The sequence below is a fragment of the Peromyscus leucopus genome, chromosome 8b (assembly GCF_004664715.2).
Source record: "Peromyscus leucopus breed LL Stock chromosome 8b, UCI_PerLeu_2.1, whole genome shotgun sequence".
Lineage (NCBI taxonomy): Eukaryota > Metazoa > Chordata > Mammalia > Rodentia > Cricetidae > Peromyscus > Peromyscus leucopus.
In genome coordinates, this window is record NC_051086.1 from 80,636,942 (window position 1) to 80,709,030 (window position 72,089).

The window sequence follows — 72,089 nt, forward strand, 5'->3', positions numbered from 1 at the left end:
AAAGCCAGAAAAGAAAACATCACAAAACAAAATGCTTGGCTCTTTGAGTGTTAAAGAAAAGTTGCATTTTGACTAAATCAGAAAAAACATAATTTCAAACAAGGTGAGACTATAAATAACAGCTAAGCAAAGCTGAGCAAGGGAAAATGTGATTTACTTTGAATAGGAGATAGAATATTTTGGAAAAAATATAAAGACAAATGTAGTCAGGTAGAGAGAGAAAATGTGATTTACTTTGAATAGGAGATAGAATATCTCAATTTTACCTGCAAGTATTTGTAAATAAATTTGACTTCATATTATAACCCCACCCCTTACCTTCATTCTTCTTTCTCATTGCTATTTTTTTTATAATTTATTTATTTTTATTTTATGTGCATTGGTATTCTGCCTGTATGTGAGAGTGTCAGATCTTGGAGTTACAGACAGTTGTTAGCCACCCTGTGGGTACTGGGAATTGAACCCAGGTCCTCTGGAACAGCAGTCAGTGCTCTTAATTGCTGAGCCATCTCTCCATCTATTTGCTATTTTTGGTAAGCCAAAATGAATGTTAAAACTATGCTCTGATTGTAGGTGACAGGGTTCATAACTGGATGATACCGATGATTGGTACTTTTCTCCTCCAGGAGTGTTCATAGTACCTTCCAGAACTATGGATGCCTGTCACTAGGTGTGAAGTTTCCAGTTGGACACCAGTTTGATATCCCTATTCTTGACGACATAAGTAAGTGGTATATATGGCAATAAGGCCTTAGTGTCAGATTGTAGAGGGAAACTAATATTATTGGCCTGTTATGTTTGGGGGGTGTTGATAGGACTACTTTGGACAATGAGTCATCAAGGGGTTACTCACCCCTGGTACTGTGAACTTTACTTGTTAACATTGATTTCTACTTGAGGCATTGTATCCCTCACTATTTGGAAACTCCATTTAATTTCCTTTTATGTATGCATAAATTTTAGGAATTTCTACAGTAGTAGGTTTCCATTTGTGGAAAGTGTTAATTATCCCTCTCCATTTTCCATCCTTTTCCCTGCCATCTCATCCCCCTCCACATTTAATTCTATTATTCTAGATTGCATTTTGTCTTTATAGCATTATATTCTATTTCCCCTTAATAACAACCTGCCTGCAAGATGTAACAGTGCAACAGTGGTGTAAATGTTATGGATTTATGGCCCACACCGTGAGATGGAACCCATACCTGATAACGCCAAGGTGACCAAGAAACTGAGACTACTTAGATCCTGGGCATTACGGGAAAACCTACTACTATGTTAAAGGAAAATAGCAGCTAAATGACTCCTAATGACATAATGCTATATATAGATCAGCACATAGCTCAACCTATATCAGAGAAGCTTCTTTTTGCAGTAAACATTATTAACAGAGACTCACGAGAAGACAAGGTACAGAAAGTAGGAGCATTTGGACTTCATCTAATTTCTCCTCCTCAAGGCTCAGAGATCTATGATAAAGAGGAGACAGACTGTAAAAGCCAGAGGAGGTAGATGATTCCAAAGAAAGAGCTCCTTTCAGACACAGCAGTGCTGATGAAATCATGAACTCACAACACCTACACAAGTCCAAGCCAGAAAAAAAAATACAGGACAGGGAAGGGGAAGTGGCCACAATGTGAAACCTAAACCATAAAGCTATTTCTAAGTGATACTAGCTCAAAGAGGGAAAAATTATTTTTTTTCTAATAGAGTTACCCTGAGAATAACAACCATAAGGTAGATCAGGTTCCATGCTCAGGGTTACTTAGCCAACACAAAACTGACTTCATTTTGTTGTGTTGTTTTTGTTGTTTTAATTAATTAATATATTCTTTTCTCATATATTGCATTATGACCGAATTTTCCATTCACTCCACTCCTTCCAGTACCTTCTCTCCCACCTCCCCTCTCCCCTAGATCTATGCTTCTCTACTTCCTTTCAGAAAAGAGCAGACCTCCCAGGGATATCAACTAAACAGGTCGTAACAAGTTACAACAACACTAGGCATATCCCTTCATGTCAAGGCTGGGTGAGGCATCCCATTAGGAGGAAAAGGGTCCCCAAAACAGGCAAAAGAGTCAGGGACAGCCCCACTCTAGGTTTTAGGAGTCCCACAGGAACACCAAACTATACAACCAGAGTATATATATATATATATTTAGAGGCCCTAATTCAGACCCATACAGGCTCCCTGATGTCACTTCAGTCTCTGCAAGCCACTATGAGCCCTGCTTAGTTGATTCTGCGGGCTGTATTCTTGTGGTATCCTCAAGCCCTTTGGCTCCTACAATCTTGCCTCCCCACTTTCAGCAGGGTTCCTCAAGCTCTGCCTAATGTTTGGCTCTGGATCTCTGCATTTGCTCTCATCAGTTGCTGGATGAAGATTTTCTGATGACAATGATGGGCTAGATTTTGGTCTTATGAGTATAGCAGAATATCATTAAGAATTCTTTCATTGCCTTTTTCCCCCAGTCTTGTTTGGTTCTATCCTCGGTCTCTGGGATATCCAGTCTCTGGTTTCTGGCCCTCTGTAGAGTGTCGGGCATGGGCTCCCTCCCAAGGCATGGGCCTCAAGTTGGGACAGTTGCTGGTTGGCCACTCCCGCAAGTTCTGTTTCACTATTACCCCAGAACATCTTGCAGGCAAGACAAATTGTAGGTCAAAGGTTTTATGGCTTGGTTGATGTCCCAGGCCCACCACTGGAAGCCTTGCTTGGTTACAGAAGTGGTGGGTTCAGGCTCGGTATCCCCTATTACTAGTAGTCTTTGTTAGCAGAGAATTGCCATTGTGTTAGGTTTACTCATCTAACTTAAGTAGTTTTCTTTTGTATATAGTTGGGGGGGTTGTCTTTGTTTTTTTGGTTTGGTTTGGTATTTATTTTATTTTTTTTTACTAATTAATCAATTAATTAAAAATTCTCAGCCCACATTTTTCCCCTCTCTCCTTCCTCTCCTCCAAGTCCCTCCCCAAGCCCCTCCCTCACCAATTAATGAATTAATTCCTTCAGAGAAGTGCGGGCCTTCTATGAATATCAGCCATGTGTCTCAGCATGTTTTGGTATTTTTTGACTTTTGGTTTTTGTTTGTTTTGTTTTGATTTGATTTTTTTCTGAGAGAAATAACTTGAAGTTGGGTGAGTAGGAAAGGTCAGGGTGGAGTTGGTGGAGGGGAAAGAAAATGATCAAAATAGATTGTGTGAGTTTTTTGTTGTTGTTGTTTTTAAGAACAGTAAGCACACACAAGGAAGCTGTAGCTCTAATAATATGAGCAAAAATCAAGAGAGCCTCAGAAAACTTACAAGAATGAGTACTAGAGGTGTAAAGCACTAACTCAGTAAGAAAGAGGATCTGGGTTCAAAAATCAGTGCTGCAATTTAAGAGGGGGGAGCAGAAATTCAGTTAAATAAATAATGCAGTGTCATAGTTAGTTTTTATGGTCAACTTGACAAATCTGGAGTTACCAAAGACTAGAGGACCTTTACCCCAAAAGATTTCCTTGATCATATTGGCCTGTGGCCATGTCCGTGAAAAGCTATTTTGATGGAAGTTGGAGGAATGACTCCTCACTGTGGGTGACACCACACCAGCAGCAAGGCAGGTGAGCCTGAACTGTGTAAGAAGTGCTAACTGAGCAAGTGGTGGACAGCAGGTGCCATTCCTCTCTGATTTCTGCTTCAGTGTCTTCCAGGGTTCGTGCCCCGACTTCCTCAGTGACGGATTGTGACCTGGAAGTGTAAGCTGAAACAAACCTTTTCCTTACTAGGCTGTTGCTGACAGGATGTTTTATCATAGTAACAGAAAGGAAGCTCTAACACTTAATATCAATTTATTGGGGAAAAAAACAACCAAAAGTATGTGATATTGTCCTATGAAGCAGATGATGAGGACATACATAATTGTCTGTATGCCAAGATAGCTAAATTCAATTAACCTAGAAGCATCGACCATGGGAGACATACAATTCCTTTTGAAGGAAATAATTTCACATGTTAAAGAATATATATGTCCATGGAACAGAAACAACGTTCACTAACTTTTAGCTTGTTAGAGATCAATATGTTTCCTTATAGTATGCATCATTTATTATCTATGACATCATTTTATTTTTTAATCTATTTTGTACTTTAAAAATATTTTATTCAGTAATCAAATATGTGAATATTGAAACAAATTTTAAAATATCAAAAGAAAAAAGTCTACTATTTGATTCCCCACCCCCTAGGTTTCGTCTAGCAGCCTGCAGTACACCCTGTGGCTGTTCCCACAATAAAACTCTGGTTTGCCTTCTGCACAGAATCCTCTCTCGTGGCCCCCATCATGAGACAGGAGATACAACAGTTGGTCTCTCTCCTTCCGGGACACATCCTCACACAGTTGTTGTTTGTGTGGACACCTAGAACTTCACTGACACTGTCCTATATACCTGTAACTGATGAAAACATTATTAGTGACTACAAAACTATACTTCTGCCCATTTCCCTGTTGTTTCTCTTTATATTTTAGGACTGACTCACCCATCTCTATTGTGGACTTTGACTATTCATTGGCAAATCCTATAAACACTTCTAATTTGTACATAAATTTCTGTTACTTTCTGTATTTGCTTCCTATTGCACATTTTCATACTGTCTTACTCTGGTAGATGTCTGTGTTTCTTTCTATTGCTGCTTAACAAAATATCCTAAGTCATCAGTTCTCAACTTGTGGGTTGTGATCCCTTGGGGGTCAAATGACCCTTTCACAGGGGTTACCTAAAACCATTGCAAAACATGGGTATTTACATTATGATTCCTAACAGCAGCAAAATTACAGTTATGAAGTAGTAAAGATAATTCTATGGTAGGGGGTCATCACAACATAAGGAACTGTATTAAAGGATAGCAGTGTTAGGAAGATTGAGAGCCATGAGTGTATTTGATTGAATTAACAGCTCTTAGTTAGCTCTCACCACTCCTGCTGCTTCGACATCAGGGACTCTGAGATTAGTGCCAAGCTTTCACTTTCAGGTTGGACTGTCCTTATCTAAGAGTTCAGCAAACAATGAATGGGCTCAAAACCCATCCACACGGTTGGTTGTAGGCTCATGTCTCATTGCATACTTGTAGGGAGATTAGGTTTCTATCTATGGGGGCTTCTCCAGAGAAGTGCTTATAATATAGAACTTTGCTTTTCCCTTCAATGAGAAATGAAGGAAGAAAACAGGGGAGGGGAGAGAATACACATTTTTTTCAGGTTCTATTATCAAACATAATAAATCATTGCTTGTGCCATACAATATTGATCAAATGGATCTTCAGTAACTATAACCAGGGGCAATATTGGCAAAACTATATGGGCTGAATATATCAAAAGGGAAAGAAAGAACGTGGGAAACCACTGTAGCTTGTGTCTTCTGCTTTTACCTATAGGATTCTGGGAGGGAGAAAATACAAAACTGGCTTGTTTCACTCTGAATAACCAGAAATCCACGGTAGGTTTCTAAAGCAAGATCCACTGAAGGAGGTAGAGGAGTAGCTCACAAGTTGGGGGGGGGGTGTTCCACTACTCAATAATTTTAAGATTCGAGTCCATCTCCACAATGGCAAAACTATAAAACCTTGAAATACCAAGCAGTTAAAAACATAACCAGATTTATTCCATGTCAATTGAATTACTCACAGAAAAATTGTCAGCTAAAGTCACATACTACCTGCTATTCTAAAACCCTGACTAATACAGATGAAATTCTACCTGCCGTTTCTATTAAAGGAATGCTGGGCATTTAAACTGAATTTTCTGGGACTAGATGTTTTCTGCATTAAAAAAAAAAAAAAACTTTTTAGGTTGTTAAGAAGAAAGCATTGACCAGAGGCAATGTTCTGGAATGAGAATATGATATACAGTGGTAGGAAGAGAGTATGTTCTTAATCATGCAGAAATTGTATATTGATTGGTTAACTCAGCCTTTTAAAGGTTGGGACTGAGTCTAGCAGGAGGTATAATGTATGATTAATTCCATTTGTAACCATTTCATTTTTTTTTTGCAAATAGATGGGTGACTAACATGATAAGTGCAAGAAATACATTAGAATTTTGTACAATCTTACCTCTGCAACAAATGTTCCTGTATTCTGCTTTCAACTATTATACCATTGGTTTCTCTGCCATCAGTTTATTGGAAAGCAAATCCAACCTACAACCCTAGCTGAAAAAGTATGTAAAACTGTGTTTTGCAATGAATAATCCTATCTTGCTCTCTTACTGCAGAAAGAAAGATTATGGAAAGACTAAAAAAAATCCACATTGTTTTAGAGAAACTAAATAATAGGCTATCATTTGAAAAGCATATAATTTATAATAGTTTTTGGAAAGTAAAAACTGAGATGTAATTATATTTGCTACATATTTACCAGACATTTAATAGACTAATCATCATACTGCTGTTTCTAATACAGAAAACCATTTGGTAACAGCTTATAATAAATATTGTATGGATTATGCATGTATTAGTCTTACAACAAAATTATAGCAAATACATATGAAGTAGTAAATGGAGCCATGCTCACAGAGCAGGTCTAGCAAGGGCATCTTAAAGGAAGAATGACGGTTACTAAACTGCTCACAAATTCACCAATATGATGGTTATAATAAATTTGGGGAAAAACAATTATGTCTGGTTTGAGGAAACACTTGCTGAGCTTTAGTTCTCAAATAATCCATTTTTAGCATCATTGGAGAACAATTATATACCATCAATTATTTGGGGTGTTGATGTTGACAGAAAAAAACCCATGGTATTCTGTAAGTATTCGGGTGGCAGTTAGTGTTATCCCTCAAAGAAAGACATGTAACAATATGCCCTCCAAAAGGAGAGAGATGATTTGACAGAATATGTTTGATTTTCCAGACAAGAGCTCTCTCAAAATTGTTTTACACTCCTCAACTTCTTTTGGATGAAGCTCAGACTGAATCCCGTTGTTCAGAAATGTGACATTACATCCTGATATTTTTCTGAAGTCCTCCTATCATGAAGGGAAGTGTCTGGATTAGTATAGACATCTTGGTCAGCATCGTTTAGAGAGGGCTGATGGCTGACACATTCTCAGAGCTAAGATTGCTAAGTTTCAGGTCATTGTGGGCATATCTGCACATGCTCACGGACATGAACTGGTCTGACGGGGAGCTGCAGCATGGAGACTGTTAATCTAGAGATTACAGCAAAACAAGAATCATGGTAACAACTGTCATACAGTGATGAAAGAACCATCTGCCACCAGATCTATGAGGTATTGGTTGTGAATGGCATGAAGCAGGGGTCAGATGATTCACATTTTATTTTCCCATTGATTGTTTCATCAATGGGCTACACTAATGACTTTTAAAACCTCTCAGTGTTCAATTGATTTATATTAAACCAAGATGCCAAAATCTCCATGGCACGCTTGAAAATATATTGAATAAATGGGAATTCCATTATCTATCATATACTCTCTTCTACAAAGAAAACAAACAAAAAAACACCCAAAAATGTTACTATCAAATTCCAGTAAACAATGTGCACCAACCCTATTGCTTATTTTCGCATTTTGTATTTAATTAAAATAAATAGAGAGTAAAGCAAAATTAGTTTATAGATACACAAATATTTATAATAATGAATATGAGGGTATGAAAATTCTTTTAGGTAGATTTCTATGTGTGACAAGAAATACATTCAAAATGGCTTAGTGAAAAAAGATTTAACAAGCATAAAGATTTGTTCTCTGAAAAATTCAGCTGTTGTAATCCCAGCCCTTGGTGTGGTAGTATTAGAAGAAGGTCTGTGGGAAGATAAGCCATACAGTTGGAGCCACTATAAGAGCAACCCTTTCACAAGGGACTGCTGAGAACTATCTTTTTCCATTTCTTCCATGTAAGGACATGTAGAGAGGTCTCCAAAACAGAAGAGGGACAGCTCATTTGAATCTACCTTTACTGATATCCTTATAGCCTGATAGCTTTAAGAAATGAATATTACTTTAATCCTACCAGTCTATGGAACATTGACATTAAGGTTAGAACTAAGAAAAAAACATGTACATTTTCTAGAACTGTCAATCAACTGAGAAGAACCTTACAAGGAAAGTAGTATGCCTATGGATGGACACTAGATGGCATTACCCGATCCCTAAGGCTGGAAGGGTGAAGTAAGAGCATGCCATGCATCTTATGAAAGTGGTAGCCACAGCAAAGAGGCTTAACATTAAGAGCTGTGGCCACTGTCAAGAAATGGATATACAACAGTATTGAAGCCCAATGGTGAGAGCCTGGGGAACTAGGCCCTCTGTGTATGGTTCTGCCCTCTCAGGCTTGATTTTGATTGAATCTATCTAAAAGTTGAAAACCATGGAGCAAAAAGCAATACTTCCAGACAAGAATGCAGGTACATGCAGAGAAGACAGAGAATGGAGCCTAGTTACTGATGGAAGGTCCAGCACGGTACAATCATATTGGTCCTACTGTTTCCTGTCTGAGGAGGAAAATCAACTGAGACACAGACTAGCTCATTCACAGCACCAGAAATAGAAGATCTCTTTCATAATTTCAAGGCTATGTCTGCATCTGTGCTGACTGGGTGTGCCACTAGGCAATTTATACTCAGTGGCCTTTTAATAGATGGGTGTATCTTAACGATCTGTATGAATGCTTTGATCTGGGTAGTCAATGAAACATCCAACCAAAGAGTTGCAGAAGTGATCATATTTGCTTCTATGGGAACAGATGGATTTGAAAATTTTGCTCAGCAAAATCAGGATTCTAAACTTTTGGCTTTGTGTGCAAGTGTTTCTTCAACATCACAAGTATGGAATCACTTTCACACCAGATTTCTTATTTTTTTTCTACTTAATAGTAATTGGAATTATTACATGTTATCATAAAATTATTGTATTATACATCTTTAGTTATTCATCATTACACTTACCTTACAAGTGGTAATTTTAGTAACAACAGGAAAAATATTTAAGAATCAATTTCATGTAAGTACAAATTAGATGCTAAGAATATGTACTAGCTTTCCTCTAACAGCTTACAATCATGTGTCTTAACTGATACCTGGGCTCTTTTATTGCCCAAATATGTGATAGATGAAACAAGCAATTCCTGAAGACTCTCTAATACCAAATTCATTTATTTTGCTATTAATGCCCTAAAGTGATGTAATGGTCCCCTTGGCTTTCAGTACAGTTCCGAGGTTAAATAAACTAATCTTGAAGAATACTCTGATTAAGAGTTAGTGATTATAGAGTGAAAGACAATATTAGCATATTAGCAGGGTATAGTAACACTTGATGTCACAGATATGACATGGATTGTGTAAACTTCTATCAAACATGGGTCTGGTAACTTTATTTTTTCTCCAGGAATTCATACCAACTCAAATGCTGGCAGTTTGGGGAATGTGATTATGAGCCATACAAAGTCAGAACTTATATGTTCAAAAATTGGCTACAAATGCATATGTCACAATAATTTTATTCCCTAAAACTTTTCTCAGTGGTTTAGTAGCTGAAGTCTGAGGACACTGTCTGGGAGCCTTGAGTAGTCTGCTCCCCAGAATTCCAGATCATTCTTTTCATTTCAACTTCAGAGCTTCTTATCTTTACTCTTAGATGTTAGAATGCTAGGCTGAACCCACAGCTAGGGAGAACGCTCTTTGAGGCCTCATAATCTTGAATCTTTTATTACCAAATCTAAATGGGGTAAAATGATGTTTACATGGACCACTAATATAGCTAGACTGGTGACTTTCCTTTCATGATTCTGATCAGTTTAACAGAGTCTTGTGAATCAGCTAACTCAATAGCGATTCCAGTCGAAAATATACTATTGATGACAGTCTAGAAAAACAAATATTTAAACCTGAGAATTGTTTCAAGTCCTACAAAAATAATTGCTTCGTATTAGAGGCAAGGAAGATATTTGGGAAACTAAATTTGGGACTTGAGTGAGGGTCTAATAAAATGTTATCTCATACTAATGGGCTCTGGCGGCTTTTCTTTTCTCTCTGTGGATTCTGTCTGTGGCATTCCAGCCATTAAGCCAACTAGATGTCCCTTGCAATAATGGCACTGAAGATGCAATGACAGATGGCAAGCCGCTGGGACGCAGCACACTGTCTGGAAAGAGGTATGAAATCTTAACCCTGTCTGCCTTTGTCTGCTAAGGATTCCGTAGGCTTTCATTTCTTTCTCTGTATTTTAAAAAACAATCTGCTGTAATTGTCTAGGTCAGGAGTTGGCAAACCTTCTTTGGTGAACCAGACAGTAAATATTTTGGTCTTTTCAGGCCAGTCACTGCTGTATCTATATAGCTAGAGTATTTTATATGTCAGAGTAGCATGGCTCCTGTAATCAATAAAGAGATAGATAAACCAGGTTTTCCCCAACAAAACTTTCCTGTTGAAAGCAGAGTGCCAATTTCATTTTTGCTCTATAATTTGCTAATCTCTGGTCAATGTGACCTTTATTTAAAGTGCTATGAATGTAGATAAATAGCTTATCCATGTGGCTATAGCCTCATTTTCAAAAGTTTAAAAAGTTCTTTTTCTCTTTTTCCTTGTTTAGTTCTTCTCTCATACAATAAATACCAACTGCAACCTCCCATTCCTCTCCTCCTCCCCTCCTCCCCTCCTCCCAATCCCCCAACTCCTCTCTCCCCCAGATCTACTGCCCCTCTGCTTCCCTTCAGAAAAGAGCAGGCCTCCCAGTGCTATCAATCAAACACAGCACAACAAAGCTGCATAAGAGGAGGCACAAATGCTCATATCAAGGCTTGATGAGGAAACCAGTAGGAGGGAAAGGTTCCAGGAGCAGCCTTTAAAGACATCTTTCAGACAGGTGGTGGTGGCACACACCTTTAATCCTAGCACTTGAGAGGCAGAGGCACGCAGCTCTCCGTGAGTTCGAGGCCAGCCTGGTTTACAGAGTGAGATCCAGGGAAGGCACCAAAACCACACAGAGAAACCCTGTCTCAGAAGGAGGAGGAGGAGGGAGAGGAGGAGGAGGAGGAGAAAGATATTTTTCAAAAGTAGAAGTAGATCGAGTCTCCTCTATGCATAGACTCTCCTAATAAGCCAGAGATACAATTCTCCATCTAGCATCAACCTGATATTATTTTTTTCTGGAAATAATCATTAATGCTTTAAATGTCATCTCTGTCTCACACATTTTAAATAGTTTATTCTTTCTAAATGTCTTTATCTTAATTCTTCCTCTGACAATTCCAAATACCAGATTTTTTTCTTTTTATTTAAAATGTTTTCATACAATATATTTTGATCATATTCTTTTCCCACCTTAGGTCCTCCCAGATGCTCCCCACCTTCATTCCAACCCTACTTCATGCTCTCTTAATAATAATAATAATAATAATAATAATAATAATATCCAATAAGAAAAAAATATCAATTTAGTACTAAACTCAGTTATTTTTGTTCTTACCAAATTCTGAGTTTCTTCTTATTTGGTGTATATTTAAGGTTTTATATTCAGCCTCCATAAAGGTGAATATATGTTAGTTTAAGATGTGTGAGTGAATTTTACATGTAAAATACTTTGACTAATTCTTTGCATATTGCATTTTAAATATGTACTTGCTGATGTATTTAATTAACTAAAGGAATGCTGATGAATTATTAGATTAGATCATGATATGACATAGTACTATTTTATATTTAGAAAAATTAATGTATTTCTACTCTGGATAATCTAAATGATAATTCCTATTGGTATCAATCACAATCAAAATTTTAGAGATAAGTTAACCTCTGATTTCTTGGAGGTTTATGACAGTTATTTTATTCATAATGATGAAAATGCTGAACTGGTTCTATAGAAAATTAAGAGAAATTCTATAAGACTTTCTTTGAATAACACATCCTTGAGCCCACAGAACACCTGCAGGCAATGTTTCACATACTATACACAGAACCCTTGTTGTCAGCAGTAACACCTACTTACAATTACATTGTCATCAGTTCAGTTGTGGGATTTCCTTCCCAGACAGAGAAGTGAACAGAGTCAGGTAAAAGGTGTTTTTTCACTGTCACATGGGAATCACTAAGTATTCTCTCCACTGGGGTAGATGAGGCTGCCCAGCCTTTGGATGAAAGGCTTCCCAAGGGCTGTCTGTACTGTAATGCATCCTATTTGCAGTTTTGACAAAGAATTTCCTTAAGGGTTACTGGTTGTTTTATCTTAATGCATTGCAGTTCTATTTCTTGTTCTTCTTCTTTCTTCTTCTTCTTCTTCTTCTTCTTCTTCTTCTTCTTCTTCTTCTTCTTCTTCTTCTTCTTCTTCTCCTCCTCCTCCTCCTCCTCCTCCTCCTCCTCCTCCTCCTGCTCCTCCTGCTCCTCCTTCTCCTTTTCTCCTTCTCCTTCTCCTTCTCCTTCTCCTTCTCCTTCTCCTTCTCCTCCTCCTCCTCCTCCTCCTCCTCCTCCTCCTCCTCCTCCTCCTCCTCCTCCTCCTTCTCCTTCTCCTTCTTCTTCTTCTTCTTGGCATTTATGTTATGTAGGTAATTTGGGTCTGGAGAGTCTTGAAACCATTTGACTTGTGGAAGAAATTGCTTGGAGCACTATGAAAATATCTTGAGACCATGTGGTTTTTAAACTCTGTTGCACTGTACTCTCTTTCCCAATTATTTCCAGCTGTGTCCAGCCACTAAGTGTACCTTCACAGCCTGATATTCTCTCTCTCTCTCTCTCTCTCTCTCTCTCTCTCTCTCTCTCTCTCTCTCTCCCTGTTAAGGTGTGTGTGTGTGTGTGTGTGTGTGTGTGTGTGTGTGTGTGTGTGTGTGTAGTTGTCAAGTACCATTTTTTGTTTATTTGTTCAAATCCACACCATTGTCAGGTAGGGTGGAAGAGTCTGCCTGCTTTAAGGTCTCCTGGAATTTCAAGTTTTTCCTGCAGTTTATATATTTGACAAAAATAGAAAGTTAAAAAAGTAGAATAAAATTCTTCTTATTTTATACACCATTCAGTTATGTTTGCCTGTGTAGAAGGTCTGGCAGTCTGCTGACATCATCAGAGAATAAAGGAGCAAAAATGAAATTCATAGTTAAAGAAGCAGAGACATCATAGGCTCCTCATCCTCTAAGCAATACTGTTAATACCACTTAATAAAGAACTGCAATGAAGCCGGGCGGTGGTGGCACACGCCTTTAATCCCAGCACTTGGGAGGCAGAGCCAGGCGGATCTCTGTGAGTTCGAGGCCAGCCTGGACTACCAAGTGAGTTCCAGGAAAAGGCGCAAAGCTACACAGAGAAACCCTGTCTCGAAAAACCAAAAAAAAAAAAAAAAAAAAAAAAAAGAACTGCAATGAATGAACGAGGAAAGGGTTCTTTCATGTGGCATATTGTTCTGAAACACTCATGTTTTCCTAGGCTCCTTTCTTTAAAACCATTCTAAAACCACGGAAGTGAAAAAAGAAATACTGGGGAGTGGAAAGGTATAGGCTGAGACATGGAATGGCAGGGAGCTGGGGGAAAGGAGAAGATGAGTGAGAAAGAATAGCAAACCAATGTATGTATGTATGTATGTATGTATGTATGTATGTATGTATGTATGTATGAAAATATTAAGGAAATCTGTTAAGATGTATAACAATTGAAAAACTAAATTATGGAGGGCTATAATCTCACAATGTCAGTTTTAGAAAAAATGAGGGGGAAGATAGCAAAACGTGTGTGAAATGAAAGAAGAGAAATACCAAAGTTTAAAATACTAAGCAGAGATGGGATTTGTGTGGAGAGGAGAGTGCAATGAGTAGGTTTACCAAAACTAAGAATCTATGGAAAAGCCTTATGGAAACCTTCTAATTAATTAGTAAGCTTATGTCTAAATAAAATGTAAAAATAATAAGAGTTTAAAGGAATTTCCCTGTACACATGCACAATATCCCTTCCAGAAAATACAACTTATTAAATGAAAATCTCACAGGCTCTGTCCCTTTGAGTTATTGGTCAAGGAGGCCACTGAGGACTCCAACACAGGCTATCACAACTACTTTGGTTACTTATCATATGTATATGGTGAGACCCTACTGCTGAAGATACTGCATGCTTTTGCTGGAGGACATACAGAAATCAGTCTCAAAGAGACCAGGAAACGTCCTCCATGCTGGCTAGCTTTCAGAATGTCAGAAGGTGATATGCAGACTGCTGGGGAGAAAAGAAATGCAATGGTTTTACCCAACACTGGACTCTGATCAGTAAAATTTACCTATTGGTACAACAGCAGTACAGCCTTGAAGGGTAGCTAACCACTTTCTGATTGTATTTGAGACCACCTCCACCCAAGGGCATTTCATGCACAGAGATGTAGTCCTAGTCAAAATTCTATGGCTTTTAAGGGCATGGGCCTTAGGGTACAACCCACTGTTACTATTTTGCTAAGTGGTCACACTGTCAAGTGCCTTCAAATGTTCATGTTTAAACTGGTAGATCAGAGATGTTTGGTTTCCAATCTTTGCCAGAGAAGCTTCTTTTCACACTGGGCTATAGTCAATGAAGAAATGTATAATTGTTCAAAGTGTGGAGAGTGAGACACAGGGTTCTCCAGCCTAAATGGTGTATCTATATCAATCAAAATTCCTATCACCAAGGCTCAGGGAACACCACAGAAGGGGAAGTGGAACTAATATGAGGGCCAGAGAATGGGGAGGAGTGCTGTGAGATACTGTGTTCTGAACATTGTATGATTATCATACTCATGATCCAACAGTTGTTATGGATACTTGCACAAGAGCAATGCAAGAACAAGTCAGCCCAAATGCGAGCACAGATGGGTAGATGATCACCAGGCCCACATTTTACTAGGGAAATACTGGAGTTAGATGGTTTCTGGGGAAAGAATCATTCTGTTCTGAGGATGTGGCCACTGGTAGATTTCCCATGCTCCTGTGTTTGGCCCCACACCCATGTGCATATAGGCAATACTAACTGGATTTAGAAACTATAAAAAAGACCGACAGATGAGAATGAGGTCATGTTTGGAAGAATATGCTCAGTTTGAAGGAAGAACTAGGGTACATATGATCATATATTATTGCATACATCTGTGAAAATCTCAAAAGTTATGAAAAAGTTTGAGAAGAAAACATCTAGAAAAAATGACATGTTAATATTCAATCTAGCTATTATCTAAGGCTTGTGTTTTTTTGTTTTTTTTTTTTGGTTTTTCGAGACAGGGTTTCTCTGAGTAGCTTTGCGCCTTTCCTGGGACTCACTTGGTAGTCCAGGCTGGCCTCGAACTCATAGAGATCCGCCTGCCTCTGCCTCCCGAGTGCTGGGATTAAAGGCGTGTGCCACCACTGCCCGGCTAAGGCTTGTGTTCTAGAAAAGTTCATGACCATGTATGTGAATATATCTGTCTTACTGTGTAGGGTAGATCATTTCAGTACAGTGGTAACAATGTAAGTTAAAGTTTCAGTAAAAAAAATAAATAAGTAAAACCAGAAACAAAACAAAATGAAAACCAAAAACAAAACCCCTAAGTTCAAATATAAAGGTAAGGAGTGTAGAGATGGCTGAGTATTTGTGAGTATATACTGCTCTTGCAGAGAACTAAAGTTTGGCTCACAGCACTCAAGTCAAGTGACTGACAACCACCTTTAACTCCAGTTCTGGCTTCTGTGGGAATCTGCAGTCATCTACTCCTATCCACATATAGATACTCTCTCTCACACACACATAAATAAAAACAATTAAAATAAACCCTAGAAAAGGTACATGGAGGCACAAAATAATGAAAATAAAACATGGGTGTCTAGCCTATTGAAAAGTGCCCCATTCAACATTTCTCTCTCTGAGTCAAAGTCTGATGGAAGTAGCTTTCTTTATGACATGAAGGATATAGAATGGGTGCCTATTCTCAGAGGCAGTATTGAGAATATCTAATGATTGGCAGGGCATGAACAACCACCAATCAGAAACAGATGTCCTGTCCAATCAAAGTGGACAACAACCATGCTCACCAGCACAGCTCAGCAGGTGTTTTCCAGCTGCCAGTCAACCTTGCATGCTCCCAAGGAGGTCTGCAGCTGTGTGGAGACCAAGCAGACTGAACAGGGATAGAAAATATGTAACCCTGTGTATGCTCTGTCATGATTTTTGTCTGCATCTCTGATCCCCATCCTTAATTCTAGTTTAAAGAAAGATGTATGGGAACTGCTGTAACACCAAGATTCTTAATTAACTCCTAACTATAAGAACTGGAGCCATGAATTAATGTTGTATAATATTCTGGGTGAAAAGAGGCTCCCCACTTCCAACATTGCACACTTTCTTAACATTTAGAGGCAAAGTGATGAGAAATGCTATTATTAATATCTCCAGGTCAAATAATATTTCCCATGTGCATCATTTAAAATTAAAATTGTTTTCAAAATAAGCACAAACATTAAATTGAAACCTTAAAAACACATTCCATGTTCTATTTGGTTTTTAATTCTTCAAATTAAGTACGTGAGTATGGACACATGCAGGATTTATTTTTATACACATATGAATGAAACCTACATATAATCATGTATGTTATTTCTCTAAATTTAGATTAAATCCTAACAAAAAATTCTATATGGTGCAGAAAATAACATTTACCCCAATGACGAATTTAGAAACCAGAAGTTGGCATAATATTAATAGATGTTAGAGGTCCTTTCTCTCTTACAACCACTAAAAACATGTTCTCTGTTATAAACATTTGAACAAGGTTTAAATTTGGCAAATTATTTATAAAATGAAAGCCATCCAGACATTCCTCTCCAGCATCCTGGGATAACGACCATCTGTTCCATCCTTGGGTTCGTAGAGACATATAATGTGCTATAAGCATACCTCTTAAATACCACATGTGCTCAAAAAGCACACGCCATGCTCCCTTGTACTCAGGCATCCCACAAGACCTTGAATTCCAGAAACTGTGGTAACATGGACCATTCATTCATCCCTTTACTTATTAATTCCTCAAGATTTTACCGAGTCCACACTGTGTAAAGAGCAGAGGCTGCTTTAGTTCCCATACCCTTCAGAAGGATGTGCTGTAAATGCAGCGGCAAGGAAAGCATGAATGGAAATCGATACCAGAGGGTAGATAGAGTGTGACTGTAATAAAGGAGGATGCTATTCCAGGGTGGGGGAAGGACAGTTGTCCACAGATAGTTCCCAAGGAGATCTTTCAGATGCAGAAAAAAATGAACATTTCATTTTTTATGAGATATCTTCATTGTATTATATGTTCATTAATGTTCAGTTTTTATAATGAGACCCTGTCATGAGACTCAGGTTGATATACTATAATATAATATTTCTTATGCCTTTAAATGTAAATAAAGCTTCTTAAGAGGATCACTATGCACAAATGATAACAAGAATTAATTTGAAAAAAAACATTAATTTTGAATCCAGCGGTGTATTACCTTTTTAAATCAGGAACAATTGTTTAAGGATTAATATAGAGCCTTCAAGGTGATACCAGAGTCAGGCAGAGCCAGAACAAAGTTCAAAGCTGGGAAGGACAGAGGATATGTGATTGGCTTCTGTGTTGCCCAAAATTCTTGTTTCCTTGCTTTATCCTCAAGGCTTCCTCTTTATGATACCTTCCATCTTGATCTTTGATTAATAAAAATGCAAACTGACTAGACTGGTTTTCCTTTGTATTTGAGTCACATAAAAATATGTGTGCTCCAGCACAAGCTTTGTGTGTGCAAGTTCAGTATCGTCATAGGAATCTGAAGACACACATTGGAGTATTCTGCTATGCTGGAATTCCAGCTACAGGTAGAAAGAGAGGAACAAAGTAGTAGTTTGTAAGTGATGAGTACATCTGCGGTGATATTTTATTTGTGACCTTTTAAGATTCATCTTACATATGCCTTCAAGTGTCTACACATAGCCGTCTTTGCTCTCCACATTAATGTCTACACATTAGTCAACTGCTTACCAAAAAAATCTGAAAAGCAGCAATAGCAAGTTATAAACAAAATAACTTTCAAATTTCATATTTTAAAATATGTGAACATATCTGGAAAATGCATTTATACAGAATATACACATACTTTCTCCCCGTTGCTGTTAACTAAAGAATATAAACTAATAACCATTTACACAGCATTCCCATCCTATTAAGTTCTATTAGTAATGTTAAGAGTATTTGAAGTATAGGGGGACATGTAAATGGGCCATATGAAAATAGGAAGCCATTTTATCTGATGGATTCAAATATCCTTGCATTTGGTACCCTTGGCAGTCTTGAATGCTCTGTGGATACCAATGCCCATGCATGCATGTGTACATACATACACATACACACAGAGAAGGGAAATTACATACTAAGACATACTATCTATGTGCACAAATAAAGGATATAACAAATGTAAAAGAAAGGTCATTAAGCAAGGTTGCTGTTTTATTATTAATATCTATAAACATACATCATATCAAATATTTGAAAGCATTTGTCTCTCACAAAGAACATGCCACTTTATGCCATTTTTGTCAGAGGTTCCCCTATTTAAAAGAAAACTAAACATGGCCAAAAAATGCTGTCAAACAGAGGCTGCTGTTTCCTTCCCCCCCCCTTTCTTTCAGTTCTGCTGCATAATTTCAATAAGCACTTTTTAGAAAATGGGTGGAGCAGAAACTGAACTCAGAAGAAGACGAACACAAAATGTCTCAGGTACTCTGTTTTTCTGAGAAATTTTGTAATTATGGAGAAGTGCTGTTTGTTTTAATGGTTTCATATCACTGCATACAGTTCGGTTAATGACTACATTTTCTCATGGGGCCTCCATGACATCATGGACTGTCCCCAGTGCTTCCTGATGCTTTAAAATTCTGTCACAAGTTGATTTTCAGTATTGTACAAGACTGTGGGATTCCTAAGACTTTCCCACAGTGAACCCTGCATCTACACATATGCATTTACACACATGCTATATGAGATACTAAACAATACTATGTGAAATAAAAATGTTGAGTCAGGTGGTGGTGGTGCATGCCTTTAATCCCAGCATTCAGGAGGCAGAAGCAGGCGGATCTCTGTGAGTTAAAGGCCAGCCTGGGCTACAGAGAGAGTTCCAGGAAAGGCTCCAAAGCTACACAGAGAAACCCTGTCTCAAAAAAACACCAAAAAACAAAAAAAATATTATATATAATATCTAAATTAGATAGGTAGATGATATGCAGGTAAATATCAGTAAGTAGATATTAATACATAAATGATAGATAATAAATAGTAATAGTAATAGGTGACAGATATATAATGGACCAATAGAGATTGATCAATAGATTGATAAATAGATATTGATAGATAGATAGAAACACACATACCTGTATCTATGTATGTATATAAAATAGAGATAGAGAGAGGTTTCAGTTGGATATGGTAAAGGCTGAGAGTCATCTATTTAAACTGCAGCAGTTTCTAAACAGCCCAAGTGTTTGTTTCTGCAGGACAGATGACTAAATGAGGGACGTTCCTAGAAAAATGACATGGCTGTAGCATGCTTGTCCTGTCCAGAAGACACATCTTCCTGTAGTTGTCCTTGTTCTCTTTCCATCTGCCTCTTCTGAGATGCACCTTAAACCTTAAGTGTAGGGATTGTGTTACAGATATCCCATTTAAGGCTGAGCCCTCCATGGACACTTACTTAGTCTCTGCATTGACCAGTTGTGGGTATTTGTAGCTAGAGTTTTCCTGCCTTGCCCACAGTCAGGACAAATCTCTGTCACCCGCCAGTCCCACAGCCACTCAAACCCAACCAAGTAAACACAGAGACTTATATTGCTTACAAACTGTATGGCCATGGCATGCTTCTTGCTAACTGTTCTTATAGATTAAATTAACCCATTTCCATAAATCTATACCTTGCCACATGACTCGTGGCTTACTGGTATTTTTACATGTTGCTTGTCCTGGCGGTGGCTGGCAGTGTCTCCTTCCGCCTTCCTGTTCTTTCTTTTCTCCTCTCTGTTAGTCCTGCCTATACTTCCTGCCTAGCCACTGGCCAATCAGTGTTTTATTTATTGACCAATCAGAGTAATTTGACATACAGACCATCCCACAGCACTGGTATTTTTCATAAGGGCCATGTTAAGTGGTCCAGTGGGTTGTGTTTGTGTATGTGAGCGTGTGTATATGTATGTACATTAGTTATTGAAGAACTGAGGCATTAGAGGAGGGGTGGTGGTAGGGATATGGGAGGATTGGAGAAAGGGAGGAGTAAAAATCATGCCAATGTATCTCAACTTCTCAAATAATTTCTAATGACATCAGCACATACCACATCCTGTGCCTAGTAATGTTTCAGTCTTAAGCAAGATTATCTACTGAGTGCATGCATGTGGCCGAGCAATAGAAAAGCAATGGATGGTGAGATGTGAGTAGACAGTATTTATGTATTAAGACTACAGGGAGCAGAGAAGTTCACGAAACAGAATGAGAGACTTGGGAACTGCTTGAGAACCTGTAGAAGAAGAGGTGGAAAGAGTGTGAGAGCCGCAGGGAATGGAGAACTCCAAGAAAACTCTGAATCAACTGAGCAAAGATCCTATGAGCTGCCAGACTTAAGCACCATGCACATGGCCTGCATAGGTCTTCACTAGGTCCTCTGCCTATATACCATAGCTTCAAGTTTAGTGCTTTGGTGGGATTCCTGAGTGTGCACATGAGTGGATCTCTAATTTTTGTGTCTTCTCTTGGGCTCTTTTCCTTCTGTTGGTTTGTCTTGTCCAACTTCAATGTGATTGTTTTTGTTTAATCTTATTATATTTTATTTTATTATTATTTTATAGAAGGCTGTTCTTTTCTAATGAGAGACAGGAAAGGAGTGGATCTATAAGGGAACAGAAGTGGGGAAGGAGCTGGGAGGAGTAGAGGGAAGGGAAACCTGTTAGAATTCCTAGCCACTCCCCCATGACCGACCGAGAGAATGTGCTGGCACAATGCTTAGTCATCCCAGGGCCTTAAATCCTACTTAATCCATGTGCTGTGTGATCACATAACTTGCTTGCACCGTGATGACATAATCTAGGCGCATGCGTTGAATAGCTATGTAAACCCAATATGTGCATGTTGGGGGGGTATATAAAAGCAGGTTCCATATATTCCTCCTCCTCTTCCTTCATCATCTTTCCATAGGCCTAAGCACCCCTTTCTATTTCCTCCCCTTAATAAACTCTTATAGTGGGCTTTGTTGTACCTCATGGCTTTTCTCACACAATAAACAGCACCGCTTAATAAATAACAAAACCATAATCAGAATATATGTGAGAAAAGAATTCATTTTTAATAAAAGGAAGAAAAAAGACCAAAAAAGAGAATATAATGTATTCTAGAAACTAATTTATATTATATCAAATATAAATGAATATAAATGATAGATCGTTTATATTTCTCTTTAGGTAGCCCCATCCTTACCATTTGTTTCAGATGTTCAGAGCTTTATCCCAGTGGGAAAATATCCCCAACAGTGGAACTTTTTAGCGCAGAGCCTTGGGTGTGCAGGAGGTAGAAGATTTTGGTGCATTTAAGTCATATTTTGATATACTTGGCCACTTATCCTACAGCCTAAAAAGAATGAAGCCAAATTATCTTTAAGGAGATGAAAATTACCCTGTGAAAGACAGAATTCAGTTCCATTTACATCTGAAAGATAAAGTTCCTGAGGCACTTCCCCTGGTTTTCACCTTTGCACACACCTGCCACCTTGTACTTTTCATAGAAAGGAGAGAAAAAGACGGGACTGGTGGTCCAGGTTGGGGATCCCAGCTGCTTAGGAGGCTGAGACAGGAAGGCTATGACATCAAGTTGTCCCTGGATACAGAGTGAGTAGTAGGGTAGCCTCAAAAAAAAAACCTATGAGGTTGTCTCAAAATGAAAAGAAAACAAGTTGGCTGGGGATCCAATTCAGTAGTAGAAACCTGGCCTACTATGTGTGAGACCCTAGATTCTATTCTCTGTCCTGCAAAATAAACAGATGACTGACTGGCTCACTGACTGATGCCTGTCTTTCTGTCTGTCTGGCTGGCTGGCTAACTGGCTGGCTGACTGGCTGATGCCTGTCTGGCTGGCTATTTGTCTGGCTGTCTGTCTGACTGATGTCTGTCTGTCTGTCTGTCTGTCTGTCTAACAGGCTGTCTGGCTGACTTATGTCTGTCTGTCTGTCTGTCTGTCTGTCTAACAGGCTGGCTGGCTGAATGGATAGATAAGGGACCCATCCAATAGCTGGAGAAAAAATTGGTTAGGGTCTGAAAGTTCATTTTAGGTTGTGGCTTAGGAACTCTGACCCCAGTCACAATACACAGCCCAGTACCAAGGATTGTTTCATTTTTACCAAAAGCCCTGGTCTGCTAGCGACGGGAATATCAAGTGTTGCCATGGGTTGCTGCAGCTGCGAGCCATTATGTCCAGTGGCAGTGGAAATCCATTGCGAGCTCTCCTGGGAGACGGTGCAAAATGCTGTGGTGGGTTTCATATTAACCCTTGCCACCGCTGTAGCTAAGACTTCCGGCAAAGACCGAACTTCACCAGTTAGCTGTTGCCAAGTTTTAGAAAAAACAGACTTCATCACAGGCAAGCTCCATTCTGAGACGGAAAACAAGCGCCTTCTAAGGCAGGGCTAGGCCCCTTGGAAGCCTTTTGTCTGCATTTGACAGTTTCACACCCCACAATGTCTGTTTCATAGAGGTCCCAAAAGCTTTCCAGGAGAGGAAAGCCCCTAATGAGGAACGCAGTGCAGCTTTGACAAACCAAACGCCTTTTTCTTGCATTGTTCAATACATGCCCTTAAAGGGTGGGAGGTGGGGGTGGGAAGGTGGGGAGGTAGAAAGCATATTGCATTACCAGACACATGAATATTTTATTTCCACAACTACTTTTCTTCATTTCTTAATTTGAAATGTCTATTATTTTCTCTCTTGACTTGTTTAAATTTTGAATTTAAGTCCTTTGTTTACATTTTGTCCTTAAGACAAACATTTAAGGGAGACATGGATATCACTCCCTCCAAGGCCCAGGGGACCTCATAGAAGAGGGAGAAGAAAGATTGTAAGAAACCGCGTACAAGGAGACATGGAATAAAATGCTGCCTTTTGGGAAAGACATAGCTGTTGCATTCATGAAATCACAACACTTGTGGATACCTCCACAACACACACACACACACACACACACACACACACAGAGCCATCCAAGTAGGAGGGTGACTACTTGAGAGGGGCTTAGCAGAAGTGGGAGGGGATTAAAATAATAATAATAATAATAATAATAATAATAATAATAATAATAATACAGGATATGAATATGGTCACAAGACATTGTCAACATGTATGTAACTGCCAGGAATAAATTTTTTAGAGATATCTTCCCTTAAAAATAACGAGGAAAGTACTTAGCTAAATTGGGGTTAGTGTGCCAGAGTGCATGTTTGTGCACCATGTGCATGCAGAGGTCAGAGAGACATTGCATCCCCTGGAACTGGATTAGGTGGGGAACTACCCATGTGAGTGCCAGGAATTAAACTACCCAAGTCCTCTGCAAAAGCAACAAGCACTCCTAATCTCTGAGCCATTACTCCAGTCTGATAATAAGCTATTTACAATAATATTTTAATGATAATTACTTATGTACACTAAAGTGCTTCATTGTTTATGGATATGTTGTAGATGGGTTGTGATATGTCATTTAAATATTTGTTCTGTTTAATTTGATACTTGATTTCAGTGGCTATATTTGAGACACACATTTTCAAAATGATAGCATCCTGAAAATCTCAGAGAAAAGGCAAACAGTGGAAACATAATATGAAGTTTGTGATATTTTTATTGTAATTCTAGAAGCTCTATGCCCAGCTAGCTTGTTCTTTGAAGGCCACACATTCCTCTTTAACACAAACTTGTGGTTACCCAATAGCTCTTCCACGGTAGACACCGTCCCATGACCCCCACCCTGACACTGTAACATCTGAGGCTGTAAATGCCAGGACAAAAAGCAAAGGGTTTATTTCACTTGTACTTCCATTATCACAGTTCACAATTGAAGGAAGTTGGGGAAGGAAGTCAAAGAGAGCAGCAACTAGAGGCAGGAGCTGATGCTGAGGCCATAGAGGGGTGCTGCATACTGGCTTCTACTTGGCGCTTGCTCAGCCTGCTTTCTTATAGCACTCAGGATCAGCCAGCTCAGAAGTGGCACCACTCACAATGATCTAAGACCTCAGATGACGCTCCTAAAAAAAATAAAATCTCTAAATAGCATTTTTATGGCATCCAATATTTTACACGTAGAGGATAAGTATAGGTCTCAAATCCCTCACTGATCCAATTCTCCCATAGGTTTTTGTGTTTTGTCCTTTGCTTAGAGGTCGTCAAGGAGGATGATCTCCCAGAGCCTCTTTTTGTACTGAATTGCTGACATTCTCAGGTGGCCCCTCCATCCAGCTTTGTATTTTCACTTAGAATGAAAACCTTCAGAAACACTGTAGCTCAGGACCCAGTGCTCCTTCATTCTGATATCTGTATAGGAGAGACTGTACACTTGTACTCCTTCCGAGGAAGCCCCATGTAGGTAAACAGCTACATCTAGGTAAGGCCTCCTTGCTCAGCAGAATCAAAATACAGTATCAGAGGCCTCATCACATGGTGCCATCATCAGCCAGCAGAGCCCACCATGCAGCTCCTGTTGAAAGCCACAGTCCCAGGCATGCATGAAATGGTCCATCAAAGGTTCCTCTTTGTGTTTCTGCAAGTAGCTCATGCTTCAAGCCAGTGCTTCTTTGCTGAGTCTACCTGCTGCAAATCCAATTTGGATTTAGATTCCTTTGGAAGAGAGGTTGTTCCTGAAAGTGACATCCTAAAAAGGTCCTTTAGTTCCACAAATGCATGACGTAGATTTGAGCAGCAATTTCAGTGCAAAGTTAACACAGTTTAATGTGGAAAGGGAAACATAAAAACAAACAAACAAAAAACAATGAAGCCTGACTCCAAAGTATGAAATGAGAAGCCTATGAAATTCACATGTGTTAGCATGTTTTTATTAATTCCTCTACAAGAAAGGAGACACCAAATGTTTTTGCTTCCCAAAAAAAAGAAAGAAAAAGAAAAAAATCAAAAGCCAGAGTGTAAAAATATATAGGATTCTTCAAATATTCACTTAAAATTGTGTATATGAATGTGCTTTGTGTGACTATTTATATATGTACTGCTATATGTTAGCATATTAATTACAGAATTTGTCATTATCTGGAGATGCACAGAAGCTGAAAGAACATACTAAACTGTGATGGGATGGACACTAACATGTGTACTGAGGAACTAGGTTTGATTCTCATCATGTTACCCCCTGGTGGCTGAATTTCAGCAATTTCTTATCAGTATTTCAGCCAATCCTGTTTCCTCCTGTATGTTCATAGGATACTATTTTTCTGAATTTCCTTTCCTGTTCCAGACAATTTAAAAGGCCTTTAAAATCTATCAGGTCTCCGAAAGTTATGAATTTATATTACCCAAGTAAAGGGGGTAGTCTAAATATATGCATAAGAGCAACTGGTATTTTCAATTGATCTTATGTTCATTTTTTTGTGTGTTATCAAATGCACAGTTGCTTTGGCAAGGTCTGTAAAGCACGTTTTCTGAGTGTTATATGAAGAATCACCACAGAGATGGTTAAAAACCAATTTCAAGGGGATAAGATGGGAAAAAGATCCCTTTCCATCTGAGGGTTTTTCTTTAATATTAGTACTCACCAACTTCGTCAAGTTTTTCAATATTTCGTAGCTGAAATTTAAGTTTAGTTATTGGGTACATGATTGTGGTATATATAATGACAGAATTAATTTAACTTATATCTTTTACAGATGAGCAAAAGGCAGAACTTGAAGACAGTTCTGGGCATGTGACCATGGAGGAAAATACGCCATCCTTCTGGCCCCTTTCTCACTCTCAAGGGCAAAGCTTGGTCCTATGCAAAGCATCACGAGCAATAGGGACTTACAGAATAAGGAGTCCCAAACTCTACCTTGTTCCTGTTCCTGAAATCAATGAAATGTGTGTCACATCCTTCAAATAAATATTTGCCTTCTTATTGAATGCTTCTGTTTTGTAGTCAATAGCTTATTTTGTAGGCTGGTCATAAACTTGATTTAAGAAGAGAGGGTATGTGAGTCAAATGCTGCTGAAGTGCTCTCAAGGAACACTGTCAACTTCAGGCTGATTTTCAATCGCTAGCCTACACCAGTTTCAGTTATATCATTCATTTACAGGGATAAAATGAAATGAATGATGCCTAGTGCATCCTGGAATGATGGGCAGCCACTTAAAATTACACCTTAAAGGGCTGAGGAAGTCTACAATATAAATTACTAAGTAAGCTTTAAGGTTCTATGTTTTGTGTGTGTGTGTGTGTGTGTGTGTGTGTGTGTGTGTGTGTGTGTACACATATATCACAAATATATATTGGTTATTTTGAAAATACACACACACATACACGCACGTGCACACACACTCACACCAACATATGAGTAGACATCTATTTTATGTGCATGTGTTTGAAAATGGAGGAAAATGTATAGAGAAGGTGCTAATATATCTTAGGGAAGGGAAGTCTGACTTATAAAAATATATTCCATAGTGGTATCTAGGTTTCCTAAATGCATGAAACTGATGACTCTTGTTTTATAATTACAAAATAAATGCATAGTTTAAATAAAATGCTTTAGCAATAACCTTTAAAAGCATAGAAGCAGTAACTTAATGTAAATATAAGAAAAAGCCAAATATCGAAATACTAATTCTAGAAGAGAGTCAAATGTGATGATGTGCATATATTTCCACAACTTAGTGTGTTTTCAAGTTTGTAGAGAAAAACACAGAGAACAAATGAAAAAAATTAAATATATATAAAAAGGCATGAATAAGGGCTCTGGCAAATGAAGGGAGTAAGTAAGAAAAAGTACTTAAATATTTCTTAACCTGACTTTTAACCAGATTTTCCTTCAAATTAAGTTAGGCTGTTTTGTTTTGATTTGTTTTTTTTTGTTTTTTTTTTGTTTTTTTTTTGTTTTTAAACAAGCTGCATTTGTCTCGGTGACACTTTCACTTTCAAATGTAGTGAATGTGTTTATTCAAAACTCAAGGACTTTTATAAAAAACAGACAACTGGGCACTCGATATTTTACCTATTTCTATCCATGTGATATATCAAATTCAAATAAATCATATCTTAACATCACTAGAAAAAATAAAATAGCTAGAGTTCTATCTTTTTAAAATATATATTTAAAATTCACATAATTAAAAAATGCTTTCACTAGGGGAATGAGTTTTTTTCTTTTTTCTTTTTCTTTTTCCTTCATTCTTCTTTTTTTTATAAAGCATTCCAGCAATATTTATTTTTGTTACGAAGATAATGAATATAAACGTGGCCACTTGAGAAGTCTCCTCCTTGCTCACTAGATTTTTATTTAAGGGTAATTTTTGTAGGATTAATGTGAGAGAGAGATAAGTCATTGACCCTTATGAGATTGCCTTGACTGGTCCCCAATATTTTTTTTTATCAGTAATGAATACAAAAAGTGGAGGTGGGGTTACATATGGTGTCAATACACTTTAATTAAGCGCCATAATTCTCCTTTTCCTTAGGTAGCTGCGTTAAGACAAGTTTCCCTTCAGAGAGATTTTCTTTCTGGAAATTTTTTTTCTCTCCCCAGCAGCACCATGGAACACATCTGTGGGCTTCCACTGCCCCCTCTTGGAATCCAGTGGAAGTTCTGGTGTTTACCCATCTTCGAGGACCATAGATGGGGCATTCCTTTTCTTAGTTTTAGTGTTTTCTGATTTTAATATAAATCTTAAGAAAACGATAACCTGAAAAACTTCAAAGTTAAGAAAGAGTTTCTGGTTTTCCAGATGCACAATATTCATTTAAAAACATCTTATGTGTAAAAAAAAATAAGTCTTGATGTTAAAAACAGGTCATTACAGGTCAACATTATTATTTTTAAAATCCACTGAAACAGAAAAAGAAGACTTTAAAAAGCATCTTTGTAGGATGACAATGTAGCTTCTTATCTTTGTTAGAAAACAAATATGAAATATAACAGCCCAGGGAAACTATTTATAATATCATGGTGCTGCATATTCAAATATTAGGGAGACTAAATTATTTTAAAACTTGAAATGTATTAAAACCAGTAGTTCATTTTTTTTTGTGGCTTTTGTAGAACTAAATCCAAAATTGACCCTGTTTTCAGTGAGCAACTTTGGCGGTGGATGCCTTTGATCTAGGAACAGGTGTTCATCTGCCTATTCGGAAGACAAAATCCTCCACAAATACACAATAAGAAGTGACCCAGAAAAGTCACCTCAGAGGGTTGTAAATAAGTGACAGAGGTGGATTCAGAAGAGCTCAGAGCTATCTGGCTGAAGGCTTTGTCACTGATTGGATGTCACTTTTTAATTCGTCGGATAGTGCTTTTTAGCTAAAATCTAAAAATCCTCCCTCCCTTTTCAACATCTGGTTTAGCAATTCCTTGAGAGACAAAACAGTCCTTTCTCTCTCATCCCATCTATTAAAATGTACCTAAGTCCTGAGACAGAAATGAATGACTGTGTCAGAATAGAATATGTCTACTCTAAAATTCTGCTAGAAATAAGCCCAAATGCCCTCAATCAAAACATTACAAAATATTACAGTAGGACAATCTTCAACAGTGCAACTGATGGAAAATTAGCGTGGTTTCCTGTTATATCCCATGAAGTCATTTGTTACATCAAAATGCATGAAATATTATAATAAATTCAATTTGTTTACTTGGAGAGAAAAAATCATTTAAGATCCTGTACCTGACCCTTCTGTGACTGTTAAATATTTTATTTGTAATAAACTACTTTAGACATGAGTCCTGTAAAGTATGTCCAAACAATACCTACCAAACTGAGTTGTAAGGGACTTTGAACCTGGATTTATTTATAGCTGTTAAAGTTGCCACACAAGAGGCAGCATCTTTGATACGTTTGATGATATTGGCATATTTAACTTTAGAGAACTCATTAATAACTTAGTACTCTTGTGACTTCTTTATTATTGCCAAATAGACTAAAAATTCAAAGTCTTCTTTTGAAGAATAAGTAAGGCTTTTATATATATTTATTATACACACATGTGTATATACGTGCAGATATATATGTCAGATTCTAATATTTTGCAGATTAAATAAATACACCTCTTTCTATGTGTGTCTGTATCTATTTCTCTCTATCGCCTTCTCTCTCTCTTCTCTCTTTCTTCTGTCTCTGTCTCTCCGTCCTCTCCCAGCCCCCATATATATCAGTGTCTCCCTCTATGGTCTAGTCTGGCCTTGAATTAGTCTCACAAATGTTGAGAATACAAACATGTGCCATCATGCCTATCGCATTGGGCTCTTGATAGGCACCATTTCCAATTATTAAAAAAAAAACATTTTATTAGTTCTCTGAGGTTTTCCTATATTGTACTTTGATCATATTAACCCTCTTCTTCTAAATCTTCCCTTCCATACCTTCCAATCTTTCTTCCTTCATGCCATTTTTTAAGTCCACTGAGTCCAGTTTGTGCTGATATGGGCAATTACTGCAGAGCTGCTCACCTACCGGGGGTCACACCCTTAAAGAAAACCAACTCCCTCTCTTTTAGCTGCTATCAGTTACCAATAGCTCCTTGACTAGGCATGGGACTTCAGGCAAACCTCCCCTCAGTAGTGATATTTGCTCCACTCATGACTTTGGGCTATAAGGTTCAAAGGAGGCGGTGCTTCCTGCTGTCTCAAGTGGCCTCTTATAAGAAGGAGTTGGAGAAGGGTCACATGCCCCTTCTCCCTGCTTCTGCCTCCGAGGAGGATTCACTCCAGGTCAGATCAGAGGACGTCTTCAACTGTCTACTCTGTTCTGTACTTGTGAATGTATTTCCTCAATTTATATCTTAGTAAATTCTGTTACCCATTTAATAGGTTCACGTGGATTGATCATAATAACCCTCTCCATGTTGGGATTTGGCGATTAACCATTCTCATGCCCACGTCATATTTCCTCTTGTACAGGAGCAAACAAAAATTCTCAAAGAGGAAATGGCCTCCCTAATACAGGACGTCTACTTAAAGCAGATGCACTGTTCAGACTAACTTTGTTATGCTACATTTTCCCTGCTCATTGACTTTGCTGTTTCTAGTCTTTTCATTCCAAAATTTCGTATTCCCTTCTTATCAAGAGAACCAAAAGGAGTATTTTTATTAAGTTTTATTAAATTCAATAGCTTCAGGAAGGCCAATAGATCACTGAGATGTCTTCTAGATAAGATCCAGTGTAAAACATCAGAGAATGAGTTAGATGTAGCCAGGTAAAACTTAATACTTTCCAGCTTTGTGTCTTCAGTGTTCTCTATTTACTTTGACTATGCTGGTATGATGGTGTCATTGTGGGTCTCACCGTATTTCCTACCCTGGGAAAATCTACTCATCTACTTTAAAGCATTGATTTTTGAGGAGGAGGGGGGAGAAGTAATTCATTTTAATTTTATGACTATGAGTACTCGCTTGCATGGATGCAGGTGTACTGTAATCAAGTGGAAGCCAGAAGAGAAAATCAGAACTCCTGGAACTAGAGTTACAAGCAGTGGTGAACCACAGTGTGGGTGTTGGGAACCAAACTCCAGTCCTCCACAAGAACAGCAAGTCCTCTTAACTGCCAGACTGTATCACTAACCCCTCCACAGACTCTTTACGCCATTACAGAAATCTTAGTATCATGCTGACATGTGGAGCATGCCTTGCATCCTAGCACTTGGTGGGGCAGATGCAGGAAGACTTTTGTGATTTTTGAGGCCAGCCTTGTCTACATAGTGAACTCCAGGACAGCCAGAGCTACACAGTGAAACACTGTTTCAAAAACAAAACAAAACAAAGCACCAAAGAAACCCTAAAATCATTCCAAATCACATCTAGCCACTGTGGGTGTATGCTTCATACTTACAAAGTCTTTGTCAGCAGGATTTGAAAGTTACCTGACCCTGTGCCAGCCTCCACTGGATTTTTGAGTAGGGTTTGGGATCTGGGATCCTCAAGTTTTAGGGAAGGAGCCTTCTTGGACCCATTGATTCAGCAACAATTCTTTTTTATTTCCTGTTTCTAAGACATAGTTTTGTGTTTCTCAAAAGCTTGTTTTATCTATTTGGAGAATATAATAAATTTTCAATTCAACTGAACAATAAAAATGTTTTGGATTTACTGAATTACTGAGTTGGAACCAGAGACATGGTTCAGTGGGTTAGGCACACTTGCTGCTCTGGGAGAAGACCTGAGCACGGATTTCCACACCCACATTACAAGGGTCCCAACTGCCTGCATCTCCCGCCCAGGGTCTCCAACACCTTCTTCTGGCCTCTGCTGGAAGCTGTGCACACACTTAAGCATTGCGTGTGTGAGTGTGTGTGTGTGTGTGTGTGTGTGTGTGTGTGTGTGTGTGATTTTTAAAGGAAATTTTAAATTATTGAGAGTCTAAGTACTCTACTCAGTCTTTGATAGATTTTGATAGCATTTTCCCAAGGCAGGGATGAAGAAATATGTTTCTCTATAGTTTCTTGATTATAATACAACTTCATGGAACCTACAATGTAGACCATTAAACCTACATAACATGTCATTGCAATTACTCATAGCAGCAGACCCTTATTTTACAAACATTAAAGTAATTTTTAAATTGGTTGAAATTAGGAGAAGCAGGCAACTATGTTCATGGGGCTTATTTTGAGCAACAACTTTATTTAAATTTCAGAATTGGATATTTTATATCTGCCTTGTTATTCAGGATACAATTTAAACCAAATAAATATATTTTTATCCTTAAATGTATTTTTATTATAAAATATCCTTTTACTTGATTGTATCTTTAAACTGTTAATAGTTTAACAAAACATTGCAAAAATTTTAAAACCTTAACTGTGATATGTTTAATTCTTTTAAAGTTTCAGTTTTTATAGCACAAGAGAATTATAGTTAGCTTTTCCAATATGAAACAGCACTCTTAATAATGCTATTGCTGGAAAAACATATAAATACCATGAAACCACATCAAATAGGAATAATATTAAAGTTTAAAAACACAGTTTTCAGCCTGATAATGGAGGGATGTTTATTCTGGTCTCACTGGAAGAAACATTATTAAAGTAAATAAATCATATAACTAATAAACTTACCTTTCTAAGAAATTGTAATATGTGCATGCACACACATACTTTCCCAATGTTCTTTCTCTATGTTACATCTATTTCCTCAAGAGAAGGAGTGGCCCTGAACTGGAGCTAGCCTGGTGGGTCAGGAATCCCAGGAGACCTTCCAGACTGCTCCTCACCCCAACCCTGGGTTTACAGGTGTTCAGGGCCATGCCTGATATTTTATGTGGCGAGCCTGGATTTGAACTCAGGTCTTCATGCTCACACATCAAGTGTTCTTTCCCTCGAAGTTATTTCCCCAACACCTTTATTCAATATTTTGTGGCTGGTATTACTGACTCTATGATGGAGAGTCCAGGTTTTAAATTGACAGACTCTATCCTTTGGACAATGCTCAAGACATGGCTAAGGAAGAAAGAAAGAAAGAAAGAAAGAAAGAAAGAAAGAAAGAAAGAAAGAAAGGAAGGAAGGAAGGAAGGAAGGAAGGAAGGAAGGAAGGAAGGAAGGAAGGAAGGAAGGAAGAAAGAAAGAAAGAAAGAAAGAAAGAAAGAAAGAAAGAAAGAAAGAAAGAAAGAAAGAAAGAAAGAAAGAAAGGGGGAGGGAGGGAGGAAGGCAGGAAGGAAGGAAGCAAGAAAGAAGACAGGCATGCAGGCAGGCCTTTAGAGGGCAGGCTAGATGGCTCAGTGGTTAAGTGTTTTCTATATAAGCTTGAGGACATGAGTTCAATCTGCAGGACCCACCTGGTGGGAGGAGAAAACAGATTCCCACAAGATACCCTCTGACGTCCACAAATACTGTGGCACTCCCCCCAAATAAATAAATAAATAAATATAATCAAGACTTACTTTTAAAAAATGACTTATACATTTACATTATAAGAAGAAACGTCCTGGGTTAGAGGAGCAGAAAATTCTGCCAATCTTTATAAACAGCACAGATTATTAAATTCAAACTCACTCAGCTGCTGCATTGACCATGCAGATTGTATGCTGTTCCATTGTTAGCATTCAGTAGCTGGGATTTATAAATAAACTACAGCTGGGGCATTAAATGTAAAAAGGTCTGAGATACTTGCATGAATTTCTGAGAAATTAGTGGAAGTACCTGTAAGCAGAACAGGGGAGCTGCATAACAAAATAGCTAATTCTTAAGTTCACTCAACAGACTTTTAGCCTTTACAGGAGGTTTTTAAAACAAGGAGATTTCATTTTCTAAATGGTCTCCATGGTTTTATGTTGTTTGTTTTGTATGTTCATAGCACATGGGTTGAATTATCTGTGAGTAGAGGAAATGAAGATGGTAGCAATCCAGTAATTCCTCTTCACTGAAGAGCATTTAAAATCCACCAACCGTGGGCTTCAATTTCTTCCTCATTAGAACCAGAAGAGAAGAGCGATGGGAAGAGGGGGCTGGGATAAGAACATTGCATCTCATTCTTAAGCATCGTGGTATTTTTCTTGAAACAGAAGGTAGTAATCAATGAAAGTTGTTCAGTGTGGCTCAGCTCCCATAATACTTTCCTGGTGTCGGTCTAACCACTATTGCTATGCAATACTTGTGCCTCATTTTTTTTTTCTTCTTCTTCTTTCTTTTAAACCATAGTAGATTCTTGAGGGTCACATCTGTTAGGGCACATAATGGTTTTTAATCACACCTTCCTAAATGACTACAACACACGTATGTGTTGGGAGCAGCACTTAAACCGAAGTCTGATCCCTGTCATAGGATGTTTGAGTGGTGATTTTCTGGAGGGTTATGGCAGAGACCTCTGCTGAACCCACACTAGTTGATATACAGCTGAACAATCAAATGCAGGCAAACCCCCAGCCGGAGTAAGCCTTCCTTCCCAGAGGAGGGTGGTAGGGAACACAGTTTCAATTTTAGGGAAGCAATGAAGGCTAGAATAATATATTATCTTTACAGACCCTTGTCTTCAATTCCAACTCCCTTTAATGTATCTTAAATCCACATCAGATCAGTTTCAACCAAATTATGTGGCACCATTCACAGTGTGATGCTTTCTTCCCTTCAAATTCAAATTAGGTGCTAAGAACAAATTTTTCTACTTTTTCAACTTATACTTAAGCAAAATCATTGATGATGTGTTGCTGACTTTTTGAATATAACTTGGAACAAAATAACATGCTTTAGATCCTATATCTAACTGTCCCCTACTAAATTTTAGCAGTTATTTTTTTCCTAGGGGCACAGAGACAAAAAGGAACTGATAGTTATTTAGAAATCTGTTTTATCCAAGGAATGCCATTGTTATAAATAGAGGAGACATACAGCTACAAACAACACAGATTTTGCTATCATGAGATCTCTAAGTTCTGTCTAATACATTGCATCAGTTAATAGAAATAAAATAGAAAATGTGAGATGGTAAAAGAGATAGTCTAGAGAAATGGGGAGATACAAATTGGAATGATGGACAGATGGTACTCATATGTGTCTCTAGGGAAGAAACGAGTAAAAAGTGAACTTTGCATTGAGACATGGATGACAATAAATGGTCAAGGTTAAGATAACTTAGACGCAAAAGCAAGAGTAAAGCATTAGAGCTCCAAACAGCATGCCAGAGAAACAAAACTCAAAAGCTCAGTGTGACTGGATCATAATCAACCCAAGAGCAGATAGGTGAACTCCAGCTTGCTAAGGATATTGCAAGGCATAGTGACTTGGGTTCCTTCCATTTGTTTGTTGGGTAATTTTCTTGTTTCACTTTTCTTCCTTTTTTTTTGTTGTTGTTGTTCCACTGAGGGTTTGAACTGAAGGTCTCATGGTTGCTAGACTGGTAGTCCCCAGTCACCATAGTAAACCTCTCAAGGCAATTGAACAGGGAGGTTTAACACACCTGATTGCAATATTTTATATTATCTACAGGCAACTCAAGGTGCTCCCAGACAAATCTATTCTTTTTTTTAGTAAATTTAGTATAAGTTCTTCTGCACTTTCAAACATGTACACTGTATATTTTGTGCATTCTTCCTTGCACCGTCTCCCACTTCCTTCCTGCCCCTACCAGCACCCCTTCTTTATAAATACCTCTCTTTTTAGCTTTGGTTTTGTTTAAGGGTCCCCCAGAGTTTAGTCTAGACAGTCTTGTATGACCCCAAGTTGGAAAGTGACCGTAGGAGCCCAGTGGGCTCACAGGTCATTGGACACAACCGGATGGCACGCCTTCCTTCTTTGCCCCCAGAATTTGTTTTTTGCTGGCAGATCTAGAGAATGTGGCCTGACTCTATGGGTCCCTGACTCTCCTTGCATGAGTGTTGGAAGAGCTCTACTAGACCAGCGCCATAATAAACAGCCACTGTGTGTGAGTCCATGGTTCCTATGGCCATATCTCATTTAGATGATAGCAAGCGACAGCCTTCCTCCAATCCTGCTGCTCTTATTCGGCTTCTTTCATCACTTACCTAAATAAATCTGATGACAAGACCTTGTGAAATATATTACCTAGCACCAACAGTACTTTTAGAAAGTCACACTACTTACTCATTAATTTAACTAGATTTGAATAACATGAGTGAGTCTTAACATTACAGGTAAATAAATGAAAAATAAATTCCTACTCTAAGTATTTCTAATAAACATGTGCTAATATATTACCACATAAAGCCACTAAGGTCTGAAAGAAGATAAAACTTATTTTGATTTTGTTTGTACTCATCTTTAAGATTAGCACATTGACTGGACAAGTGAACAACACAGCCTTAGACACTTAAAGCTCCAATAAGAAAATATGAGCATCATATTTGCATAAGTCCATAGTTACCACACAACACACATCAACATGCTTATCTTGCAGTGCCTTGTGCTATGTTTTGCCTTCTGTTGCTATGATAAAATATTCTAATCAAAAGTCCTTTTGGGTGCAAAGGTGGTTACTTCAGCTTGCAGGTTACAGTGCGTCATGGAGCCAGATCATGGGCTCAGGCAGACACCTGAAGTTGGGAACTAAAGCAGAGACCATGCAGGAACAGTGTTTGCAGGCTTGCTCAATTATGTTTCTTATACATCCCAGGCCCAGCAGCCTAGGGATGGCCTCACCAACAGTGGGCTCTGTCCTATCACACCAATTTACAATGATGATGATGATGGTGAAGATGGTGACGATGACGATGATGATTCCCACAGAAGTGTCCACACAGTACTCTGCTGGAGGCAATTCTTCAACTGTGATTCTTTCTTCCCAGGTGTGTCTAGTTGAAAACCCAGAATTAGTGATCCCATCATGAAAAGAAATTCTGAGAGGATCCTTGGATTTTTAAGACACAAAACAAAGGAACTGCTAAGAGCACCCATGGAAGGGGTGGGAGGAGTACAATGAAGGCTGTCTCTGGAGGGAAAGGGATTTAGCTTAGATCTGAACCTGGAGTCACACAGGAAGGTTTGGCAGGGGCTAGGAAGCATTACAAGTAGAAAGAAATGCCAGGCAAAGGATGAGCAGAAACTTTTCAGGGATGGGTCAGCAGGAAAAAACACATAATGAGCAAGCATATGGGCACAATATGGACAAGAATTCATGTAGACATGTTATGTAAACATTATCTGATATGAAATCTATCCATTTGTTTATTTATTTAAGAGCCTAAAAGGAAAACTTAATGAAGTGTCTTCTTTAGCCTAAAGCACATATTCAAAATGACTTGTTCTTTGGAATAATTTACTTTTCTGTATCAATAGATTCCCCTGCCCCATGGTGTCCAAATACACAGGAGATACAAAAGTTACAGAGAAATTTCATTCCCAATGATTTTTTATCAATATTCATCTGCATTTCTATAGATCACAAATAGAAAAGAAAGCATGAAGTTTAGATATATTCAATTTCATAATTTCCAGTGGATAGTGTAACATGCTGGGGATTTTTATTTGCATTTAAAGTCTTGTTACAAAGGAGACAAAATGGCTCAGTGGGTACTTGTCACCAACCCTGATGACCAGAGTTCACACCCTGGAACTCATGTGGTGGAAACAGAGAAATGACTTCCACGAGTTGTCCTCTGATTCCCACACATACACTGTGACATATATACATGTCCATAAACACACAGACATGTATACTCATACATACACACACACACACTAAATGGGAGTAAAATGAAATAATTAAATATTATTGCAAAATAAAATGGACTAAAACTTCTTCAAGGAAAGAGATACTGTGATAAATGAAGACACCATGGGAATAGGGAGAAACAGAGTGCTAGGGAGGTTCCCAAGAATCCACAAGGATGACTCCACCATAGACTACTGGCAATAGTCGAGAGGGTGCCTGAGCTGGCATACTCTGGTGATCGAATGGCTGAATACCCTAACTGTCATCATAGAACCCTCATCCAGTGACTGATGGAAGCAGATGCAGAGATCCAAGGCCAGGTCCCAGGCAGAGCACTAGGAGTCCAATGGATGAGAGAGAGGAGGGATTTTATGAACAAGGGATATTGAGACCATGACTGGAAAAAGTACAGAGACAACTAGCCAAACTAGTGGAAATGCATGAACTGTGAACCAGTAACTGAGGAGCCCACATGAAACTGGACTAGGCCCTTTGGATAAGTGAGATAGTTGTTTAGTTTGGGCTGACTGGATAAGGAGCCCCCAGACAGTAGGATCAGAACCTGTCCCTAGTTCATGAGCTGGCTTTTTGGAGCCTAGTGCCTATGGTGAGACACTTTGAGCAGCCTTGGTGCAGGCAGGAGGGACTTGGACCTGCCTCAACTGAATGTACCAGGCTCTGCTGACTCCCCATGGGAGACTTTGCCTTGGAGGAGGTGGGAATGGAAGGTGAGTTAGAGAAGAAGGCTGGGGGGTGGGAGGAGGCAGGACAGGGGAATCTGTGGTTGGCATGTAAAATGAATAGGAAATCTTTTAATAAAAAAATGTATTAAAAAACAATACTTTTCAACAGATGGGAAAATAACAAAAAAATAAATAATTTGTTTTGAAAGACTTAATTCTTTTCAGGGATTGTAGCATGAATCTTAAAAGGTCTTATTAATAAGACAAACCCGAAGCCAGTTATTGGGGTCAATGCTGGTAGATCAAAGAGACAGAACAAGCCACAGCTAACCTCACCTGGCCAACTTCTCAGCTGGTCTTGTTTTCTCATACTGGAAGCCTCTGTGTCCTCATATCTGAATGGCTCTCAGCTGAACTGCTGCTCCAAAGCCTGAAAGCTTAACCAGCCAATACTTAACCAGCCAAATGCTTCTCATGCCTTATATACCTTTCTGCTTTCTACCACCACTCCCTGGGATTAAAGGCTTGCTTTCTGGGATTAAAGGCGTGATGAGTTACCATGCCTGTCTGTATCCTTGAACACATGGATTTCTGCCTCTAGAATGCTAGGATTAAAGGCGTGTGCTACCACTGCCTGTCCTTTATGTTTAATATTGTGGCTGCTCTGTCTCTGACCCCAGATAAGTTTATTAGCATGCACACTATTTGGGGGAATACAATACCTCAAGGGATCTTGAGAACTTTAGCATAAAGCCCTATTCACAGTTTTAAATTCTTATATTCTAATGGAGCCAACACCTACTGTGCTTCTGCTGTCACACAGACAAAAAACAAAAATCAAAGGATGAGGGACATGTGTCTTCTCTCTAAATCACTTAATAAAATGATTTGCTTTGTGGGGTTTTTGGTTGGTTGGTTTTGGTAAAATAGCTAACAGATGATTTATTCACAGTAATTGTGAATCTTCTAACATGTGGAAACTTCTCAGTTTTGAAGATGACAACCATGATTCAAAGGAAGTGATGGACAACCAACCTCAGCCAATCAGAATCTCTGATTCTCAGAGATAAACTATTTATTTGAAACTGTGCATGCCTTGGGCTACATTCAGTTCTCATCAATTATGTGAAAATATATATATGCAACTAACTTAAATGAAAAAACTAGAACACATCTACTTTAAATGTGATTTGAGAGGAAAGATGAGGCCACATTAGCAGTATGAAGGGAGCAGAAAGAAAAGACACAGTGCCACACACATAGGAAACCAAAGCCAGATCAAATTGAAGGAGGCTACTTTGAGGAAGGCAAGTGACAGGCTGGTTATATTAGGAGCTGCCCTGGTGTCTACATTGGCATCCAGAATCTTCTGAGTGCATTTTTTCAAACGATAGCCTTTAAATAACCTTTAATTTTTAGGTAAAATCTCTATTATAATGGGGAAAATTGAGGAAGACACTTATTAAAAGGAGGCAGCCGCACATGTGGTGGTATTTTTACAGCCATTCAGTGTGTTGATATAAAGTAATGCATTTGAGTCAAACATCATCTGTGTGAGTAGTTAAAGTGAAAGGCGATCCCACAGCACTGTGGCCTGACTGGCTGTCCAATTAGCAAAATGATTAGCCAGGCTAATATCAACAGACTCATTCCTGTGTCAATTTGACAGTTATATTGCTACACAGATTTTAGTCTTTCCCTGGGGCCTGACTGTGATCTGTATGAATATGTCTTTAATGAAGCATGACACCTCAGTTTTCTACCAGGAACATCCATATACTTTTTGTATTATATTAAACACTCGAACATGTTTCCAAGGTTTGCAAGACCTTATTTTGGAAAACGATTTTAACAGAATCAACTTATCTTCAAGTTATCTTCTGTTAACCATTTAATATAGAAGACTTGTTTCTATAGAAAATAAATTGCAAATATATAGCAAATTATACTGAACATAAAGTATATTTGTGTCTCTGTGTTTATAGTGAATAAGAATAGTGTAATAGAAGCTATTTAGCTGGTATTTGGATAGTAAACTAGTGTATAATGTCTGCATTCAAGCTGTGAGAAGAAAACAATGGCATCATGATTGCAGGTCTGTAGTTATTGCAAAGAATTGCCGCACTGACACATTTGCTACATGGAAATTTTTTAGTAAGGATAGCCTTTAAACAATCTGCGTATTTTCCAACCATAAACTTGGATAACGTGCATTTTTATTTTGATCTCTCCTTAACTTCCATAAAAAGTGTAGAATGGAGTTTTAAAGGAAGAAAAATCTAATATTCTCTGATTGCATTAGTATTTTTCACAAATATTAGGATAAACCCAAGCAGTCAGACGTTCGACAAGAATACACATTACATTTTATGTGGTGAAAGAGAGCTGTAGATGTTTTTGTATGTTTTACTCTATTCGAAGATTCTGTTATAGTTTTTGCTAAGGTTCTCAGAATGATCTGAGGTTCACAATAGTCCCATCACCATGTTTTGGGCAACCTACCACTCAAAAGTCAGATTCAGGAAGAAAGCATTGTAGATGTCTTCCATTTGTCTTTGAGGACAGAAATACCTAAACTGTAGCATTCATCACTTCTCTCCCTTTTGGATCCATTTTTATGATGCCACAGAAAAAAAAATCAGTGATTGACTACTGGGGAAGAAAAGATTGTGCATTCAGATCCTCCCATTCATTAGATGAGTGCATGCTACCTGTGCTCTCTCATGCTTTTAATCCCTTAGTCAAATCTATTTCTATCTATCTATCTATCTATCTATCTATCTATCTATCTATCTATCTATCTATCTATCTATCATCTATCTGTCTGTCTATCTAGCTATCTAGCTATCTTTTTATCTCCCTCCTTCACCCCTTCAGGTCTAAGAGTAAGAACAACATCCAGTGTAAAAAAGAACATATGAAAACATAGATAATTTTTTCATGGCAAAAAGAATACAAAATAAATGATAATAATAAACAATGATTGTTAATCCTACATGGTACAAAATAAAAATTTCATATATCTTACATGATGGAGTTGTTTCACATAATTTTGAAATGATAGATTTAAGTTGCAGAATAATAATTAAACATGGAAATAAATGTTTTACAGTGGGATCCTTGTGGTTAGAGTACAACTTTACACACCAAAATATGCTCTTATTTATTATTTGAAAGGAATTCATTATTAGGAATTACTACTCAGTTATATTGAAAAAAACATTATTGTGGATTTTAATGTCTGGGGATGCATCCAGTTGATTGGCTGTGTTCCAACCTATTTACCCTTTCAGCAGTAGTCACTAGGCTCAGAAAATTGAATACACGTATTAAATGCATATCTGTGAAAGTTACATATAGGATGTTTTTCTAGGTAGCTCTTACATGTCAAGAGCTTAGTATATGCTAAGCTATTGGAAAATTGATTCTACTCAATCAAGACTTTAAACTACAGATGACTTGTCTTTTGCCTACATAAATGTTCAAGATTGTCAATTTTCTTCTTAAATCTTTCAGAGGGTGGACATATTTTAAGCAGATTTGATATGTGATCATTATCATTATCAGTGATCTTTTATGTCTAGAATATTTTTTTGCTCCCTAACTTCATAGTCACTTATGTTATGTAATGAGCATCACACATGATCACTCTGAAGTATTTTGGCACTTAGACGTGAAAAACTAGTATTCTTCAGTGTGTCATTTAAAGTTATTGAGAAGACTGTTTATAAACTTTTCCTTCTGACTTCAAACTTGTATTTTTTCAATAGCATTAATTCTCATATAGTTGGTAACTAAAATAAAAATAAACTTGAGCTTAATAAGCTAATAAAACACGTAGCATGGACGTGTTTTAAGCAACAAAAAGGGGGAGAGATCTTGTGCATGACAGTCAGCCCTGTCTCAGTGTAAGACGCATTTACATTACACAAAGAGTCCACCTATTCTGTGGCGGATTTCATTTTGTGAATGATCAATGAGAGAATACACAGAATTGCATCAAGTTAGACATTCTATTAGATGCACTCACGTCCTTTTGAACATTGTTTTTCCCTAAAGTAGTTTTCCTTTGGGCTGAGTTGGCAGAGATGGCTGCATATATCTTAGTTTTCTCAGACAGTGATCAAAATGTACTCTTAGAAATAGCCCATAATTCACAGCCTGGGTCTTATTTAGAAACCAGAATAATATATTTCATTGTTAGGTAACAAAAATCTACATTGTTTAAAATGTCTGTAATTTGAGTTCTTTTTCTCCCTTCTTAAAGTGACATTGACTGAAACCTCTCCATAAAGAGAATTAGCTTCTAGTTCAAATGCATACCCCTTCATTTCCTTTAATTTTATACAATGTAAATAAATACTCTGTAATGTTCAGAGGCTACTGGAAAATACTGAATGCCTATCATGTGTTCTAAATAAGGCCCCTTCGAATAAAGAATTACCTTTGAGCTAAGAAAAGTAATAGTTGTTAAGCACAAAGGTCACGGAGAGCAAGTGGGCTTTTTCCTGTATTTGTCTGTGAGAATAAACATATGGAGGAAAATGTTCTACCATAAAAGAATTCAAACAAAGCAAAGGTCTTCAGAAAATAGATTGCCATGGAAAGTTTGTTTAAACTTAAGACTCCCGCATGGAATTAGACAAGTTAGACTGCCTTGAATTGAATGAATAATTCCATTCCAATAGGGTCCACTTTCCTTCAATTTCTGTGAGTAATGTTTGGAATATTTGTGCCCAGTAGAACATGAGACATTTCAAAGTTAGCAAATTGAGCACAAGTTATAATATCCTGAAGAAATAGATCCCAAACTTTGGCTGTAGTCAGATTTAAATAGATTCAGAACAATGTTGAAGGTAGTGGTGGGGGATCTGAGGTTGTATTAAGAAAAATCCAAATCCAAACTAGATTTTCAATTGTACAGTACAAATTAAAATCATATGAGCTTTATATTTCAAAATTAGCTTCTGTAGGAAATGTTTTATACAAGTCTTGAAGTGTCTCATAGACACATGGGAAACAAAATACACTAGCTAGATTGTCACCTTAGACATACTGAGATTTTTAGTTCCCGGGGACAGTAATAAAGTATTCCTCAAAGAATATCATCTTTCCTTTTTTATTGTTAATCTGTTTTGAATCAAGAATTGTTTATTTGTCTCTGATGCAATATAATCTTTTGAGGAGTTTGGCCAATATTTACCTTGAGGGCATGTAGCTAAGTAGAACTCGTTGGGTAGCTAGACAACAGCTACAGATTAGAAATTTCTCTTTACTCATAATAAATTAATCAAAACAAAAGTTTTTGAAAACATCCAGCAGAAGTAATCATTAAAATTTAATATAGCATAGTAACTATATATATATATATATAGTGTGTATATATATAGTGTGTATATATATACATATATATGTATATATATAGTAGTACACACATACACACAAACTTTTAGCACAGGAACTATTTTAATTTGCCATTCAAGATTTAAATTACTTAGCTATTTCTTAGTTGCAATATCTACCTAGAAATTACCTACTTAGTTTTTCTTTCCCAGCACTTATTTACTCACAGAATAACTTTCCCTTATGTACCTATTACCAAGTGTGACAAAAATCTGTATGAAAAGAAAGGGTTAAACCAATAAGTGTATGGGAATTGATCTACTTTGGAAAAATGCATCAGAATAACCATGCATTACAGATAGAAATGAATAATATATTGTTGAAATATATTCCACAATTGATTAAACAATTAAATATAAATTAAAAGAAAGAATAATTCTTAAGATGTCGCTTAATCTGGACTTGTTCTCAGATGAGGAAGGTCTTTCTCAAGACAAACAAATTTGCAGGAGCTGGAGAGATGACTCAGTGGTTAAAAGTATTTATTGCTCTTGCAGAGGACCTGGGCTCAGTTTCCAGAACTTACATGTCAGCTCACAGCACTCTGTAATACTAGTTTAAGGGGATCCAGCACCCTCTCTGGGCTCAATGGGTACTGCACACATGTACTACATAGACATACTTGTAGACAAATCAGTCATATATATATATGATAACTCATATTGAGCTTTATGTATTAAAGTCTGTTTACATGGCTGTGATTATTTAACAAAGTATATTTTCTAGTACCTTCCTCTAAATCACTTGGTATCAAAGATGAAGATATATTAAAAATATATTCAAAATTTTCCCTGTATATGGGAAAGATAAAACTGAAGAAAATGGAAAAGTTGGTGAGTTTCGATCAGACAGTTGATATTTTTTCTTGACTTTGGTAAAGATAATAGGGGTAAAAATGTTTTCAGTGGTGACACTTCATTCAGGAGCACGAGTTTGAGCAGAGTAGTCTGTGGGGACATTGAGAACAATGGCAAGCAAGAAAAACAAAACAAATATCTCTAGAGGGCAATAAAAGATTTAATTAGAATTTTACCCGTTTTTTGTTCACATACATCAAACATTTGAGGAGTCAAATGTCCCTCAATGTGAGTTGATACAACAAAGCATCCAAGAATGTGACCACCTTCTTAACTACATTAAACATTCTTCCATGGCTCCCCGAGTGTAATGGAAAAGTCAATATCATTTAGTCACATTTTAAAAGATAAACACATAGAATTAGCATTTACATAGAGCATCTTAGCTTTCCACTGTGGTAATGGATTCTTTTAATAGGAAAGGGATTGAGATCAGTATTTCTCATGGGATCCACCTTTTAAAATATTGTTAGCCTGTCAGCTTTAAAAGCAAAATCATTCGAACCATCATTTATCATGGCCACATCTTTCAAGAGAGTTTTCCCCAATTCTTCAGGGTCCATGTAAATCTAATTGTGGATGATTTCTCTCTCCACCTTCTGTGGTTTGGCTGCTAGTGCAGACCTAGGCTCTGTGTTGGTTACCAAATATCCTTCCTTGAGGTTTCTCTTTCATTGAAGTCAGTATAAGGGTATTTCCTTCATCTCAAAGGCACTGATATTTACTAATTTTTGAGGTTGAAAAAGCAGATTCTTCAATACACTTATCATTTCCAAATCTGATTATTATTTCACAGTACTAATATCTTGAGAGTGCATAAAACTTTAAAAGAATCTTGGTATCTTAAATATGACCCAAGTATATTTTCCATTCAAGAATTAGATAGCATATGAATATAGTTGGTGTGGGATACAATAGTGAGCTTTTTCTGAATACTGTTTCTGTCTTAGAGCATGGACCATAAAAAATTTCCAGAACTGAAATATAAAAGACAATTACATGAAGCCATTTGCTTTTAATCATTACAAAGGGGCTCCGGTGCACCTCAATATTGTACACACTTTTCTTTCAGGGATCTACGTGGTAATTGGATGAGCTTTGAAAAGTATTTAGAGTCAGTTTTGATAAAACGCACAGTTGTATAAAATTCCCCCCAGAACTAGAAACCAAATAGGATGTAGGTTTTTATTTGGAAAGCTCATTTATGTATTTCTGAATTTGAACATATCCCTATACTAATGGAACACTAAGAACTGTGGTTAACTTGGGAGGGTGGAAATGTGAAATGGATAATGCTCAAATGAAATGAATTTCTTATGTTTCCATACAGTCGCTTAATGAGCTGTGTCCCATGAGATCATACTGGAGACCCATGACAGTTAAACCCTAGTAGCCTACTGAAGCCTGCCTTTGTATCAAGAATGTTCTTTCTCAAATTTTTGCTGGCTACCCTCACTCTTGCCTGCCCCTAACTCGTTAGAATAGGATGCTTGGCTGTATGTTGAAAACCAGAAATGGAAAGTTGTTTTGGTTTGCCTTAATAAAATCTTCACAAATTTGATTTTTAATGTATAGAAGTGAGTTTTCCATTAAGCTCCTTTTTCCATTTAAGGGAGTCAGCTAAATCAGCTGCACAGAAGTCTGTAATCAAGAAAATAAATCTCTAGTTTCTCTGTTTGCTTATATATATGTTATACCGTTTGATTATTGCATTTAATTTTTCTTGATGACTTATACTTAGTATAATATGATGCAATTATAAGTCTTAGAGTGAGGTTGAAGTGTGGACACAGTTACTTAGAAAGAGAAAGGACAAAGGCATTGTACATTGTACCTTGTAGTTTTAATCATACCCGTTTTGAAAATGGACATGGAGTATTATGCATTTAGTATTTTTGTTGTTGCTGCATTTTCTCTGTCGTCCATGAGGGCAGATTTTAAGACACTGTGATTTAAAAGAAACCTGCTAGATGCTGCTCCTCATTCATTTGTATGAATTTGCATTCTTCTTGTATATTATTTCTTTTGATCACCAACAAGTATCCTTCATAGGACTTTTGAATTCCAATTAATAGGTAGGACAATTGAGGCTTAGTAATGTGATATGATTTTCTCCAGATACCCAGAGCCTGCAAGTAGAGATTGGTCCGTCTAGGTATGGTTTTCCTTCCATGTTCCTTGCTGCTACAAATCTTGCATCAGACCTGGAGTTCATATGGCATGGTAGTATTCACTTTGAGTATTTGCTTATCAATTTGTTTAATGCTCCTGAGCCATCTAGCTGCTATATATCAAGTGGATTGGTGCTGCATTTACAGGATAGTATCTTAAATATGCATGCCTATGGGGAAACACATTGAATGACATGGATAGTGAAAGTGTAGCAGTATTGTCCTCACAGGCAAAAATCATTACACATTTGTTTCATTCAAAGAAACACGTGAGTTGGCTTGAAAGATTAAAAACATACTGAAAAGAGGCTGGAGAGATGGTTCACTAGTTAAGAGCACTGACTATTCTTCTGGAGGATCCAAGTTCAATTCCAGTGGTGACTTAAAACCTTATATAGTTCCAGATCGAGGGTATCTGATCCAATTTTCTGGCCTCTGTGGGCACCAGGCATACACATGGTAGACATAAACACATAAAACACCCATACACATACACACATATACATGTATATACATATACATATATATGCATATATAGAAGATGAAGACTTTTACATTTCAAAAATTAATTGGCCCAATAAATAAAGGTAAAATTTCAACAAAGAATGTGGAAATAAATAGCATATGTATGTATTTTCTTTCATTCTGGATCAACAAATTATTGGTGTACCCTGCAGAGACAGCAAAAGAAATGGGCAACTGCTATGCACAGTATTAGTTGACTTACTGAATTAGAAGATGTCCTTCAAAATATTAAATGAATGGTGTCAGATTTGGAAATGTATTAGTAGCTCAGGAATTCAACAACCAGACACTAGTTCATTTTGAAGAACAAAATTTAGAAGTCTCCATTAATATACCCTTTGCAGACTGGGAGTATATATAAAAGGGTGTAGAGTAGAATTTCATCATAAATTTATGATATTTTCCTTTGCTGTACCCTTTGGCTGTCTCCAAAAGCCACAAATGTGAATATATGTTATAATGGAACATAGAACACAGAAGAGCAAAAGAAGATGAAATAAATGACAGTTGAAGAATGCCATTGTGAGAGTAAGCAACTTTAGCGGAGTCCCATAACTATAATGCAGAAACGTAAAACATCTAAAAACAACTATGGATATTGGTATTTTTGCAAAATCAAAGAGTTTTTATTAGAATTAGTTTACTTATGATGTTACTAGAGAAAGCAAGACATTGTTTTGTGTGCATGCAAATACATATAATTAGTATATAGTAATTTGAGTTAATTTTTAATAAATGAAATGAAAACATTTCAGAATAAGTTTACTCTTCTAATCTATTCCCCTGACTACTGTTTCACCTTGATAATTTATGCTTTAATTTCTTCCAGTTGCACATCAGAATCAATACTGGAATAATTGCCCCAATTAGCTGAAATTATCACAACATTTTCTATATCCCTAGCAGTATCTAGATTTTACAATTATTATACTACCTTATTAATGTTTAAAATAAATATACTTTGTTAATATTCAGATAACATAACATAAACTGAATTATTATTTAAATATTTAATGTAATTAAAATGTCAGACATTTCTTACCATCTTTTTGAATATAAAGGAAGTTCCTTTCAAACACACCTAGTGTTATGTTTTAGTCTGCATTCAAGGAAGCAAATTTCTTGATGGAAATTGAGTCCCAACTATGGGAGCTTACATACTTGTTCAGACTAACCTCTCACTAGGACAGGGCAACCACAGACTGTTGTTAGCTTGGGAGTTCACTAGCAAGTATGGGCAGCGACTCTGTGCACAGTACAAAACATGAAATTCAGCTCAATCTGTGGAGACAGAGAGGAAAAGGTACACCCTGCTTGGTCATGTACATAGTTCTAGGTGTAGCCTGGCATATCGCCCCTGATCTGTTCTGCCTCAAAAAATAGCTAGATAACTAGATACCTAGATGGATGGATGGATGGATGGATGGATGGATGGATGGATGGATGGATAGATAGCCAAAATCTGTCCCAAACACTGAAAGAATGGCTGGAAATATATTTTAAGTTATACTACAAAGCAAAAGTAGTAAAAACAGTATTGTACTGAGTTAGAAACAGATTAATTAACAGAATTTAGGAGCTAATTATAAAAAGGCAGCTCTTTACAAAGAGACAAAAATACATATTGGAGAAAAGATAGTGTCTTCAATGTACAATACTGGTCAAATTGGATAGGTACTTGTAGAAGAATGAAAGTAAAACCTCTCACCCACCTTGCACTAAACTAAATTCCAAGGTTCTTGACATAAGTACTTCATGTGATGATAGTGTCAGTTTTTAGTAGGTGAGAAATATTGTACAGTTTTGGCTTCTTTGTCAAAAATTAGGTGTTCATACATGTGCGGATTAATGTCAGGGTCTTCAGTTCGGTTCCATTGGTCCACATGTCAGTTTTTATGCCAGTACCAAGCTGTTTTTATTACTGTAGCTCTATAGTAGAGCTTGAAGTCAGGGATTGTGATGCCACCAGAGGTTGTTTTATTGTACAGGATTCTTTTGGCGATCCTGGGTTTTTTGGAGGTCCTAGATGGATCAGGAACAGAGTGGGAGAACAAGGAAAGAGATACCATGATAAGTGAAGACACCATGGGAATAGGAAGAAGCAGAGTGCTAGAGAGGTCCCCAGGAACCCACAATGATGACTCCATTATAGACTACTGGCAATGGTTGAGAGGGTTCCTGAGCTGACCTACTCTGGTGACTGGATGACCAAACACCCTAACTGTCATGATAGAATCCTCATCCAGTGATTGATGGAAGCAGATGCAGAGATTCATAGTCAAGCCCCAGGTGGAGCTCCAGGAATTCAATAGATGAGAGAGAGGAGGGATTATATGAGCAAGAGTTATCGAGACCATGATTGAAAAAAACACAGAGACAACTAGCCAAACTAGTGGAAACACATGAACTGTGAACCAGTAGCTGAGGAGCCCACATAGTACTGGACTAGGCCCTGTGGATAAGAGAGACAGTTGTTTAGCTTGAACTGTTTAGGGGGCCCCCAGGCAGTGACACCAGGATCTGTCTTTAGTGCATGAGCCATCTTTTTGGAACCTAGTGCCTATGCTGAGACACTTTGCTCAGCCTTGGTGCAGGGAGGAGGGCTTGGATCTGCCTCAACTGAATGTACTAGGCTCTGCTGACTCCCCAGGGGAGACCTTGCCTTGGAGGAGGTGGGAATGGGGGGTAGGTTGGGGGGGAAGGCTGGGGTGGGAGGAATGAGGACAGGGGAATCTGTGGTTGATGTGTAAATCGAATAAAAAATCTCTTAATAAAAAGAAAAAAATAATTCATTTAAGTGATTCTCTTCAATCATTTGTTTTAGGTGTCAACAACTGTTATATATTCTAATTAACATTATAAAGGAAATCTTTGTAGCTATTAACCTAATTATTATGACAAATAATAAAATTTTCAAGTAAAAGGCAATGTAACTTTCAAAAAAAAGAGAGAAATACAGTACCACATGAGATTTAAAAATGGAGCTTCCATCCAAATAAATAAGACTTAGTGAAAGAGATCAGTACCAAATACCTTTTATCGGGGCATTTTAACAAAAGATGAGCAGGGCACATGTGAGTTCTATTTATTTATGTTCATAAAATATAATAGATAGTGTTATCTGATGAGGGTACACCAAGAGAAAAAGAGATTCCCAAGGTAGTGGGTACAAGGAGATCCGGTTTGCCTTTAAGGAAGAAATCTGAGGCGAGGACTAAATCATATAACACACATGAAGCTGATGAAAGGTGAGAGAGTCCACTAGCAAGCTCTTACCATTCATAAAATGAAACTATAATCGCTGGAATGAAAAGCCATAAAAGAGTAGGAATGGATGTGTTTTCATCAACGGGAAGAGAGACTCCTTCCACCCAGCTGGGAAAGACACTCTACCCAGGCAAAACACGAGGAAATGCTTTCTCCTCCTCAGAAGAGTGCAAATGGAGAACTGAAGGAGAACTGAATGAAGGTCCTGGACGGGCGACCACGGCTCGGCTTTTGGGAGAAATGAAAGGACCTGTATGTCAGCAGCCTTCTCCTATATCTAAGTGTCTAAAAGAAACTGCGACATGTATATGCCCACTGTTTTTGTTGTCATATACTTTATAGCGAGGCATACAAAATGAATCAAGTGAGTTTTTAAAAATAAATTAAAAGAAAGCCAATCCTTTATGTTTTCATAGAAAACTCACATCACTTCATTACATAACCAAAGCTATGCAAATCACACAAAGTTATGCAACTTCCCTGAAAGTCATTGCTTCACATATCACAAACTTTAGCAAAAAAAAAAAAAAAAAAAAAAAAAAAAAAAAAGAAGAAGAAGAAAAACCTAAGGGTGTTCATAACTTTGAGAGATGTGTTGTATATATAATATATTATTAATAAAAATATGTAATATATAAATATACATGAATTTATTTAAGGAGTGAGTATACTCCAGAAAGAAATTGGTGTTTGTAATTTTTAAAAAGTGCATATTCTTCTATCATCATAGATGGGTGCCTTATCTAGTCGTCCTCAGAGAGGTTTCCTCTAGCAGCAGATGGGAGCAGGTGCAAAGTCCCATAGCCAGACTTTCTTCGGAGAGAGTCTAAATTGGACATCTCCATCAGGTTCCTCCTCTTGGGGCTCAGGGAGTCCTAGGGAAGATGGGGAGGAAAAATTGCAGGAGTCACAGGGGCTGAAGGATGCCAGGGAACATGGCCCACTGAATCAACTAGGCTGGGCTTATATGAACCCACAGAGATGGAAGTGACAAGCACAGGGCCTCCACGGGTCTGCACCAGTTCCTCTGCATATGTATTATCACTATTAGTTTGATGTTTATGTGGGTCTCCTAACAGTGGAAGTCTTTTACCTGCTCTTGGGACTCTTTCCCTTTTATTGGGTCTCCTTGTCCACCCTCAATATGAGGGATTTTTGGCTTGTCTTATTGTGCCCTGTTTTGTCCTGTTTGGTTGTTGTCTCTTGGAGGCCTGTTCTTCTCTGAAGGAAAACAAAGGGAAGGGAAGTGAATCTGGGGGTGGAAGAAGGGAGGTGTGTGTTGGGGGCAGATGGGAAGAGTGGAGTGAGGGAAAACTGCAGTCAGGATATATATTATACATACATTCTGTCCAAACACAATGGAGGAAATGAATCCAAATATGTTAAAATGAGCATAATATTTCAAAAGAAGCTTTGAATTTCATTTCAGGGAGATGTCATTGATAAGATAAACAGGTAGATTATTGAGTCTACTTTTAAAAAAGGAACCACTTGTTTTAAATATTTTACAGTGGATTGGATTTTTGTATATTGTATACAAATTTTGTATTGAAATAATCAAAATAGGATGAACAATGAAATTTTTGTCTGAATTTGTCAAATGTTAATGGACTGGACATTGTTAATGTAATTCTTTTTTTTTTTTTTGTTTTTTTTGTTTTTTTTCGAGACAGGGTTTCTCTGTGTAGCTTTGCGCCTTTCCTGGAACTCACTTGGTAGCCCAGGCTGGCCTCGAACTCACAGAGATCCGCCTGGCTCTGCCTCCCGAGTGCTGGGATTAAAGGCGTGCGCCACCACCGCCCGGCCTGTTAATGTAATTCTTAACTGTATATATTGTATATACTTATTGCACTTATTGTATATAGTTTTTCTTATATTATTATATTTTATATTAGTTACAACTTTTTTTTATTTTAGACAATAAGCTTATCTGGGGATCAGAGAACAGAACAGCCATTATAGTAAACATAGAGGTCAGGCAGTGGTAGCACATGCCTTTAATCCTGTCACTGGGGAAGCAGAGATCTGTCTTGGTCTCTGTGAGTTCAAGGCCACACTGTGAACAGCCAGGCATGGTGGTACACACCTTCAATCCCTGCACTTAAGATCTCATATCTTTGCTTGGGAAGGACACATGCCTTTAATCCCAAAAAGTGATGGCAGGAAGCAGAAAGATATATAAAGCACAAGAACCAGAAACTAGAGGCTTTTAGCAGCAGTTCAACTGAGACCCTCAGGGTGAGGATTCAGAGGCTTTCAGTCTGAGGATTTGATGAAAAAGGATTGGCTGAGGAGTTGTCAAGGTGAGGTTGGCTATGGCTTGTTCTGTTTCTGTGACTGTTCAGCTTTCACCCCAATAGCTGGCCCTGGGTTTTTTTATTAGTATTATTAATAAGACCATTTAGCAGTTCATGTTCCATACCATGATTCTGAAATCAGGTGATTTTAAATAACTTATTTTGTTGTCCCAAATTTATAAAGTTTACAATATCATCCATCTTGACTACCATTGACAGAGTGTATTTGTAAGTTGACCTAGTTTGGATGTAAATTTGATTCAGAACTGACCCAAAACATTTTATGAACTTGTATGTAAGTCATAGGAACAAACACTGTATCATGAAAATCAACTGCGCTCTTCATATGTGGGTAGTTGATTTATAAAATATCTACTGCGAGACCTGATTAGTGTACAGGTATTATAGTCTACAAATGGAACTAAGATCTGGGCCCAAACCACTCTATTTGTCGACTTAGTCTGTAAAGATTCCATTTCTTTTTCAATATGTAATTTGGGAATTTTAAACTCTGCTTATTTTTTGGCCCTTCTTATTCCTGATCTGTGAGACACAATCATATACTCTTAACTGTGATTAGATACAGCTTTGCTATGTCACAGATTTTACACATAAAGGAACCATATGGACTTAGACACTTTATCTCCTTCATGTATAAGCACATGTGAAATTGTTTAATAAAACATGATACACACTCAATATGTGGAATGACTGAAATATTAAAAATATCTTAGCTGGGCATGCTGATGCAAGTACCAGATACTCACAATTTCTGTGTCTGAGGTTGTGTTACAATATGTCAAGGCCACATACCAACAACAACAAGCAAAATCAAATTTGCCATTACTTAAATTTTTTATTTACATCCTTAATTATGTGTGTACACGTGGGTATGTGCATATGGGTAAATACACATGTGTATAGTGGCAGCAGAGAGACCTGAAGAGTGCATCAGATCCCCTGGAGAAGATTTATGGGTAGATGTGAATCCTCCAATGTGAGTTTTGGAAACCAAACTCAAGTCCTCTACAGGCACAGCACACACTATTAATCACTATCCAGTTGGCCAAATTGGTATGTTGAAACTATTTTTTAATGCACATTAAGGATATGTACATGAAGTTTTGGGGAGAAGGCTCAGCCAGTAAAGTGCTTGAAGTGGACACAGGGGGACATGAGTTTGATTCCCAGAGCCACATAAACAAACAACCAACAACAAAACCAATGCAGGTACAGTAGTGTGCACTTCTGTCCCCAATGCTGGGGAACACAGCGACAAACATACCCAAATTCACTGGCTATTCGTCTTAGCTAAAGCAACAATTTCCAATGTCAGTGAGAGACACTGCCTCAGAATTAGACAAACAAACAAACAAAAACAAAAAGACAAGGTGGGCAGTGACTGAGGAAAGCCTCTGAGTTTAATTTGTGACTTGAACACCCACTCACACATATGTGATTGCTCATGCCCCAAACACACGCGCGTGCGCACACATACACACACACACACACACACACACACACACACACACACACACACACACATACCACTACCACTACCACCACACCAGAAAAAGAGAGAGAGAGAGGATAGAGAGCAAGAATGTAGACATCTAAATTTCATGGACTTTCTTAAGCTTCAACCAATGTAATTAAGTACAATTTATATTTTTGTACTAGGGGCCACTGTTTTAAATAATAGTTATTTTAGTGTTATGTCACACAAACCCAGATTTGCATTTCATTATTTACACTCAACTCAGAGAATCACCTAAGCACCCTGGCACATTTATATCACACAATAATTTATCATCAACATCACTTTACTTACCACAAATTTCAAATTGATTTTACATAGAAACGTCTTTAGATATTCTAATTATACTTTCTAGCCTTACATATTCTAAAATTTTCAATGAGAATTGGTGTGGGTGGAGGGAATTCTATGTGTTATTTAATCTAGAGATAATTGATTTCCCTCCCTCCCCCATTAAGCCAGAAATCCAAAATTCTTGATTTCTTCTACTGTTATAGTGTGGTATTTAAGCAAAGTCTTATTCTCTAGCTTATGTGTAGTAAGTATCTCATTGACCATAATTCAAAATTTTTCTTGATGTTCAAAATGTGTCTTAAGCTGCTGAATTCAATATTCCTACGACTGTGCATACATGATTAAATTTTGATGGCATGTGAACTTCATAGAACAGAACAACACAAAAACTATTGGTAGCAGAAATAACCAAGTAAAGATTACATCCTACTAGACAGGCCATTTATAGCACTCCACAAAGGCAGATGTGGTATGTATCTATCTTCCCAGCTCATGAGAGCTGGAGACTGGAGGACCAGAAGTTCAAGGTCATCCTTGGATACATAGTGAAGCTTTAGGCTGGCTTGAGCTATATGAGACCTCAAATCCCACTTTCCCCCACCCAACAAAAAAGAAAAGAAGTAAAGAAAAGAAAAAATCTAAAAGAGAGGAAGAAGGGAATTGGGAGACAAGAAAAAAGGATAATTATGTGTAGGTATGAAATTTTCATACAGATCTAATGAATACCCATGCTAGATGAAGGTACTCAAGGCCAGCTTGACAAGTTCTTGAAGAAGGTTTAGTGATGATGCTAAAGTATTACTGTCTAAGGAGATTTGAGCAGATATTTATAGTCAAAGCACTAGGTTGCTCGATGGAGGTTTTGCAACAATTTTGCATTTAAATTCCTTGTTGTGCTTGTATTATTTGTATCTAAAGCCAGAAGATTTAAATTTTTTTTTGGTGATCCAGAGCTGTAAATTTTATATCATCTCAGTCCTGAAAATGCTGAATACAAAACAGAGCTGAAAATGGAAAGCATCTAAGGTGAGGCTGTATCTCTTGCAAAATTCAGAACTGAAGGCCTGCCAAGGAAAGAAACCAAAAGAGACTTCAATTTCTAAAGAGAAGTGCAGCCAATACCTATTAAGACATATGTCTTTATTTACTCAAACATAAATCAAGTGGTCCAGGAACTCCTGCAAGTAAATCGGATTCCATTTGTGTGTTTTTCCTGACACATAAATCTAGCTGCATGTGGAATGGCATGAATAATGCAGGGGCTGAGCTCCCAGAGTGAATAATCTTTCACATTAAACCAAGGACTGATAGCTTACCTTATAGTCGTTTGCTTGGCACTGTGGAGACAGATGCAGCACTACAGATCAACAGTCCATGGGCATGCATTTTCCTGAGTTGGATTTTTATTTCCAGATATATGTGAAATACATGGTATATCATAGAGCTATCTGCTCAATTCATGTGTTAAATTTTGATGATAATAAATGGCAATCGTTGTTACTAAAATGGCTAACTCATTTGTGCACAACCCACATTCATCCAGTGAGACTGAGAGTAATGTTAGTCTATGAGTAAGAATACAAGGGGCTGGGGATGTGCATGACTCACTCAAGACCATAAACAAGGCCCTGAACAGAGTCCCTCCTAATCTGTCTGATTTCAGAGACATAAGCATTAGAGAAAAGCCTTCTTATTTTGAACTAAAAAAAGTCATTAATGGCTAGAGTTGTAAGATAAAATAATCTGCTAGAGATAAAAATTAAAGAGGATGAAAAACAAGTTACTACAAAATGCTAAATAAAAGCAGAAGGAAACATGTGCTCATGCCACAGATAAGTCAGAGCCCACAGTGAGACCATTATCGAAGCGGCATGAGGAACAACTGTGTACAAACTCCTATTCAGGTCTCACTTATCACCCACTTGACTACACAGCTCAAGGGGTAAGAAATCTTGCTTTGGAATCGTAACTGATGCTAAGAAGATTTACATTCATTTATTTTTAAAAAATCTATTTGTTGATTAGGTTAGGGACAGACAAATAGCAAGTTCTCAACTGGCTTAGCTGGATTCTGACATGAATGCCTATGGTTAAGAATAAAATGGAGTACTTAAAATATGTATTGTACTCTGGTTTCTAGACATTCAAAGATGAATAGGCCAAGAGTTCCAAGATTGTGGAATTTATAATTTGGCAAGGAAGCCAAACATAAACAAGTAGTTGCACAATTAATGTCTAATTACAGTTGTATTAAGTGATAAAAATGAGAGGCATAGAGAGAAACTGGGATATATATATATATATATATATATATATATATATATATATATTATTAGTATTAGTATTAGTCTGGGTTATCTAAAGAACTAGAACCAATAGAATGAGCATGTGTTTCAATGGTGATACATTAGATTGTCTCACATGATATAGGTTGGGTAGTCCTTCCTTGGCTGTCTGAATGCTGGAGAGGCTGAGAAGCCAGTAGCCGCTCATGTGAACTGCCTCAGCAGTCCTATCTAGAACCCAAATCATGGGGATTCCTGGAGAGACACACTTCATCATTCATTAGAATGCTTAAGAGTCTGGGTTCCAATGCCAATGAAGGATGGCAACAGTAGCAGCACAGGTAAATGTACTCACAAGCAAGGAGCAGATGTGGGTAGACAAAAGCAGCTTGGCTTCTGTTAGTTATTTTGTGGCGCTCTTACCCTGCGAGGAAATGTCATGAAACATGACAGAATCCACTAACAAGAGTTTTATTAAGATGAAAGGGACATACAAGTGCCCAGGCCTGTGAAAAAGACACGTGTGTGGAGAAGAAGAAGGAGCCGGGAATATGGCACCGGCTTATAAAGGCTGGGTGGCGTAGGTGCGTACACAGGTTGACATAACTATTCCACACCTGCGCAGATCACATGGTTGTGTTGCGCGATCTTATACAAGAATGCAAAGTCACAGATCCTGGAGAAGCTATTTTGACCTGGAACTGGCTAGGCTGAAGTGTCCAGGTCTGCTGGGCCTGTGCAAACACGCCCAACCGTGAGGGAGTGTTGTTTACCCATCAGCTTCTCTCTCAGGGCTCTTTATATCTGGGTCAGTGCTGGAAGGTTCTGGCAACCCTGGGAAACGGTTTTACATCAGTAAACACCTTCACATACTCACTGAGGGGCAAGTCTTTTGGTTGATCCCAGTGTCAATAAAGTTGACAATCATGTTTTTTGTTTGTTTGTTTGTTTTACAGTAAGTGTAATTTTATTTTTTATTTACTTTATACTATTTTTATTGAAAATAGATTCTTTTTTCATATACTACACCCTGACTCCAGTTTCTCCTCCCTCCACTCTTCCTAGCCCTTTGTACCTCCCCTCTCACCCAGATCCACTCCCCTTCTGTTTCCTCTTCAGAAAAGAGCAGGCTCCAAGAGACAACAGCCAAACAGGACAAAACAAGATACAATAAGACAAGGCAAAAACCCTCATACTGAGGCTGGATAAGGCAACCCAATAAGAAGAAAAGAGTACCCAGAGCAGGTAAAGGAGTCAAAGACACAGCTCCTCTCACTGTTAGAAGTCCCACAAAAACACCAAGCTAACATAGAGTGAGAAAACTGTGCAGATGCATGCAGGCCTCATGCTTGACACGTGACTAACCTTCACAAAGGTTTCCAATTCTCAAGGAATTTGTGATAAGAAATTTTGATGCATATATAGAACAACTTACAAAATGGAAAAGAAACAAATTAACACAGAAGAATATGGTTTTTAATATTTATTTATTCTACTAGCGTTGAGAGCAACATAAAATATCAGAAAAGCATTCTTCTGAAAGCTTCAAATTCTCGACAGATTTCAAAAATGGTTGACATCTATCTCTACTGCTTGGTGAACATTAACTGATGATTGAAATTGTCTTACTCATTGCTGTGTTCTCTTGAACTAGCAAGGCATTGACCATCTATTATGTGCTTTACCAGTGAATGGGCCCTGGATTAGCTTTAAAGTGTCACTATCAAATCTTTCTTTTCCTTTGGATGCCATGTGCCTCTTGAAAAACAGATGTAAATTAACATGTTTACTGAAAAGGAATTACTTTTATCCAATATTAAAATGGTAACTTGGAATAAAGAAAGTGATATGAAAGGATACTTTCCCACAGGGTCAGACTTGTAGATTTGCATCTGCACCTATGCCACATGTTTTGAGATGCTATTAATTAGATACAAGAAGAAAACACTCGTGGGGATGGAAAGATGGTTCCATAGTCAAGAACACATACTACTCTTGCAAGAGGACCTAAGTTTTGGTTTCAAGCACCCATGGCAGGTTGCTTACAATGCTGGAATTCCAGTTCCAAGGGATCTGATGTCCTCTTCTGAGGCTTGGAGTCAGCAACACTCCTGTGCACAAAACCATACACCAGCACACCATAAACACACCATTAAAAATAAAATGAAACTTACATTAAAAAAGAAAGAAAAGCCTCTTGCAACTTCAGGAAGCTACTCTCCATTAGAGAGCCCTATGTGCTGTCCGGATAAATGAGGATCTTCTGTGACAAATGACTTCGAAGTTAGACACAATCCTTCAAAGAAGATTACAACTTGCAAGAATGTTAACTACAGAAGGTATGATGTTATCTGGTATTAGTTAATAGTAAGAGGTAATCATAAACACAACAGAGAAGACCATGACAATGGTATATATATATGCTCTTAGAAATGAACTGGCAAGCCTATGTAGAATTTCTTAGAGAGAGGTTGGGACCAAAGTGCAGGAGATAATTAGAACATGTGGGGACTAGGCATGGAGCTTAGTCAACTGAGTTTTGTCTCTTATGTTTGATGTCCCAGGTTCGATCCTCAGCACTGCATAAACCTAAGATTAAAGCATGTGTGTGATGACTCTTATTTGTAACCCCAGTACTTTAGGAATGCGGGAGGGAGGAGGATCAGGAGTTCCTTTAAAGTACACCTGCTTTCACATGTAGAAGAAACATTGGGGGATGGGCAAAACATTTTAAATCTGTCATTTATAACTGGTCTATTATGACTTGGTTTTCAGGTTAGATTTAATATTCAGGGCAAAGTAAGTATTATTTTCATGAAATGTTAGAATGACTATTATATGTGAAAAAAATACAGTATTCAGGAAATGACCTGTGTCATGATTAGCAAAACTCTCTTGATCCTATTTCAGTGATTTTTTGATACAGTCACTTATCAATGTGTCTCTGAAGGATGGAATTTTAGCTCCCTTTGAATCTCTGTGGCCATACCATCTAGGATGCTCTAAGTGTATTCTTTGTTAGGAGCTACAAAATAAACACGTAGTTAATACATTTAAAAATCTTCCAGAAACATTGAAATATTTCCCAGTTTCAACATCCTGGAGTCAAAATGTATAGAGATAACCTGTTTTGACATCTGGTTGGTGATCTGTGTGCACTAAGAGGAATTAGTGCAACAAGGGAGCAAAATGAGCACTCTAAACCAGTCATAGTATGATGTCACAGTAGAGAGCAGATTATCTGTATAGAGTTTAAAAGGTAAATAGAAGGTTGTTTGGGGGAGCTTTAGTGGCATTCCATCTAATGTGAAGTTAATATGCTCCGGGTCACATGTGAGCCAGCCTAGAATGAAGTCACAGAATGAAAGCGAAGATAGAGTTAGAGATTAGTTTAATTAGGATTTCTTAAGATAATATTGAATTTCATAAAGGATTTGAAGACTGCAAGTCTTTCGTCACATTGCAGGCTGCATGGAATTTGCGTGTTTCCAGATTCTCCCTAAGAACTTCAGTCAGCAGGATTCTGTGGAATTCCTAACCTCCAAGAGGCAAAATTAATACCAGTTAGAAGAGACTAGAGAATATTAGTGGTATGTGAATGGATTTGATTAATAATAAAAAGTAAGGTTGCATTCTTCACATTTATAATCCAGTGATTTCTGCAAGGCTCTGTCCTTGATCTCATGGTATCTGAAAATTGTAACCTGGTGCTGATTGCAACTGATAAGAAATTAATGCCTTAAATCTATGTGAGCAAGGTATCTTAGTGTGTGGTATGTAAAATGGCAAGTGAAGAAATTATGTGTAAAGAACCAATCCCTGAAACAATATAGGTCACAAGGAAACCTAAAAATATAATGGATTTCTGTCTTTGAAATACTGAGCTTCTATTTCATTTTCCTCTTTCTTGGCCTGAGGGGAAAAAAGTGGGGGAAAAAAGAACTAAAAATTAAAAACAAAACAAACAACAACAGTAAAGTTAAAGACGATTTCTGTGTCATGTTCATGAACTTGAATTTTTACTTGCAGGAGGTGTTACATCAGGAGAAATGTGGAGACACAGACCATGTTGCATGGCAGAATGAATACTTCGATTGCTGTTTTAATGATGATTTTGAAGAGAAGGTATTAGTGTTGGCAGGGAACCCATTCGAAGTTCTTTGTTAAAAATATTGAAGGTCAAAGATGATGAAAACTTAAAAAAGGCAACAATGATAGCAGCAGAGGAATGTGTACAGATTTGAGAACTATTTGAAAGGGAAAATGGTAAGTCTTTATAATGGAGTGTAAGGAATAAAGCAGAGCTAAACAGCGGATAACATGTTCACATCTCTATATACTTTACCCAAGAATATGGCATTGCCACCAGTTAAGATAGAGAACACAAAATAAGGAAAACACAAATAAGAGTCAAATAGAACTCTCCCTCCCTGCCTTTGTCTTGATTCTTATTCTCCCTCTTCTTATTCCTCTTCCTCTTCTTCTTCGCTAACATTTACATTTGCTTTTGTACTTTTTTTAATGGGGGGGTGAGGGGGAGTTAAGTCCTTATATATTTATTTTCATTCATACGCATGTTCTGCCTGCATATATGTCTTTGCACCACATGCATGTCTGGTGCCCAAGATGGCCAGAAGAGTGTGTCAGATTCCCCTGGAACTGGAGTTACAGATAGTTGTGAGTCACTATGTGGGGCCTGGGAATACAATCCAGATCCACTGTAAGAACAAGCTACCCTAACCCCTAAGCCATCTAAGTTTTCAGTTGTATGTCATATTATTTTATATTTGCATACATGTTTATTTTGTTTTTTGAGAATTCCGTATACAAATGCTGTGTGAACGTCATTTTGAACCTGCTGTCTCCTGTCTCCAATTCTTCTCATGTCTCCCCTACTCTCACTCAAATTTATGACATTTCCTTTTATTATTGCTGCATATATATATATATATATATATATATATATATATGCATGTACATATATATATGCATATATATATGTATGTATATGTATATCTTGCTTAGTCCACGCTCATATGTGTATTTGCTTAGGGATGACCTCTTGGGATTAGGTAACCTATTGAGAGCTTCCCCCTGTAGAAGACTCACACTCTCTCAGCAACCATTAATTGCCTGTTCAAATCTGCTACTACTATGCTATTGCTTCAATCCAAAGCTGATGTAGACAGGAGCATGTCATGTTTAAGATACAAAGACCAAGTTCTCATTCCCTACTCACCTTTACTCCACCCAGGAGATCTCTTCTATGTCCTCTTCCTAGGGAGATCTATGTGTTTTCCTGTGGTGGTATTGTGTTCCCCAAAATATTGTTCAACCTAATAAACTTATCTGGGGTCAGAGACAGAATAGCCACAATATTAAACATAGAGGATAAGCAATTGTATCACTCACACCCTTAATCCCAGCATTCCAGAGGCAGAAATCCCTCTGGATCTCTGTGAGTTCAAGGCCACATTGGAAACAGCCAGGCATGGTGACACATGCCTTTAATCTCAAGAAGTGAGCCTTTAATCCCAGGGAGTAATGGTAGAAGGCAGAAAGATATATAAGGTGTGAGGACCAGAAACTAGAAGTATTTGGCTGGTTAAGCATTTGGCTGGTTAAGCATTTGGCTGGTTAAGCATTTGGCTGGTTAAGCTTTTAGGTTTTCAGCAGCACAGTTCAGCTGAGAGCCATTCGGCTATGAGGACACAGAGGCTTCCAGTCTGAGGAAACAAGATCAGCTGAGAAGTTGGCCAAGTGAGGTTAGCTGTGGCTTGTTCTGTCTCTCTGATCTTCCAGTGTTCACCCCAATACCTGGCTCCAGGTTCGATTTTATTAATAAGAACTTTTAAGATTCATGCTACATTTCCCCCTTGAGCTATCCTTGTTACCTAGCATCTCTGGGTCTGTGGATTGTAGCATGATTAGCTTTTACTTTACAGTTACTATCCACTTATGAGTGAGTACATACCCTGTTTGTCTTTCTGGGTCTGGGTTACCTCACTCAGGATGATTTTCTTTCTACTTCCATCCATTTGTCTTTAAATTTCCTGAAGTCATTGTTTTTAATAACTGACTAATACTGTATTGTGTAAATGTCCCACATTCTTTTAAATTTATTCTTCCATTGAGGAGTATCTAGTTTGTTTCCAGATTCTAGCAATTACAAATAAAGCTGCTATGAAAATTGTTGAGCAAGTGTCCTTGTGGCATGATTAAACATCCTTTGAGTATACACCGAGATGATATTGCTAGATCTTGAGGTAGATTGATTCCCAACATGTTGAAGGGTGGATGGAGGTTGGAGATTACTGAAAGAGATGACTGGAAAGAAGGGGAGGTGCATGTCAGGGTCAAGTAGAAACCTGATGCAAGGGAAACAAACTCCCATGAATCTACGAGGATGACCCCCAACTAAGACTCCTAGCAATTGTGGATAGGTAGCCTGAACTAATCATCTCCTATGAACAGATTGGTGACTACCGCAAATATATCAGAGAGCCTTTCCCAGTAATTGATAGAAACAGATGCAGAGACCCACAGCCAAACATTAGGTCAAGCATGGGGACTCCTGCTGAAGAGAGGGAGGAAGGATTGCAGGAGCCAGAAAGGTCAAGGACATCACAAGAAAACCCATAGAAACAACTAGCCTGGCTCATAGGAACTCTCAGAGTCTGAACCAACAGCCAAGTAGCCAACATGGGACCAACCTAAGTTTACCTAATATATGTGACAGTTGTAAAGCTTGGTCCATTTGTCAGACTCCTATTAATGGGAGCAGGGGCTGTCCCTAATGCTTTGGATGGCTTTTGGGAACCTATTCCTCACACTGGATTGCATTGCCCATCCTAAATACTAGTGGAGATGCTTGGCTATACTGCAGCTTGATATGACATACTTTGTTGCTATCAATGGGAGGCCTAACCCTTTCTGAACAGAAACAGAAGGGATGCCTGAAGGAGAGGTGGGGAGAATGGGAGGAGAGAAGGGAGGGGAAACTGCAAGCCAGATATAAAATAAATAAATAAAATTTTAGAAAGATACAAAGATTACAATTTTACTCACTTTTCCAAAAAGTATACCAGGAAGACTTGTGTAAAAACTGTCCATTTTAAAATATTTCCCCATTATTTGAAAATTTCATATATATATATATATATATATATATATATATATATATATATATATATATATAATATCATATTTACTACCCACCCACTCTTCCCCAACTTTTTCCAGATTCTCTCTCCATCAGAATGCAAACCTTTCCCAATTTCATGCAATTTTTAAAAAATAGCTTGCTGAGTCCAATTAGTGTTTTCTGCATGATTATGGGCAACTGCCCAGTGGACAACTGCCCCTAAAATTATAACTCTCCTTCCTCCTCCAGCAGAACAATACCATTCACATTTTTCTTCAAAGTTCTGCCCATAGGTTTTGAATATTGGTACAAGGCTGTGTAAACTTTTTCCAATAACTACAGTACTCCCGAAAGACTTGGGTGAAAAGTTTAGGATTTATTTATCATTTTGCTCTTAAGGCTAATTAGGAAATAATATAAGTATATGGATATTAGATTTTGCCATCTGATAACTTTTCACATTTCTTAACTGGAAATATTTTTCTTTGATTATTTCTTTCCAATGTAACAAATTATACTAATCAATCAAGGCTATTCTATTTTATAAAGAGGGTTTCTCTGTATTTTAAAGCAATAGCAAGCTTTGGAATAGTTAAATCCATCTTTGTAGCTCTAAGAGAGGTCTCAGCAGAATTAATAATTAATAAATGTGAAAAGGAATTCATTTAGTATGAATTGCTTAATTCTTCTTCTGGGAACAGCAGAAAAATATATTTAGTATGAAAGCTCCCCCATATTTTATTTTACTTACAAATGGTGACAAATGTTTGGAAAAAATATCCTTCAAACAAATCCAACGTGAGAAATAGTATTTTGTTTCAGATTCATGGAATAAATCTAGTAAATTTTGAGTGGTTTCCTGAACAAGAGAAGGATGAAAAAAGGGGAGGGGCTCTAGGCTTTCTAGGCATGTTCAAGAGTTGAATTTCAAAGATTTCAAAGGTTTTTGGTTTTGCTTTTTGGATGACTAGTTCAGATGTCATTTTCTATGGATATTTTTGGTTGAAGCTTCTCCATATTTTCTTAAGGATTGATTATGGGAGCACCACCAGCTGTTTACAGACAGCACACTCTAAAGGTGATGAACACACACATGCTCACAATCTGATTTAGGTATTGTGAGGTTTCTTGCATGCATCATTTATGTTTTAGAAGCACTGTTAGTCTTCTGTCGGTCTTCCTGTGCACTAGGATTTCTGAGTCTTCTAACGCTGCTACCTGAAAGGAAAAAAAATTAGTTACAAACATTATGAGTTGGGAGCTAGAGATATAGCTCAGTGGTTAAGAAACCTGACTTCTCCTCAAGAGAACCATGTTTGATTCCCGAGCACCACAAGACAGCTCACAAGCATTCATATCTCCAGATTCAGAGGGTTCAATGCTCTCTTTTGACCTTTATGATTATGGTATACATGTGGTATACAGACATTGATGCATACCAACTCCATTATACATAAAATAAAAATAAACAAGTAAAATCTTGAGGTGTAATTGATAGGAGATATAGGTATTACTTAAAAAAATTATCTATTTTGGGTGAATGATTGAATTTTATGTATACTTTGCCTTGAACATCATCACATAGTGGCAGATGCCTGGGCTTAAAGGCTGGCTCCATCATTTCCAGAGGAGAAACTATCTCCAGTTTTCATCTGCGTTTGACATTCCATCTCCTCTCCTCTTCCAGGGGAGTTAAGCACAGTAGCTGTTTGCAATTAATTTTTCAGATTGTCGCTTAAAACAACAGAGCCACATCATTGTATTTGTAATGTTTTATACATGTACACTCATATATATTTCAAATTTTATATAAAAATGTGCAAAAAATAATCAATGTAGACATGGTAGTACATGCATTTAACCCCAGCATTTATGAGGCAGATGCAGGAGGATCTTAGTGAATTCAAGGTCAGTATATTTTAGATAGCAAGTTCCAAGCCAGTCAGAGCTATAGTGTAAAACCTGTCTCAAAATGAATCAATGTCCATTAACACCACCATAAATATCACTTTTTTTAAATCTAGAAAAGGAATTTTACTGTTGCTTTGGGGGAGTGGCAATAATCTATAATTGATAGATACAGGTTGCTTACACTTAAATCTAATATAATGGGCCAGTTAATTATCAATCAAATGAGTTTTAAGTAATAAATGTGGAAATGAGTGTCTTGCTACTGATACTCATACTCAGTATTTAGTTTACAGATGAGTCAGGATGCACACATACCACTGTTATTACATGATACCATTACTAGTGCTACAATACCCTCAATCACTCAAACAACCAATGGTTTTAGTCAATAACTACACAGTGTAGGTAGAACTATTGTGGTTTTGTTTGTTTGGGCTTTTTGTTTTGTTAAGCATAAATCAGAACTTGTCCACTTCTTATCAAGAAGTAAAAATTCTCAATGTTCTCTATTGCTCTTAAACTAAAGAAAACCGTTAAAATCATCAGATTCTGGTGTGGATTGATCCAGGCTAAGTCCTTAGCCACTTTGGTGGAGGTTGGAGGGAGTCTACAACCCACAATTTTGCCAGTTTAGACTCTATCCTTGCTGCCTAGTAGCTGTGCCCTATAGAAATGCTTTGCCTCCTCTGAGCCTGGGTGTATTCATCTCTGGAAGCTGGTTCGAACGGGCCTTACAATTTTTTGAAGTCTAGGTGAATCACCAGGTTTAAAGGTTTAGACCAGGCACATATGCTCTGTGAATACAGTTATTGTGCAGCATCCACCCTCTAGATGCCAGCCTTCTTGGCCTTTGTAGAGCTGCTAGCATTTGCCTTGTTCCCATCAAGCATAGAGGCCGAGTATGTGTCACTCTATGCCTTTGAAGGCTTTCCCCCTACCTCTTAATTCTCATTTCTTCTCTAGTATCCAACACAAGCATATCTTTCTCATAAAAGTATTTACTTCTGATTCCACATCACTGTACTCCACCTCCTAAACAGATTTACAATCACCATAACATTTATTCCAGCATTTTAGTAATGTCCAGTCTCCCTCAGAGAAGGAAGTTTCTGCTACTAGAGAGCAGAAACTGAATCCAATCTCAGTTGTCTTAGTGTATTCCAATATCCAGCACCAGGCTTAGAAATATTTGTTGAATGAATAAGCAAAAGAATTAATGAAAGGAAAGAAAATAAAATAATGAATGGCCATGATAGCAAGAAATTCAGCCTGACAAGTTTCAATGAACTCAAACAATGAAATATAAATTCTACTTTCATGACTTCTGAGGTAGAGAATCATGGTGGTGCTGCTGCTGATGGTGGTGTCATTCCGCTCTTAAACATATGAGAACCATTATATGCATTTTCACACTAAGTCTTTATTCCATGTTAGATAATAGTTTAAAATAATTTGATTAGCTTTATATCACATTCAACTATAATTTGTCTACAACTATTTGAAGACTAATTTCATTGTATTATTGATTTTAAATTTAATTTGCTAAGAGCTCTGGAAGAAAGTCTTTGTGGGGCATTCATAATGTTTTAAGGATCATGACTTATGGGGAATATGCTTGTAGATAGGTCACAGAATAAAACACTCTAATTGATTTTCTTGTTAGTCTCTACAGATATGATGGTAACAAATGCTTATGATTGTAATTATCTTCTTCTTTGATAACTGAATAAACATCTTAACACAATAATATGAATAATCTTAAATAGGAAGACAGCTATTGTCAATTAAAAGAATACCACACATTGCTTATACTTCTGCTGACATTTCAAAAGTTTAATCTGAGTCATTGAACTCTGAGTTCAAAGAAGAGACGTTTCTTCAATATTAATCTTGAGAGATTTAGGCTTCCATACATATGTGTGTACAGATATATGCACATTAACACAAACACATGCAAACATATTTATGCATAGCCACATCTACCACATATACACACACTCTACTCAAAGTATCTCTGGATTTATAGCATTTTTATTTGTGTCCTATACATCTGTATATAACATACACTAGTGATATTTAGTAAAGATCACTTATCATATAGGGCAATTAGACATGGTGCCTGGTAATCATTATTGTGAGCACATGTTTATATTAATAATCTGAATTGAATATAATTATACACTCAAATTTGTCTTAGGGACAGTGTGAGTGAATTTTTGTTATCAAGCCTTTTTAATTGAATTGAGTTTGGAAAGTTGACAGACCTACCCCCTAGTCACACATATTGCCAGATAATTGACAATTGTGAGGACTCTCTTGTGCACTGTAGGCATTTGTCAATAATTACAGAACCTATGTCCATGAGGTCACACTTTCAAGCTGTGGCAACCGAAACTATCTCCAGACATTGACAATATGCTATGGATGGCTACCCAGCCCTCCGTTGGGAATCACTCTTTTATTCACTGGTTTCTGCTGTGACAGTGTACTGCCATACTAATCATTGTTTTATAGTAAAAAGGATAGCATCAGAATTTTTCTATGAAAAATAATGAAATAGCAAGGAACCATTGAAATGGCTGATAATTTATGCTTGACTTGAGTATGTTCTGACTCGGAAGCTCATGACCTAGGCAGTACGTTCAACCATACTAAGCTAGGATTATGGGAATTGCTGGGGTATATAGCAGGTGGTAGGATTTTTCTCCTCTTTAAATCTGACAGTCTTAAGTTAAACTGTATTGTGGCTGATAAGCTACTGACTTGGAAGGAGTCAAACATGTTCTCCTATCCAGTTTTGTTTCCAGTTACATGAGCAGAAAGTTGTTATTAGAATATATTATTCCTGATTCTCTAAGAGGGCTAAGGGAGTCACGTCTTTTTTTTTATTATTATTTATTTAAATTCTTTTTCATCTTACATACCAAACACAGTTTCCTCTCCCTCTCCTTCTCCTGGTCATCCCCTACCTGCTTCCCCATCTCCACCCCACTTCACCTCTCATCCCCTTATCAGAGAGAGTAAGGACTTCCTTGGGGAGTCAACAAAGCCTAATGTAAGAAGTTTAGGCCCAAGCACCCCCCACCCCCATCAAGGCTGAGCAGGTATCCCATCATTGGGAATGTGCTCCAACAGAAGCCAGTTCATGTACCAGGGATAAATCCTGGTCTCACTGCCAGGGGCCCCATAAACAAGTTGAGCCACACAACTGTCACCCACATTCAGAGGGCATAGATTAGTCCCATGCTGGTTCCCTAGCTGTCAGTCCTTAGTCCATGAGCTCCCACCAGCTTGGGTCATCTGTCTCTGTGGGTTTCCCCATCATGATCTTGACCCCCCTTAAATTTGCAGGCAAATGGAAAAAATTAGAAAAAATCATCCTGAGTTAGGTAACCCAGACCCATAAAGAAAAACATGGTATGTACTCACTCACAAGTGGATATTAGATGTAAGTCAAAAGGATAACCAGGCAACAATCCACAATCCCAGAGAAGTTAGGTAACAAGGAGGACCCTAAGAGAGACACACACGGATTACCTTAGAAAAGTATTCTGGGTAAACTGGGAGCAGGGGTTAGGGGGGAAGAGATGTGCAGGAGTTGTGGGGACAGGATGAGGGATGGGAACAAGTGGAAGAACACAGCTAAGTCAATGCTGAGAAATGTATTTGCATCTGATGATTACATAGCTGTATCTGACATATAAAGAAATTCAATATTTAGAAATCAATAGCAGAATGTAGTTTATAAAGGGGACATGGACACATACACACAAACACGTACAGACACACTTAGAATTTTATTCACTTATTGACAAATTACACAGAGGGTCAGAACATCTGGTATGTTCTTCAGTTTTCATAGAGCCTCAGGGTGAGTGGCAAGTATGAATTAGACCTCATTCTTTTGGCTTTGATGTTACAGCACCTCTATGAGCCAAGGAGGTATTTGTTGATTACAAACAAAACATAATCTATTGGCCTTCTTGAAATTCTGATGTGATCACCCAAGAGGTACCACTTACAGACTTGTTCGGCTTTGAAGACAAGAAAAGAAAAAAAAAAGAATTGAATGTGAAAGATGGATTTGAAGCCAAACCATCAACAATGAGTGCAAAGAAGTCACTTCAGGATTCCGTGCAACAGTTCAGATCCAGTCTTCTGTGCCTTTGATTTAAATAAAATAATAAACAGATGTTGGTGAAAATATGCCTGAGCATGGGTTGCCATTAAAGGGAAATACGGAAAGGAAGTAACAAGAATTTAATAAGAATAGGGCAGTGCAATCTTACATTTTAAATGGTGCCTGACTAGAAAGATGAATGTGGAGCCAAGTCTAATGTTACTGTGAACACGCAAGAAACAGTCAAAAGCAGTAAATAAATAAATGCCTCAACTAAACATTATGAGACAAAGAACCTCTAAAGATGCCATTGAGTTTGGATGTGAGGGTAGGTAGAGAGGATCTCTGAGGTGCCAGGGGGAAGAGAGACTATAATCAGAATATATTGTATGAAAAAAAAAAAAACACCCTATTCTCAATAAAAGAAAATAGTCAAGTAAATATATTAAATGTGAAAGATAAAAACAAATGGCTTGACATCGCTACTGTTCTAGTCCTGTTTATGCAGCCATTTCTAGGAGACACAGCTGATTCTGGAATCTTTTTATTCCCTCTTCCTTCATGTTCCCTGAGCCATACATGCAGGAGATGTGATGTGGATGGATCTGCTGGAGCTGGTCTCCTGTGTGATCCACTGATCTCTAAACATGAAAGGGGTAAATTTCTGTAGGGCCCCACACCTAGACAATAAACTATAGAAAGCTGCTGATGGCTGAGAGAGGAAAAATAAGCTCCTTCTATGGATGAGCTCCCTTATTGGTTGTCCAATGCAGGGGATCAACCTTGACTTCCCATATACACAAAAAATAAAAACATTGTTCTCCCACTCCATCCCTGTTCCAGCTTGACCATTCCATTCCCTTATGTTCTTATCCCTCATCTCCTACCCTCCATTGCTCCTGCCATCCCCAGTTTACTCACAGAGATCTCATGTATTTCCCTTCCAGGGGTGATCCATGCATCCCTCTGTGGGTCCTCCTTGTTAGCTAGCTTCTCTGTTGAATGTACCAGGCTCTGCTGACTCCCCATGGGAGGCCTTACCTTCTTGTAGGAGTGAATGGGGGTGGGGGTAGGGGGTGACTGGAGGGGTGGGAAGAGGAGAATCTGTGATTGATATGTAAAATGAATAAAAAAACCCCTCTTAATTAAAAATTACTTATCTTCAAAAGAAATATGTTGCTATGTGCTTAAACTGTGTAATTTATAATACTTTGACAATATTAAAGTATGATTAATTTAAAAAAAACTTAGAAGAAGAGGCTTGAAGGAAGAAAGAACTGGGAAACATGACTGAAATAGGTGGGTAGTATTTAGAGAGTGATGTGGAAAGCTACTACAGTGTAAACTTCCAGGAACCTATGATGTTGGCCCTAGTGAGAACTCCTAGTAAAGGAGGATATGGAGCCTGCACCAGCCATCTTCTGTAATCAAGCTAAGCTCTCAGTGGTAGGACTGGGACACCAATCCAGCCCTACAATCTAGGAACCAAAACCTGTCCTGTCTTCAAGATGTGCTGGGGCAACAGTGGCTGAGAGCTTGCAGGAGTGTTCAACCAATGACTGATGCAATCTGAAGCTCACACCGTGATAGGGAGCCCATGCCCGACACTGCCTACATGGCCAAGGTCTGGAAGCTGGATGTCTCAGGAAAAAAAAAAGTCAATGAAATGATTCCTAATGATATTCTGCTATGCTATACCCATATTTCTGTGCTTAGGTGCCTAGTCCAATTATCATCAGAGAGGCTTCATCCAGAAGCTGATGGGAGCAGATACAGAGACCTACAGCCAGATGTTAGGGAGAACTTGGGGAAACACTACAGAAAAAGGGAGGAAAGATTGTAGGAACCAGAGGGCTCGAGGACACCAGGAGAATAGGACCCACAGAATAAACCAAGCAGGGCTCACAGAGACTGAAGAACCAACCACGGAACATGCATGGTTCTACACCAGTCCCTCTGTATATATGCTGAGGTTCTTTAGTTTGGGGCCTTTGTTGGACTCCTAACAATGGAAGTAGAAGTTTCTGACTCTTGTCTGCTCAAGGGACCTTTTTCCAACTACCACATTGCCTTGTCCAGCCTTGATATGAAGGCGTGTGCCTAATCTTATTGCATCTTGGTATGCTGATTTCGGTTGATACCTTTAGGAGGGCTGCTCTTTTTCTGAAAGGGAATGGAGAAGCAGTGAGTCTTGGGGAAAGGGGAAGTGGGGGGAACTTGGAGAAGGGGAGGGGAGGGAGGCTGTGGTTGGGATACACTGTATGAGAGGATAATAAATAAATGAAACTTAAAAAATGATTCTAGGATGATTTTCCATG